The sequence below is a fragment of the Lepisma saccharinum genome, chromosome 19, assembly GCF_977018435.1.
Source record: "Lepisma saccharinum chromosome 19, izLepSacc3.1, whole genome shotgun sequence".
Lineage (NCBI taxonomy): Eukaryota > Metazoa > Arthropoda > Insecta > Zygentoma > Lepismatidae > Lepisma > Lepisma saccharinum.
In genome coordinates, this window is record NC_139247.1 from 53499388 (window position 1) to 53571476 (window position 72089).

A 72089-nucleotide genomic window follows, 5' to 3' on the forward strand; every position below is an offset into this window, starting at 1 on the left:
CCCGCAGTCAATCTCATAGGTACAGAGGCCATCATACACCACACTCACCGAACCCCACGGCCAGAGTGAATCCAACGTAAGAAAAACAAGAAGATAAACTCCTCGAACGACAGTTGCAGAGGAAGACACTGTAAGAACATATAAACAACATAGAAACTGGGGGAAAAGACAATTAGATGTCAAGGAAACGGAACTTCAAAAATTAAACGCCAAGAACATATTCATTCATTCATTCTTGATAAAATTTGTTGTAATTTTAGTACATTTAGTGTACGAAAAGCGAAAATTATAGAAAAACAGCTGTTTTTTATATTAATTCAGCTGATATATAATAATAAATGAGTAACAAAATGATCATTTAGGGAGATTTCAGACGGAAGCGACGAACGACCTTTCGTATGGCAACCTGCACGTGTTGGTTTTCGCTTGTGTGTCGCTCGGACTGGACCGTTGCCTCGGTCTGTTGTTTGCGGGTGCAAAGTGAATGTTTTGCTTTATGGAGAATTCACACCGAAGCGACAATCGACACGTGTCGCTCTAATATTTCACTAATCGAACGCAGGCTTGTGCGGCCTGACGTGCCACTACGGTGTAGAACGTTGCTGTTGATTGGTTCGTTCCAAAGCGGCAATTGTCGCGTGTCGCTTCGGTCTGAAATTTCCCTTAAATCTTCCTTATACTATTACTACTACTACTTCATTTCAATTTCATATAAAAAAGTTAAGGCGACGGGCATGCCCACATTAGTACTAGTAAAACTTCCAACTTTATTTAGACTCATTAAATGTAGTGTACATATTCAGAGTGCCATTCCTGGGGAGATAGGGGGGATTTCCCCCTTCAAAATTTCTAGGGGCAGAGTTTTTGTTATGACAAAAAACACAATATAAGCATTTAGTTTTTATTCAACTTTACTAATGATAATATCGAGAAGACACAAGGTAGTGTGGTTGTGAACGTTGAATTTTCTCTCTCTCTTTATCTCTCTTTCTCTCTCCCCTCGTCCCTCCCTATCGTGTCCAAGAGATCATTAACATCTACAACAATGACAATATACGCACAATAAAGACAAACAAGGATGGAAGACAAATATAACTCTGAAATCTATTTGATTTATATTAAGAGAAACAAAAAAATTAAAAATTGACATTTTTTGCCAGTTGGTAAAGGAATTACTTTGTTACTTTATAAATATCTGATTTGTATGAAAATAACAAATTAATTAATTCATATATTTAATGACAATGTTTTCTTTAATTATTTAGTAATTTACTTTAATATATTTAAACCTATAAAAAATTCGTATATCATATAATAATTGAAGACTAAAATTGGTAAACGCTGTAAGTGCCACAATAATTCAAACACCGTTTTTTACGTTAAACTGTGCAATGTGCCATGCTTTATAAACGTGTGGTAAACGTGAAATGTGGCTGGTAGCCGTCTAAGTAGTTCAAAGGGCGTGTAAAGAGGTCACTAGTGTGAATGTTCGTGCGGGCTGATGTGCTGAACGATGCGATTTCCCAACACTTTCGCATTTGGCACTTTTAACGTTTACCACTTTTAGTCCTCAATTACATATTTTTTTTATTTGTGTGTGTGTGTGTGTGTGTGTGTGTGTGTACATTAAGATCTCCTCCTGAATATAGTGTAGTACCATTGCTCTAGTTAATCGGCCCTGCATAGAGAAACGTTTGGGGACTATTGCTCTAGGAATGTATCATTTCTTTTAAGGATTTGTAATATCATATAGGTTTTTGAAAGGGAACAAAATGTCTGCTGGAGCATACCAACGGTCTAGCTTAACAGAGATATTATCCTAGAATTAGGCAAACTGCAAAACATTCCAACTTCATGCAAAAGGTGTTACTTGAAATTCGTTATGGGTAGACGTCGGATTTTAGGTTTTTTACCTATTCTTTCCTTTAAAGGTATATAAGAAGTAATAAGTTTTGTCAGCGTTTCGTTAAAAAACACAACAACTGATGAAGTTTTATAGTGCCTAGAAAAACTATCTTGCTTGTTAGAACCTATTTTAGGTTTATGTGCCTAAATTAAGCCTTTTTTTAAAAGGTTTTACAGGATTTTTTGTCACACAGAGGCATTTGCTTTGTTTGGTCACGAAAAATTCAATGAAACGTGTTTGAAACGCACTCTCCGTTGATTTCCCTTCCTCCAAGTCCATGGTGATTTTCTCAAAGCTCCAAACAAAGCAAAATGTCTGGTGCCACTGTACAATCCAAAGTGGTCTGATCTGTGTGGTTTTGCTCACTTTCACGTCACTTCAGTGCTTTGTGGCACTCACGCCTTACAAACTAACTCGTCAGCATCGAAGTTTGCACCACTGACCAGAGGTGCCGACTTGCCAAAATTATTGGGGTGGCTCTGATCACTGAAATATATTAATGAATGACTCACTCTCCCTTTTTTAAGTTTTGGCTTCAGTGTTCATAAAAGCCCATGAATTCCTAAAAATATATCAAAATTTTTATTCACAGTTCGAATGCAGAATATTAATTGTCCACGGATGGATATGTCACAAGTTTCGTCAACCATAATAGCAAAATATTCCCGACTTTTACTGCTACCACGGAGCGCAAAACAGATCTCCCTAATACGTACTATATCAATGATCTCGTTCTGAATGTCATGTGAGAGCCATTTGTAGCCCGAACTACCCTAGTTCATGCACATCGTCTTTTGAAACTCTTTTTAGTAAAAATTTTAACAATACTCATAATTACATACTTAGTATATAGTAATAAGTCATGTGTTTTGCTCTCTCTGGTCATAGCCCCCCCCCCCCAAAGTTGATGGTCTACAACATTTCAAATGTGTATTTAAAGTTCATGTGGCACAATTCAGAGTAAACTTTACAAGAGAAGCAAAATAATACATTAGATCCTCTTAAGCAAAATTATTTGGGGGGCTCTGACCCCACATCGTTAACATTGGGGGGCTCGAGCCCCCCCAAGCCCCATGGAGTCGGCGCCTATGCCACTGACTATGTTTTTGTTGAAAGATTATTTTCAGCATATAAGATGATCCTCACAGACAAAATTGCGGAGTTTGACTGTGGATAACATGAAAAAAGATTGTTGTCTAACTATACGGCGAAGAGTGGATTCTAATAGCAAATTTCCAATGGTAAGTCCTGCCATCGCCGTAGGATTAGGCAACACATATAACATTATGCAAGATATAGGTGTCCCATTTTCATTGCCGGTGACTATACCTAATCAGCATTTTTCAGGAATTTTGAACAATTTCAATCTTTTTTGAACCTACTTCAGGATTTTTCGAGCTTATTTCAGGAACCTAAAAACACACTTTTTAGAATCTAAAAATCCGAGGTCTAGTTATGGGCACCTTCCAGGTCCGTAGTGAGGGGTAGGCTAGGGGAGCCGAAGCCTTGGGTGCCATGAAAAAAAAAGTCAGAATATGCGATTGTCCCTATTGAAGATTTTTAAGTGATGAAGTTACCCCTAGATACTTACTTTGGGGATCAACAGGTGAAGGACCACGTCACGAAAAAATCTCTTTCATAAATCCTTTTTGATTTATGAGGTTTATGCAAAATTACACACTTACCCTGCATATAGATATATACAGGGTGGGCACAAAGTTGCTTTCCCCAATAAATGAAGAAATACTTGTTTTGGGGAAAGCAACTTTGTGCCCACCCTGTATTTTACATTATGCTTACTTACTGACATTGTCAACTTGCCCCGATATTTTTCTCCGTGATTCCATTCAGAAAGAATAAAATCTTGACTACGTGCCCCGCTGTTATTGTTGTTACTTTCATGAAAAAACGTTTTTTAAGCTGTTCTTTAGACACTAAGATATAATTGGAATATTCTTAAATATGCTAAATTTTTAAATCAGAAATCCGAATTACGAATCTTTTATTTTTAATATGTCTTCTTTATTTGCTCATTTAAAAATTTGTAGGATATAAATATCACAAGCCATGTTTGTGATATGGAGGCCGTTAAGTTTACAAGAATCAAAGAAAGGCATCTCAAACACTAGTTACTATCTCGAAAAGTTCTCGACAAAGCAGAGATCGATAGTGTATTTCGATTTATGCAAGAGAGGGCGTATTAACTATTCTTCATTCTTACAGAAAAAAACATATTACATTCTCGCAACACAGCAGTAGTATTACAGAATACTAAAACAGCAGAAAACACCCACTTATGTCTTTTGTCAGCCCCCACTCCGCAAGCCCCCGTTCGTGCATCACGTGACGTTACACGGCGGGGGGAGGACGGAATTGATGCAATGTTTATGCGAGGGTAGCCCGAAGGGGGACACAGCATAATCAATAATGTAGACCAGCTTTATTCATGACCTGTTGGGAGGGAGGTGAGTGTTGACGACTGGCCGTGCAGTTCCAGGTCAAAATGTCACTGGAAAAAACTCTCCGTTTGACATAGTCTAAGTCTGACTGCTGGGGATCTCCTGTGAGTGAAGACCTTTCTGGTATCGGGGAAAAGCATAACAGTGTGCATAAATTGCTAATTAGGTTTCTCTATTGTCTCTTGAAAACATGCCGATTTACCAAATAAATTTGAAAGATGTTTCGTCATGTTACACTTAAGGAAAAGGCGGTCCCGGGTTCGATACCCGGTGGAGGCACAAGTGGTTCGGATCCCACTTTAAACTGTAGGTCCAGTCCCGATTAGCCTTACTGTGCATAAAGTGGACTTAAAACAACAAATCAATCAATCAATCATACACTTAAGGAAAATTGCGTGCACTTTCCTATTTGCAACTCCAAAGACAAACTGAAAAATCTGTTGTTAAATGAACAATATTTGTGTTGAAGCACTCACGAATAGTAGCTATCATCATGTTCTCACTTCTGAACTAATAATAATAAAACTATTATTATTTTGCCTCTCTTCTCCCCCTTCCCCCAGATGTCGCAAATGCTTGACAATTGTTTTTGTCCTCACTCGTGTATTAAACATATCTGCTATGTGTGTGTGTGTGTGTGGGTGTATATATATAATTTGTGCTAATATTACCTAAATGACATCAAGCATAATCGTCTTGTATCCTTTGTTTTTTCTTTTTTGTATCGTCTTTTTTATGTGCCTTTGGTATATAGTACAGGGTGACCCAAAAAAGGTAACCGAAACATAAGGTAACGAAAATTAATCGGTTACCTTTTTTAGCCCACCCTGTATATGGGATTAGAACAGCCACAGGCTGAAACTCGTTCTATAAAAAATAATAATTGGATTGAATTGAATTCAAACCGAGGTGAGATTGAGAGGTAAAAGCCAGAAAATTGCTTTGTAACAATATTTGTAGTGTTGCCCACGAGACGAGACGAGACGAGACTTTGGTCTGTCCCGTCCCGTCTCGTGAAAATGCTGTCTCGTCTCGTGTCTCGTCTCGAAAATATTCGTTTGTCCCGTCTCGTGTCCCGTCTCGAAGGGTTCTGTCTCGTCTCGTCTCGTCCCGTCTCGTTTTGTCCCGTCTCGTCTCGTAAAAGTGATCCGGGATATCATGCCAACAAAAGTCAAAAGTAGCAGAAACACGAAATATTTTTCCGGAAAGTGGGATAAAGCTCCAAATATTTTACCCATTGCGTGGTGAGAATAAATAAGGTTCGTTAATCATGAGGACATTAATATTAAAAATGCAGTTTGTTGGTTACTGATTGCTAGGTATCTTATGAAATCTACCTTGTGGTTTTTCTCGCTTCATACAACTGTCTATCCATCGTACATTTATACCAAGTTTGTTAGAACCTGTCCCGTTTCCCGCGCTAGCGATCGCTCGACAGTTTTAGTGCCAATGAGAAACGAGAAAAAAGTCGTCTGTTGGGCAGCGAGGAGCGAATGGAAGCCAGAAGAGAGGAGCTTACGTAGACGCTGTTGTCACGTTGCGTATTTTAATTTGCTGCCTGGCTTTGGCTTTCCCCAGCACAGAGTTCAGGCGGTCTTCAGCAGCAACACCGCTTGGTTTATGCTAGAAAAGCCAGCGATCAGCTACCGCGGGAAGCCGGACAGGTTGTAACAAACACGGTATAAGTGTGTAACGACCCTGCGAGGTCGCCATATTTAACAGCCCTGCGAAGTCGCAGTATTGTGTTTTGTTGGGAAGGTATGGATGAATAATTCATGCTAAATGTTTAATTGTGTTAACGGATCCACCTCTACGGTTATTAGTTTCGCTTATTTTTATTTGACCCTACTTGGTCGCGCTATTCTGTAAATGTTAACGGGTCCACCTCTACGTTGAGGAACTTAGCTCAGGATTAGAACCTGCTTGGACGTTGTATTTGGTAAATGTTATCAATTATTGGGACATGATAAAAAAAGGTCAAAACCCAGAAAAGTGGAATGTGAAATAGAAAAAAACCTGTAAATTAGCTCAGCGAGAAGCACTCTTTGAAATCAGTAAGTACTTGGCAGAAAGGCCTGGAGTTCAAATTCTGAGTACAGTGTGAAGGTTTATGACATGAGATGGTTAGCCATTTTTATTGGCATTTATATTGTTCAATTTGTTGATGCAAGTGAGTGGTAAGGGTAAAGGTAAATACACTTGAGTAAGTGTGCTAAAGGACATCTTTGTGATACGATTATAATAAACTGTTACATATATATGTATAAACCTGGTTTAGTCTTTCTTTACACCTAGCAAGCCATGAGATACTTCTGAGTCCTTGTACTACGACTGAATCAGTTAGCACATATGGGTAACTTTTGCCGACCATCCAACTGCAGTGTTTAGCGTGTTGAACGCAGCCAGTACCAGTACTCCTGCTCCGAGGTGCTGAGCACTGCGTGGGTGGACGTTGCATAAAGTTTTGGCGTCTCAACGTGGGGCCCGAGAGATTGTAAAGACTGAAACCAGCAAGCCAGTGGGAGCCTTTTAGCTACAAGGACTAGAAAGGGCTCATAAATGTCAGTGTTAGTGTTCTTCCAAAGAATTCACGAAGGTGAAGATATAGTGTCGGTAGTGGAAGAAACCATAGACGGTGTGCCAAAATGGAAAGGGACGCGTCAAGTATGAGCTTAAGAAGCAGAGGGAGGAAAACCGTAGATGAAGAAACTGGGTTCGGATGCTGTGAGGATACCGGAGGAGAGATGAAGTCTTTCCAGTGTTGCCAATGTCTACAGAAGTTTCATTGGAAATGTGAGGGGCAAGAAGAGACCTCAGTCTCCACTGCAGAGTCCAGATGCAAGACTTGCTCATCGGTACCCTTGATGGTTTTAGAACAAGAACCAAGTGCTCCTAGTACGACCCCATCAGACCATTGGTTATTAGAATGGCTGGTGAGAGATAAAGAAGAGAGGAAGAAAGAAAAAGCGGAGGAGGAGAAGCAGAGAAAGAAAGATATGGCTCAATTAGAGAAAGCTAGAAAGAAAGAGAAAGCAGAAGAAGAAGCTAAAAGAAAACTAGAGACACAAGAATTTAGGTCGCTAATAGAGTCTCTAGAAGAGAAGAGAGAAATGGAAAAACGTGAAGCAGAAGAGAAAAGAGAAATGGAAAAACGAGAAGCAGAAGAGAAAAGAGAAATGGAAAAACGAGAAGCAGAAGAGAAGAGAGAAAGAGAATTAGAAACTCTCCATGCCTTAGTTCAAGGTCAAGAAGAGAGGAGACAGCAAGAAGCTGAAAGAAGCAGAACAGAGATGCGAACACTTTTCTCCCAACATAAGTCAGACCAGTTAGAAAGTCTTAGGGAGGAATTAGATAAAATTAGAATCTCTTATCAGCAGGAAGTAGTGAAAGTAGTGGAAGAAGAATTAGAACGTTTAACTGTCTGGCGTGGTGAAATGGAGCAAGAGCAGGAACAAATGAAGAAAAATTTAGAGGTCTGTCTGCAATTGATAACTCAGTTTACGACGGAAAATGGAAGTGAAGACCCACAGAGAGTTAAGCAGATAGAAGCATCTATAGAAACCATAAGTTCAGCAGTAAAGACTCTGAGTGAGCAGACCATAGTTATGGAGAAGGCGGTCCAAGAACAGAAAGTAGCTGCAGAAACGATGGCTAAAGCAACCTGTGAAAAGGTGAACTCTCTTCGCGGAGAGACACAGAAATTGGAGGTATCTCTTCGGCAAGAAATACATGAGCAGACTGGGTCTATAGTCAGAAGAGTAGGCGAACTGCAAGATAAAATCGAACGGTTGCAGCTACAACCGGGAGTGCCTTCTGATGTTCTCCCAGATTCCATTGAACGAAATAGAAGTCTGAATCCTGAAGCAGCCTCTTATGAACCTCCTAGAGTGGTGCAGAATCCTTTCTATATGGGAACCATTCAATCGGATAAGCGTAAGCGGCCTAGAGAAGCAGATAGTTCCGATGGGACATCTCCTCGGCGAAGAACCGAATTTAAGATGCCTAGAATGTCTGACATCGCACACATCCCCAAGTTCAAGGGTGATATCGAAGCTCAGTCAGCTGAGAAATATCTTCGTGAGCTCAATGTAAGCTTCGAGATCATGCAAGTGCCTGACAATTACAGATTCGAATTGCTACCTAGAGTATTCACAGGTAAAGCTGAACATTGGCTGGCAGGTAACATAGACAGTTTTGTTAGCTATGCTGATTTCTGCATAAAGTTTAAAGAAGAGTTTGCCTCCGAGAAGGCTAAGCAGAGACAATTAACCGCAGTAAGAAATAGAAGATATTCCCGTCCAGTACATGAAAATATGGAGAGCTTCGCTTGGAGCATTTACGCCGCCTATAGGAATCTAAGTGACAACTTCAGCGAGAGCGAGGTGCTGAATTTAATCATTGGTCAGTTACCTTATAGAACTCGAAATCTCTGCCTTGCACACTCTCCCAGAACAGTCGACGAATTGACCAGTTTCCTCAAGGACTTTGAAATATATGATGACCCCGACTTCTGGAGAAATAAAGAGGACTTCAAAGGTAAAGAACTTCCCCATAAGAATTTCAAAGTGCGAAGCATTGAGACCAAGGGTGACACTAAACCTGAAAACTCTTGGAGCACTCGGAATTTTAATAGATTTGGAGGTAACAGAGGACTGAACCGTAACCAGAATGGTCGATGGGAATCTTATCGACCAAATCGAGGGCCAGATCGCAGATTTCCCGATTGGAGGAGGAACAATCAGGGACGCAGTAGTCCTAATTCTCCTAGGCGACCCTCACCTAGAGAATCGGGACCAAGTGGAAGACAGTCACCCTCCAGAGAAGTTTTGACCTCTGAGCAGGAGGAAGCCCTAGAAACAACCCGGGACTTCTTGCATAATCAAAGGTCTCAATACTGCCAAACAAACTAGATCCTTGTCTAGGTGCTTCGTTCCCATTTAGGCAAGGGGCCTCAGAGGAGCGACCTGATACAACTATCCAAGAACTAAAGGTTAACTTTCAACTAACTGAAACAGAAGAAGTAAAATTACAGAGTGAACTGAAATCTGCAAGGGAATCAAGGATTAGATATAAATCACCAGCAGTGGCTGCAAAGTTAATAGATATACCAGTGACTTGTGTAATAGATACTGGGAGCGAATGCTCTATTTTAAGTTATGAAATTTGGACTAAGTTAAAGGAACAAATTCCAGGTATTCAAGTGCAGAAGGTTCCAGAGATAAGATTGGTGGATTTTTCTGGGAGCCATAGGAAGCGTGTCTTTGGCAGCAGACGTGTGGAACTGGAGATTGAAGGTATGGTGTTCAGTACTGAAGTTTTTATATTGAGAGGGTTTGGTACAGATCTTCTTTTGGGCATGCCATTCTTGAAGCAGCACGAGGCCGAGATAAATTTCAGAAGAGACTCGGTAAAATTGTATTTTGGCAAAACTCCGGATCAAGAGGTAGGGAATCCACTGGATGTTGAAATTGTGCGGTACGTCCAAAAGGTCCAAGAAAGAGACGAAGAGTGGATGTATAAACCGACAGACCTCAAGGAGAAGGTCTAAACTATAGACATTCTGAATGATTCCCAGAAACAGGAGTTGCTGCAAGTGCTGAATCAATATATAGCTGTGTTCTCAGAGAAGCCCGGTACCATGGAAAGTGCAGAATGTGAGATCCTTTTAAAAAGTACCGAACCAGTTCATCGCCCGCCATATCCAGTGCCGCTCTCGAAAAGGGCCGCTCTAGAAAAAGAACTCAGCTTGTGGAAAAGCTGGAACATTATTCAACCATCGGTATCACCATATCTAAATCCATTACTAGTGGTGGATAAGCCCGATGGTAGTGTAAGACCGTGCCTGGATTTTCGACTATTAAATGCTATTATGATTGTTCCTAAAAGCTCAGTGCCACCTATTGATGAGTCATTGCAGAGATTTAAACAAGCCCAGTATTTTTCGAGTTTAGATCTAGCTTCAGGCTATTTACAGATTCCTTTGAAACCAGAATGCCGAAAATACACTGCTTTTTCGTACAAAGGTCGCCAGTACGAATTCTTGAAGATGCCTTACGGCTTATCTAATGCTGTGTCTACCTTTGTGTCGGTTATGCATACAGTTTTTGGACCTGAAACTGAAAGTTATCTGACAGTGTACATAGACGATATTCTGATTTTTGATGTGGATTTCGACAGCCATATCCAACATATAGAAGAGGTGCTCCATAGATTAGAAGAAGTTGGACTTAAGGTGAAACTTCGCAAATGTAACTTTGCTAAAGGTGAATTGGTTTATTTAGGCCATTTAATTTCGGGAGATAAGATTAAAATAGACCCGAAAAAGAACGAAGCCATCCTGAAGTTTCCACTACTTAAAACTAAGAAAGATGTCAGGAAATTTTTGGGGCTCGCAAATTGGAGACGGAAGTTCATAAAAGATTTTTCAATTAAGACAGAACCATTGCTTAAGTTACTCTCTAAGACCGCTAGATGGAACTGGGGTCAATGCAACAATCCGCCTTCGACCAGCTTAAACAAGAACTGGTAACCGCTCCTGCCCTGGCTCAACCTGATTTAGACCAGGAGTTCTGCATACAGTGTGACGCTTCGACCAAAGGCTTAGGATGTGTCTTATTTCAGGAGCAGAACGGAGAGAAAGCTGTAATCCAGTATGCTAGCAGGAAGCTAAAGAACAATGAAGTACACTACTCCATTCATGAACTGGAATGCCTGGCCATACTTTTTGGAGTAAGCAAGTTTGAGATTTATCTTCGCGGGAGACATTTCAAAATCTACACTGATCACAGAGGGTTAGTTTGGCTCCAAAATTCCAGGAACTGGAACTGTCGACTCACCAGATGGTCCCTGAAACTACAATCTTACTCTTTTGAAATTATTTATATACAAGGAAAGGAAAACACGGTTCCCGATATACTCAGCCGTTATCCAGTCGAAGAGAGCGTCAAGGATGAGGACACCAAATTTTTCCATGTGAACTACGTTTGGCAAGAAAGGGGAGAAGTGGAGGATGTAGAGAATTGGATCCAGGCCCAAGAAGAGGATAATTTCTGCAAGCCGATATTAAAGGTTCTGAGGCAAGAGGAAGTTAACGACTCCCCAGTTGAATCCAGGATAAAAAGGTTGTATCAAGCGTATGGAAACCTCTTATTTAGGAAAACATCTGGAGATGAAGTCTCCTGGAAATTGTGTGTTCCCGAGAATCTGAAAAAGAGGGTCCTAAAGGAGAACCACGACGAACTGGGTCACTTCGGCATGGCTAAAACTCTTAAGAGAATTAAGAGTAGATATTTTTGGCCTAAATTGAAGATGGATATAGCCAAACATGTTAGGGATTGTCTCATCTGCGCTAAAACGAAAATGGACAAATTAGGTATATTGAAGGATAAGCTACACATTAACCAGAAAAATCCTCATGAACTTTTATCAGTCGACCTAATTGGAAAGTTACCTATGTCTCATGGGTACCAGTATATTTTGACCATGGTAGATGTAGGGACCAAATTTGTCTCCACTTACCCTCTGCGACGAGGAACGGCCAGAGAAATCCTTAATGTAATGGAGAGAGGATATTTCTCCCATTTCCCAAAGGTGAGAGCAATTCTATCTGATAGAGGAACACAGTTTACTTCGGGATTGTGGAAGGAGTATTTAGGTAAGAAAGGGATTAAGTATTACTTCACCACGGCTTATCACCCCAGTAGTAATACCATCGAACGAATGAACCAAGAAATAGTGCGGTTACTCAGATTGTTCTGTCATCGTGAGCACCAGTCTTGGTCAAAGTATCTAACCGAAATTTCATGGCTCCTAAACAACTCTGTTTCAGACGTTACAGGATACGCACCTTCAGAGTTATTCTTTAACAGGCCTGTGCCTAATGAAGTTCTGGACCACTTCAACTGGCCCATCGACGAAGCCGATTCCCAAATAGACAACTGGGATCAAAAGTTATTCATGGCAAGAGCTAGAGAACGCTCCAAAAGTGAGAAAAGGAAGTTTAAAGTAAAGGGAAATGCATTCCTGTTGCAAGAAGGTGACTTGGTTCTTGTCAGGAACCATAAGCTGAGTTCCAGAAGGAATAAGACAATCGCCAAGCTATTTGAGGTGTTTATTGGCCCCTATGTCGCTACGGATGTTCGAAGCAACACTGCCCTGCTGTTGAACCCGACGACCAAGAACCCAGTCGACAGAGTCAACTTCGACAACCTTCGTCTTTACAGATGTTCTCCGGAGCGAAGAAGAGAAGTAGTAGGGGAAGAAGAGGACCAAGTGACTTTAGTGTAGAAGAGACAGAGACTCTTACCAGTTTGATCTTTAATATTTCCAGTAAAAAATTTTTTTCAGAAATTGTAAGTTTTAAATTTCTACCAAAAATTTTTGCCCGAGGAAGGGGCGTATGTAACGACCCTGCGAGGTCGCCACATTTAACAGCCCTGCGAAGTCGCAGTATTGTGTTTTGTTGGGAAGGTATGGATGAATAATTCATGCTAAATGTTTAAATGTGTTAACGGATCCACCTCTACGGTTATTAGTTTCGCTTATTTTTATTTGACCCTACTTGGTCGCGCTATTCTGTAAATGTTAACGGGTCCACCTCTACGTTGAGGAACTTAGCTCAGGATTAGAACCTGCTTGGACGTTGTATTTGGTAAATGTTATCAATTATTGGGACATGATAAAAAAAGGTCAAAACCCAGAAAAGTGGAATGTGAAATAGAAAAAAACCTGTAAATTAGCTCAGCGAGAAGCACTCTTTGAAATCAGTAAGTACTTGGCAGAAAGGCCTGGAGTTCAAATTCTGAGTACAGTGTGAAGGTTTATGACATGAGATGGTTAGCCATTTTTATTGGCATTTATATTGTTCAATTTGTTGATGCAAGTGAGTGGTAAGGGTAAAGGTAAATACACTTGAGTAAGTGTGCTAAAGGACATCTTTGTGATACGATTATAATAAACTGTTACATATATATGTATAAACCTGGTTTAGTCTTTCTTTACACCTAGCAAGCCATGAGATACTTCTGAGTCCTTGTACAGTGGGATCCGTGAGTATTACCGTGCAAATTGTCCATCACCATGTTCGTGCACTTTATTTGACCCAATAAGAGCTTCAAGAATTAAAAGAAAACTCAAAACAAGCTGTTGACAACTTCTGCACCAGCATACATAAAAATACATCGCTTAAAAACACTCTGGATGTAAGAGAAAAATTAACGAAAATAGTCATGGACAACTTGCACGGTAATTCTCATGGATCCCACTGTACTACGACTGAATCAGTTAGCACATATGGGTAACTTTTGCCGACCATCCAACTGCAGTGTTTAGCGTGTTGAACGCAGCCAGTACCAGTACTCCTGCTCCGAGGTGCTGAGCACTGCGTGGGTGGACGTTGCAAGTGAGTGCTCTTTTTCATTACTGCTATACCTTTTGGAAGTCTTGAAATGTTTTCCAATAGACCTTCTTTCTTTCTGAATGTCGAACTTCCGTGCACTATGAAAATGTACATTTTTTCTTTAAATTCTAAGCTTGGCGCTGGGGAGCAACAAAAAAGTTTTTAAATGAGTAGTACGAACACAAAAGACTATTTAAAATTTCAATATTTAGTATATTACAAATAGAAAGCATTTATTGTTCTTAATATTGTTAAACATCTTCTATGACATAAGTTTCAAGTGTTTCTTTGTGATATTGTGCTGTTTCTTATGCTCAGCTTATGACGCACATACTTCTTTGTTTTCCCTTTAGCCTCTAAGTCCGGTACCACCACCGCTTGATCTAATTTATCCTTCGGCAGGCACGCATCTAGAAATATATGTCGGGGGAGGGTGTCTGAGCCAAGTGTTTCAGAAAAAATGATAATAATAACATTAACGACAACAATTAAGCAAATGTTTAAATTAATGCATTAATATAATTCATAGGTCTATTCACTTGAATATGTAAATTAATCAATTCTAATATTGTTATTGCATGACATGTTACAAAGATGGTAGAAGAATAGTAATATAACAGCACGAATATTAGCTAATATCTAGCTTACGTGTAGTTAAGATCGTCAAAATCTGTATAAAAACAGCTGTCCTGGCAAGAAAATTAATGTCAAAAAAGGTGATGAAATGTATATTTGCTGAATAACAAAAAAAGATGTTACATCCAGTTGACGAAAAATAAAGTTCCTGATTAATATTTTATGCTCATTATTATAAGTAGTAGCGTACATAAAACTTCATTGATACTGCAGTATGATCCCAATAGAATCCTTGTTTTCTAGTAAGTTCGGCAGGAATATGTAACCCTCGATTATGCTAAACAAATATATTTTTTGTTTAGCTAGAGCAAGGCCCCAGGAGGATGCAAGAAGCCTTTCCTGCAAAAGTGTATGTTTTACGAAGCGAAGAAACGTGACAAAACCACCACGTATGGAAGGCAAACCTGCATTAATTTTATATCGCACGTTTACAGAGCCGTGCCTCCTGAAGTTATAAAAATCCCAACTTCAATGATTCTTTTAGACATGCTATAGTTGAAAAAAATATGTTTAGATGCACCCAAAGTGCATCATTATCAGATTATGCATATAACGTGTTATTGGAATCAACATATTTGTGTAAATTGGGTGCCTCCCCGATAGCGTAGTAATAACGTTGAGGTCTTGTAATGAAGGGTCCTCGCATCGATACTTAATGGAGGCACAAAGTGGATCGGATCGCACTTTAAACTGAAGGTCGGTTCGCGATTTAGCCTATTTGCGAATCAAGTGGACTTAAAAAAACAAAAACAATATCAACCTTAAGAATATTAGAATAAACTAATTCACCCGCAGGTAAGTCAAATTTCACATATCCTTCTTCATCTTCGTTCATAGACTTCCTGCAATACTCTTGTGTTGCATCACACCAGGTGCGAAAAATGTGAAGTTATTATTTCCCCGTACTGCGTTATTTCTTTTCATAACAGTAAGGCTAAATTCTCGTTTTATCTGAACTTTTAAAAAATGTGCAAAATACGTCTCTATCTTTAAACAACCACCCTTTCCCATGTATGTGTAAAATAATCCCACTCTGTCTCAGAAAACCTCTTCCTAAGATCAAATGAAGGAAACAACTCTCAAGTCTCAACAATTATAAATTTTTGCTTAAATTTCCTATCATTTATACAAACAGTAGCACATATCACGTCCTTTAGTGCAACACTGTCAACAGCTAATGTTACTTTCCTCGTCCTAATAAATTTACTTCCAACCAGTGACGGCGCCAGGGAAATTTGACTGCGGGGGGGGGGGAGGCTGGCAACAAAATATTGTAAGGGGCCAGTCACATTAAAACGCCCGAAAACACTACACATATATATACTTATATAATAATAATTATAATAATAATAATTGTTATTATTATAATTATTATTATATTCATGTATGGTGTTTTGTGTGTGTCTTTTATTTAGAGTGGACGTTTACTGCCTAAATTTACTTCTTGATTACGAGTTTATCTCCACATGATTCGTTTTAATAAAGACATTAATTATTTTTTATTGGTAAGTTGCGTTGTCTCTAGTGGCCTATTTCAGTATTGAAAGACATTCATAATTTTATAATTCATCGTCTTTCTTGAGATGAAACTACTGATATAAATATTTAAGTTATAAGATAATAATATAAATGATGAAAATAATGCTTCTAAGAATTTAATTTTCTTGCAAAATAAACGTGACGTTGGAAGAAATGAATCTTCTTAAGTATTAGAAACAATGTGAGGCACTTAGTGAAGTGCAATTCTCCTGTAGTAGAATTCTGCTCTATGTGCTTTGGAGAACACATTGCGCACCTTTGGTACGTCCAGGACTTGCCATTTCTTCTCAATGGCAAGAACAGCCAAATGAGGCAGTTTGCATCCAGCATCCTGTTTCGAGCAAGCCTTTTCAAAGATTTTAAGGACAACCATCTTCGTAACGCTGAAGAGTTTTGGGCAAAATTTGTGTTTCACCTTTGAGGGAAATGTTATCACAGGATAAAAAATCAGACAAAGGTTACAGTTATCTCATAATTCAAGAAATATTCTGACCCTGGCAATACTTACTCTTACTCTACCACTCCAACGTATGTCTGTGCTACCCAATTACAGGCACCTATGGAGTTCGTGGGAAGAAGTTCTTCGATTTTGATATGTACGAGAAAGAGCGAACCTGCATCCAATGATTGAAGAGTGGCAAATCCTAATAAGCATTCTTTTACCTGCCCGCGATATGTTTTGAATCGAATTTTAAGTGTAATTTGCATTTTAAGGTTCACGTTCAATACATTTCCAAATAATATCCCCTCATTAGCTTCAAGAGTATCGAAGAAATCCCCTTTGTTAAGGTTTCCTCAGACTCATCATCTCGAAATTCAAGTCCCTGAATAGTAAGAAACCGCGATGAATCCACAACAACTGACATGTAGTGTCGGGTTTTCTTCGATCACCTTTGGTCCTCGGTTCGATAGCCAGTGGAGGCACTTTAAACTATAAGTCCAATCCCGATTAGCCTTACTGTGCATAAAGTGGACTTCAAACGCCAAATCAACCAACCAACCAAATCTTGAATCAACTTTGAATGTCTTTTAATAATTAGCGTTGTCACTAACGACCACGATTAGAATAATTTGCCCGTACTACAGATGATGTCTTGTGGTCCTGAAAATATTCGTGATGTTTTAAAATCATCCACATTCAACACTTTTTCCCAGTTCTTAAGACTGGTTAAAACTTAGGTTAATCTAGGCTATTACAGGACATAAATGGATGAGAAATCACCTATGCCCAGGTCGGCGCTCGAATCTTGGACGAAGCACATTAATATTTGTTAATCAAGTTGGTATTATAAGCAGGAAAGTGATATCATGCAGAATACACCACAAAAAAGGTGAAAATCGTCATACTCTTATAAATTAACTCTCTTATTATTCGATATTTAATTAACTTCAGTTGGGGGTCCGGGTGGGGTGGGGGTGAAGTGTCTGACATGGGGCGTCCCCCTGCCCCCTCTGGCGTCGTCACTGCTTCCAACCATCTAATAACTTCGCTGCTGATAGCCTCACCTTGGAAATGGAAGCTTGTGTGTCAGCGAATAATACAAAGAACTTGTGTTCACTGTCCCTCTTTCATTCAAAGTCTGCCGTTTTTCTTTTCAGCTTTTCCTGCAAAACTTCCTGTCAGCAAGCAAACCAAATTAGAGAATTTTTATTGCCCCTCCCTTGCATCAACTTTCATTCCTACTTTAGGCCTGGATTTATGGCACGTACCCGCTACTGCAGGTCAACCTCGCCCTATGTTTGGTGTTCGCCCCCTGAAGCAACGGTGTCCATTGTTCAAAGCGAAACCTTTGTCAGTGGGAAGGGCGAAAAATAGTTTCGGAATACACCCTGGTCGTAAACAAGCTCCCGCCACCCTGACATTGCTGTCAGCTTCCCTCTGAAGTTCGATAAAACTACTTTGTGAAATGTGTTTAATAACGAGTGAAAATGTAGACAGTAGATACTACATGTATTTTGCTCATAAACTTGAAGGCTAAATTTACAGAATAAAAAGAATAGCTACAACATTCCTTCATCTGATTTACAGAAAGGCTAATCGGGACTGGACCCACAGTTTAAAGTGGGGTTCAAATCACAATGTGCCTTCACCGGGTATCGAACCCGGGACCCCTTGATTACAAGGCGACGATGCTACCACTGTAGCATCGGTGAGTCCCCTCATAGAACAAAGTTTCCTTCTACGACGATTATACAGAACTTAGTGCACTTCCTTTATTTGAAATTTATTCTATATCAGCCTCAGTATTTCGTTATTATGTACAATCCAAGGAATAGTATTCTCCTTAAATAAGAAATAAAGAAATAAAAAAAAAAGCATTGGAAATAATCTTCAAACGGACGTAAAAAAATCGAATCCAACCACCTGCAGAATGCCTGAGGGAAACAACAAGAATTTTCTCAACAAAGATATATCCGATATCTGAAATTTCTATAACATTCTAATAATTTCGCAACCCGTGCAAATAATCATGTGGTAAAATCTTGTCGTGGTTCCCTGTAAACACTTAAATCGCCAAATTACTTCTTTCCATATTTCCCGTATTTTCTCCTCCTCTTTAGCTCTCAGCTGTTCGGAGTGGGATAATGCAAGATTATTTGTCCCTAATTATCTCCTTCTCTTAGTCTTGCTAATATCTTGGATTCCTTTATAACTTTCCCAACAACTCCTTATCAATTTGTACTGCCATGTTTCCTACAATGCTTTTCATACTTCCTAATAACAATCACTTCTGTACACCCTTTGATGTAAAAATTAAATAATAAAAATAAACCATATCCGTCGGTCTGTTTATCTTTCCAACCTATAGAACTGAGACTATTTTTACAAGATAAACCTCGGACGCAGACATTCCACGATCTTTTGGCCCCTCCTTCCACCTTCTCTACCTGCCCTTTTACTTGATGTTATTCAGAATTGTATTATTATCTGGAGTACTATCGTAACATAAAGTTATTAACCTGGAATATTTTTTTTAAAAAAATGGGGAGTAACGCTGTGTTTCGAAAGAGTATAGGAAATAAGTTTAGGTATTCATTCATGCCTCTCTCTAGAATAGTCTTCTTATTTTGACTTAATACACGCTTATCAACGTTTCTAATTGAAATACTTTATTCCAAGCAAACAAGTATTTGCAACTGATTAAAAATTTTGCTTTTATGTTTTCGAGACATTCGAGACGAGACGAGACTTTTCAAAAGCCGTCCCGTCCCGTCTCGTGTCTCGTCTCGAAAACGAGACGAGAAAGGCATTCCGTCTCGTCCCGTCTCGAATTTCAAAACGCTTGTCCCGTCCCGTGAGCAACACTAAATATTTGTAAAGCATGGAAGTTAGTATCTTATTTCCTTAGCTTTATATAGACACTGTATGTTGTATGTATGATTTTTTAAAATTATAATACGATTGAAACCGATCCCGACTTTTTTTTGGTTATTTATCATAGCGCTCATGATATGTAATCTCATTCGTGCCGACCTCTGTGACGGAATGGTTAGCATTGAGCACCACGACACTTAGACTTACAACCTAGGCATGGGTCTTTCTTTATGAGTGTCCGTTTCATTACTCATCCTCATCGTCGTGATTAGCCAAAAGTAGCAGAAAGCTACGCTAAAAAGCAAATCAAACCGAAATGTAATCTCGTAGTGGTGAGGTTAAAAGTGTGCACGGTGGTCTCATCCAGTTTCTGAAAAAGATAATTCGACTGTAATACACAAGGGCATCATGATTAACGTGTGAAACATTCTATATTATTTTCACAACTTCTTAGAAGTTTGTGTACCACTCACCTTTCAGTCGCCCCCGCCCCCCTCCGCCTTTTAAAATATGTCTGGTACTGCTACTGTTCATTTGGAGGACTGTTCTGTATCAGTTGGATCCCAGGCAGCACAGAAAACTTGCTACAAGCCTGAAGCCTTGCCATGCCAAGTGAAGATGCTTGCACCCACCCATAAGTCAAAGTTGCAGCAAATTTGCCACGGCAAGCCTGCATCAAGCTTGTCATAACTAGCTGTAAGCTTCCGGCAGTAGCCTTTCTGCAAAGCAAAAGTACCACTTACATGGAACTTGCATCCAACTTGCCATGTCAAACTTACTTGTGACAAGCTACAATCAAGCTAACGTAAGCTTGCCACAAGCGTACGTGCTATCTGGGATATATCGAGTTGGAGATTTTTAGGATATCGACGTTCCGATTTTTCGAACAGGCGCCTTAGCTTAGTTAGCCTGCAAAGATGCAGTTGCCATGGTGTTCTACATGGAAAGAGGTTGATATTTCAGTGTTTTCTGGAAAGTTAACCCATTGCATTCCTTGAGGGGGTTAAAAGGGGCAACTAACTCCATCTTCCATGTTATGATTGAAAAAAAAACTATCACCAACAATATTTGTAGTAATGCTGATATGCTGTATTTTACTGCACTAAAGTCTATAAAAAATATGCCCACCCCCAATAAAATGGCTTCAATCTCGACTCTATAATAAATAATTAAATCTTGTCCTAGTTGGAGAGATGATTTTTGTACTCGCACACACTAACTCACACGCGTATATCTGCAATATCCTCCCCCGGGGAATGAAACCTGCCTACGCAATTCACCCTTGCTTCCCTTACCCCCTTCTCGATGAGAACGGCCACGTGGCGATGTGACGTCATCCCACGTGTCGATATTTGTGCTCCCTTGCCTCCCGTCGGTTCCTCCCTCTCGCTGACGTCAGCGATGGGTGAAAAGGTGCTACTACACCTTGAGCGAACGGAGTCAGTTGATAAATCGTTTTTTTTTCTTTCTTGGCGGCAGATATATTTTTACTTTTCCCGGAGAAAACCCTGTTGTGGTAAAAAGAAAAGGTCAAAGTTTAAGTCTACTTTATGCACAGATGGTCTAATCGAGACGGAATGATTGGTACTGTAAACATAGGCGCAAAATAATAACTGTAAAAGTGTGAGCAATAGCGGAACGAGGTAAAAGGCAACACTGTATGGACAGCGTATATTGATACACTTGTGGGTTTACTTGTATCATCTGCAAATAGGGTGACCATACGTCCTGTTTTGACCTGGACAGTCCCGTTTCATAGGCGTGTCCCGGTCGTCCAGTCCATATTATTAAGAAGCTACTATTTGTCCCGTTTTATAAAAGTCAAGTCTAAATTTGAGACACATTTCATGCTAAAAGTGAGGTATTGTTTTTTATGTGTTCCGTTATTTGTAGAGCAGTAAGTGAGCATGCAGTTTCTTTACGGAATTGCAACAGGAATTTAAATTTCTTGAGTCTTGACACAAACTCAAAAGAAAATGTAGAGTTGCGTGTCTGATATGTGGGGTAAGGTTTTCTGGGAGATTTATGATCGATTGTTGAGGAATAAAGCTGCTCTCAAGAAAATTACTTCTTCTGCTAAATACTTCTAGCATTACTCAACTTCAGCATAAATGTTGATCAGAAAGTCATACAGCGATTATAATAAATAATACCTTTTGACGTTGGTATTAAGGAAAACGAGGGGGTAAACTGATCTTCTTGGGATTTCCCGTTTTTGGGTCAAAATATTATGGTCACCCTATGTATAAAGAAACAAACTGCCGGAGTACTAAGTGAGGTGAGTGTACAGTATCAAGGTTTGTTTGTTATACGTTGCACTTCATGTTCAGGCTAATTTTGACTGAACCAGTGGTATGCCCACGATTTTTGAAAGGGGAGGTTACATATGCCTTTTTAGTAGTCCTCATTTTGCCATATTTTCCTACCTTTCACGTTCTTTCTTTCTTTTTTTTTAAGAAAAGCTGGGCCAAAGGAGCAGGGTTATGACCCTCAATAATCCCCTTGAGCACGCCACTGGACTAAACCTATAGTTTATAGAGGATTAGAAGTACGATGCAATGTGCTTAAACTGGGGATCGAACCCGCCACTCCTTGATTACGTGGTGCAGGGGTGCTTAACCTCCAAGGCCACTGGCGCCCCTCGATCATGTCACAATTCCCACAAAGCATTTAATCACGACAGCGAGTGTACTTTTATCCTTTTATTGAAAGTGATTTTTTAAAGCTTTTCTGAAAATTTTACTTGATGTGCCCCCACCCCCTAAATTCTTCCTTTTCTCCATCCAGCAGATTAAATATGGTACACCTAGGAGCCTAAGTGACTTGGATCTAGCTAAAGTAAATGACTTACTAAGGAAATATATTCTGATTCTCACCTTCCGCCACCTCATCGCACATATTGCAGCAAAGTGTACTTCTTTTTTTTAGAAAATTGTACAAATGTTGAATGTTATTTTAAGGAAATTTCCTCCCGAAATATTTTCATGACGCTTTTCGATCTATTACCCCCGCTTCCTAACCTTGACGAGATAAGAGCCGTGAAAGTACATATGGGGGGGGGGGGTGTACAGATAAGATTCCACCTATGATCCTGATCTGGTCCATACTGGACGTGATGTGATCAGCACCACGCTCAGGCACCCAGGCATTTGTAAAGGCTGGGTGAACCCCTGAGCCACTTTACGCGGGGAAATTCCCACATAGGGTCACGCGCGCGCGGGGAATCGAACCCTGGCCCTCCCGTTAGACAATCAGACGTTATACCGACTAGGAAAAATGCTATATCTGCATATATTTTGTCTTCCCCCGCTACTACGAACATTTATATCCTTCCTGCCGAACATTTAATTCCCTTTTTTTAAACATCCTGTTCAACAGTGCTAATCCTGCCACCGCATTCAGATGAACTTTAGAATGAAGCGTCCATTGACGTTTTTTTGTCACACCACGCACTTTAGTCTATGGCGATCACGCATTGTGCGTTTCTGTGGCTTTGCAGCGGGTACAATGTGCTCGTGTTTGCATTTTGGTGCTTACACTTCACAATGGCATCATTAGCGGAGCTTCGAGAATTAAATGCTGTGGAAGCCGTATAAGTGGGTCTCTACCAACATTGCGTCCTAAAATGTTCGCACCAGTAAGTTTCCACGGTTACCACTCTTCTCTTTATCTCTAGGACAGGGGTGGGTGAGTCCGAATCCTTGAATTTTTTGAATTTGATTTTAAAATTTTGGGTCCGTCAGCACTTAGGCTATTTTGCACCCGTCACACTATACGGGACCCAGCCCTTTATCATAACAAAAATAAGACACGTTTCTTACCTTGGTTAAAAGCTGAGACTGTTAAAAGGCACTCAGCACATATAAAGACAAAACTCAGGACAACACACACTGGCCGTAGGTTCAGACGCCAGAGCCTCGTTAGTCTGCAAAATGCAGTCCAGGGAGTACTACGTGGAAGTGAGGTTGACAATTTGGTGTACTATGTGGAAACATTACCCCTTAAACCCCTCCGAATCTTTGAAAATTAGGATATCGGTTCCTGCTGGATTCTGATAATAAAGATTAAGATACACAGTCCGTCCAGTAGGAAAGGTGACTGATTTTTTTGCCCCGGAACCAATAGTGCCATCTATGGATAAGTATATGTACTACGTAGCGACACATTTCGACTTTCTTCCGGCAAAGTTGCAAATCACTAGCGTCAACGGTCGACGCATACGGATCTTGTGACTGACAGTACCTGCTGAACGTCTGTCGGAAACTGAGCAATGTGCCAACATTAAATTCTGTTTCACATTGGATAAAAGTGCAACAGAGACGTTTCAAATGATTCAAACTGTTTAAGGTAGTGAGGCATTGAGTCGTAAGAACGTGTTTAAGTGGTATGCAAGATTTCGTGATGGTCCAGGCTCTCCAAAACCGAAGAAAGTGCGCGTGCAGAAGAGCCGAATCAAAACCCTGCTCACGGTTTTCTTCGATTCCAAAGACATCATCCACAAGGAATTCACTCCAGACGGTCACACTGTGAACGCTGAGTATTACGTGGGTATTTTGCATCGTCTATTGGCCAGGATTCCTAGAGTTCGGCCTGAATATCGGGAACAGGGCTAATGGTCTCTGTTGCACGACAATGCACCCGTGCACAAGAGCATGTTGGTACGCCAGTTTTTGGCCAAAAAAGGGATAGTGGAGCTTAATTATCCTCATATTCTCCAGATTTAGCTCCATGCGACTTCTGGCTATTTCCAAAACTGAAATTGGCGTTGAAAGGAAGGCGTTTTGACAGCATTCCAGACATCCAAAAGGCTTCGATCGCGATTTTGGAGGCAATTCCGAAACAGGAGTAGCAAGACTGCTTCATAGTTCTACAACCGCTTCAGTGAATGTATTGACTCACAAGGTGTCTATTTTGAATAAACGTTATTGTAAACTACCAATCCACAACGTCTTGTCTTTCATTTCTCATTAGTCACCTTTCCCACTGGACGGACTGTGTATCATATCCAGGATTACGATTAGGACTCAGATATAGCCCGCTGCATTGTAGCAGGCTATGGCTCAGGATTTTGACATATATAATAGAATTCGAACATCGAATCCAAGTTTCGGACTTCGGATATCAGATTCAGAATTCAGAACTTCGATATTGGATCAAGGACTCGGGATTCTGACATATGATCCAGGATTCGGATTAGAACATCGGGTCCGGGTTTCAGAGTTCGGATATAGGATCCAGAGTTCGAGACTCGAATATCGAATGAAGGACTTGGTCTTCGGACGTAGGATTCAGGACATTCTATCCAGGTTTCGGATATCGGATTGAGAACTTCGATATCGGATCAAAGACTCTGTATTCGGACACAGGAACATGTTGGTTCTGATCGCACTTTAAACTACAGGTCCAGTACCGATTGGCCTATCTGCGCATAAATGGGACTCTAAGACTCAAACCCAGACAGGCCTCCCCGAGGGCGCAGTGGTAGCGTCGTCGCCTTGTAATCAAGGGGTCCCGGGTTCGATACCTGGTGGAGGTACAAGTGGTTCGGATCTCACTTTAAACTGTAGGTCCAGGCCCGATTAGCCTTACTGTGCATAAAGTGGACTTAAAACAACAAATCAATCAATCAATCAATCAAACCCAGACATAGGATCCAGGATTTGAGATTTGCACATCCGATCCAGGTTTCGGAATTGAGATATCAGTTCGGGAGTTCGGGACTTCGGGACTTGGATATCGGATCAAGCATTCGGAATTCGGACATAGTATTCTGGATTCTGCAATCGGACAGTCCGATCCAAGTTTCGCAGATCAGGTATCGGGACTTCGATATCAAATCGATGATTCTGGATTCGGACACAGCGTTCCGGAGGAAGAACATAGTGGTTCGGATTGCACTTCAGTCAAGGTCCAGTTTCGATTGTCCTCTCTGTGCATAAATAGGACTCTAAAACTAAAACACGAGCATAGGATCCAGGATTCGGCATTGGGGCTTCCGACCAGGTTTCGGAGTTCTTAGTACATCGAATACTGAGTTGTAGACTTGGATATCGGATCGAATCAAGGATCAAGTTCAAAACGGATTCCTGGTACAAACCAGTATTTCGGTTTAGTTTTCATATGTGGGAACCAGTGGCGTATACTGAGACCAATATCTGGGCTATCTCACTATGCCACGTGGTCCTAGGCTATGAATAGAAATAAATTTACCAACTCCTAAGAAATCAGGTTGCCAACACATAAGAAATCAGGTTGGCAACTCATAAGAAATCAGGTTGCCAACTCATAAGGAATCAGGTTACCAACTCATAGGAAATCAGGTTGCCAACTCATAGGAAATCAAGTTGCCAACTCATAGGAAATCAGGTTGCCAAGTCATAGCAAATCAGGTTGAAAACTCCAGAAGCAGAATCATCACCTCACTGATATGAATAATATTTATTTACAATTTGTGATTGATTTTTCTCCTGTATTTTATTCTCTAGACGTCAGGCTTCTCAGATAGCGTAGCTAGCCTAGGATATACGCTCCTGGTGGGAACAATAGCAAGCAATTGTTTAGCAACGTTATCCTTACTGATGTAATTTCGATAATGAAATTACCGAGAAGTAAATTACCAAGTTACTTTAATGTTACTTCCCAACTCTTGCAATCCCGAAGCCTTGGATCGTTGACCAGAAGACGGAGTTCCTTTTTTGACGTGTGACGTATTAGTGCCCCATTCACTCTTCTCCCCCGTCTCGGAGCATAAGCTCCTGCATTATCCGCACCGTGCAAGGATGAGCCGCGCTGCCAGGTCAACGCTCGACGAACAAACAGAATCAGCTGAGCAAACAAAGATTTTTAATGGCGAGTCTGTTTCTGGTCCTCGGCAAGTGTAACAGACTTCTTTCATATCTTCCTTCGCTGTTTTCCTGTGAGTCACCTCCCCCCGGACTTACCACACACCGACGAAAGACTCAATGCACGGTTCATTCACTATGCGCTTCTGGTATTGCAGTTTTTCTTTTAAAAAGTAAATATCTGTGAGCCCAGCTCCACAGAAAGTACGTTGTTCTATCATCTGAACCTCTCAGTTGACGCGAATGTTATTATATCGACATTAATTTGTTATTCATCATCTTGCTCTGCATTAAAAGAGTTATTTTTTTTATTATTTTTCGCAGCTTTACTGCCACCAAGGATGTACCTAGGTATTTAGGGAGGGGGGTCCAGGGTGTCCGCCCCCCTCCCAACGAAAGACTTAACAAGTACTAAGATTAACTAATAAAAATATACTTCTTTAGCATTGGTTCTTTGGTTCTACTGTATAATCGATGGATATTTAATTTCGTCGATCTTGTTGGCATAATATGGCATTGAAGGACAATGTCAAGGAGAATTTATGAAAAACTCAATATGCTGACCAAGGCAGAAATTAATTTTATTATAAAACATAAACTAAACGTAACGTTTCAACCTTCTAGCAAAGTCTTCTTCAGACTCTGCACCAAGTACAAATGTAACAAGGTACAAAACAGGACGATATATATACCCAAAAATACTCCCCTCCAGACTATTAGAAAGTTGTTCTGGAACATTCTAGCAGGTGGCTTTCCCTTGTCAACTGTACTTTTACCTGAAAGGTTAAACATTTTCTTCCATCGGGAATGTGGTTGGACTCTTAATCTCACGCTCTTTTTCCTTCATTCTTCTTCCTTCTTCTCTCCTTTTTCTCTCTTGTCCTTTCCACTCTTTCTAACACCTTCTTCCATTCTTTGTTTATCTTCAGTCCCTCATTCCAGTTCGTTGTGTCTTCTTCACCTTTCTTGTCTATTTCCTTGGCTTCCTTCCATTTTCTCACTAGCATTCTCTTCTCTATTCCTATCTGCTTAGCCTCATCCCACTCTATGTCATGTCCTGTTTCTCTCGTGTGTTTAAATATTGCATTTCTTTCTCTCTTAAGTCGTACATCATCCCTATGTTGTTTCAACCTGTCTTTCAGCCTCTTTTTCGTTTCTCCTATGTACACACTCTGACATTCTTTACATTTCACTTCGTAGATAATCCCTTCCTCTTCTTCTTCTCTGTTTTCCTTTTTCTTGTTTGCATTCTTCGCTATTCTTAAGATGCTGACTACTAATGATAATAAGCATAAAATATTAATCCTGCACTTGTCGTCAACAGGATCTATCAGTCTTTTTTTGTTATTCAATAAATATTAAGTTCTTTATCTATTTGACATTAATTTCCTTGCCAGGACAGTTGTTTTTATACTAATTGTGGCGATATTAACTACACGTAAGCTAGATAATGAATACGTTCTTTTATATTCTCACTATTCTTATACAGTCTTTTTACCTATTCATGTAATAATAACAATAAATATTAATTAATTTACATATCTTAATTACTATTTTAATTTAATTTATCATAATTGTAATATAATTATTATAATTTGGACATTTATATCATTATTAATATTTGTTAGCTACTTGGTTTGGACAATCCCCAAAGTACATTTCTAGATACATGCCTGACTGCCACTATTGGCTAATCGAAACGCTAAGGATGAAATGATGATTACATGAAAATTATGTGTTGACCTCCGTGGCGTAGTGGTTAGCACAACACTCTGCAACGCTAAAATGTTTCGAGTTCGAATTCCGGCCTGGTCATGAGTGTTCTCTGTGAGTGTTCATCTATTTCATCATATCATCACTCATTCAAGAAGACTTAAGTTGGCAGGCTATGTGGCATGAATGGGAGAGGAAAGAAGAGCTTACAAGATTCTTGTTGGGAAACCTGATGGTAAGAGACCTGTAGGAAGGCTAAGATGGAGGGATAACGTTGAGATGGACCTAAAGGAAATCGGTAAGGGTTCTATTTTAAGATGATTACTTTTACCATTAGTTTTTGTGTTATTATTCCATTTCATTTGAAGTTTGGGGCATTGATCTTGCCCAATAGGGACAGGGCTTGTGTTGCTGCAGCCATAAACCTTCGGGTTCAAGAAGTCTAGAGAGTAGTTAGTTAGTTCGTATCACTCATCTCATATTCGCTATTAGCCAAAAGTGGCAGAAAAGCGTCGAAGTAAATTAAACCAAATCAACAATGAAATTGATGACGGTACACTCCCAAAGAAATACCTATGTCCTGGCCAAGACACGAACCCGAAACCCTCTTCTACGAGGTACTTACGGTGCGTCGAAGTAAGGACCAACATTCTCGATCTCTACCATAGTGAAGGTCGTCCAATCAGTACTGCGCTTCGGCCGTCTTATCACCGGTACACATTGGGCTGAGTGATGACCAGAGCCACTTGTGCAGGAACATTAACGGGAATATCCTCCATGTAAGAACACCCACTCCAGGAATCGAACACGTGTCTCCTGCGTGGCAGTTAGATGCCCTAGCGCAATCTACTGCACCATCGCGAGAGGTTTTATTTCACTAACAGTCGTCTCGGTGACCAAGCATGTTGAGTGGTCGATTCACGATCTCGCTACCGTGTTCGAGTACCGACCCAAGTTCATCCCTTTGTGAGTGTTCCTTCATGAATCCCATGTGAATATCATTCTTCCTCATCGCGCGATTAACTGAGTGGCTGAAAAGTGACTTTGTACAGTCACCGGCAATACCAATGGGACATCTAGATCCTGAAATACTCGCTTCCTTACAAGGTGTTATGTGTGTTGCCTAACTCTAAGACGATAGGAAGATTTTAATAGCAAATTTTCATGGCAAGTTCTGCCACCGCCTTAAATCTAGGCAACACACGCCTTGCAGGGAAGCGAGTATTATACCTAGGTAGGATTCAGGTATCCTATGTTTTTTGCCGGTGACTGTATAATAAGAAATGTACAAACAAATTTAATACCGGGCCTTTCCTGTAACGTCCTCGCCTTGTTATCAAGGTGTCACGGTGAAGACGTGGTTAGGATGCAGCTTTAAACTGTAGGTCCAGTCCCGATTAGCCCATCTGTGCATAAAGTGGACTCAAAAAAAGCAACTCAACAACAAATTTACTACCATAGCTCCTCGCATGTTATGCAACATGCACAACGTATGTGTTTTCAGGTTGCCTACTTCCAAGGTGTTAATGGGTGATTGATTGGTCACCTTGGATGATGAGTAATGATGTGATGATAGTGATGAAGGGACACTCACAAAGAAAACCCATGCTCAGCTCGGTGTTCGAACCCGGGACCTCTGGGTAGTAGCGGTTTGCACTATCTACTCCCACGGAAGCCGGCAACTCCGTTTAGAGAGCAACGGACTTTTGGGACTGCCGACTTTGAGGTGTGATTTTTTTTCACGAAATTTACAGTATGCAAATCCTCAACAGCCTTTACTAATGGCGCAGAAGCGTTTTGCTTTGAGAGCACAACCAGCCTTTCCCTTCGTTCTGCTCGCTTCACCTTTGAACTTTACCGGAGCCGCTCTGCAAAACATCAAAGAGGAAAGGGACTGGATAAATACTCGCAGGTTTCAGCGTGGCTTCACACTGCCCGGGTTGAGCGCGAGCTGGAATCCGATATTTATTTCTGCCGTGCATTCGTCATCTTAATTGCACGTGTCTCTGTAATGTCCCAACTACATTAGCTATAATTTTAATTGTCTCTGTAATGTCCCAACTATCTTAACTAACCGGCTACTCAACTTAATTGTAGGCGTGTCTGTATGTCCCAACTTCATTAACTAACCAACTGCACAACTTAAATGTACGAGGAGTAGGTGTGTCTCAAATACATTAACTGACCGGTAACACAACTTCATTGCACGTGCCTCTGTATGTCCCAACTACCTTAGCTAATCGGTAACTCAACTTATACTAGAGGAAATATACGGTTTCACCCGGAAATAATTGCAACACAAATGTCTTTTCTGCCAGATTGTGCGGAATGGTATAGTAAATAATATATTAAAAATCCGCCGTCCAAATGTTTGGGGAAAATCCGCCATCTTGGAAAATGGCGGCAAAAGTTAAACTTGAAAATTAAAAAAAATAATAACTCGAAAACGGTGCATTGTACACAAAACATGAAGATAACCAAAATGAAAGAACAGAAAATTTGCTAAATGATGGTTTTTGTTTGATAGAGGTACCATAAATATGAATTGAATTAGAAAGATTCAAATATTTTCCTTAAGTTTTTAGAATTAGCGTAAAAGTTGGTTTCTGACACAAAAATCAGCAAATATGTAAGAAACTATGTAATTTACGTCCTAAAGTCACTGAACCAAATTCATAGCTTATGATTTCCTCTAGAGATTGGTTTTCGTTTCGTGCCTTTAGAGTCAGGAGTTGAGGAGATATGTTGTCATGTGTTTCCCTAAATTTACGTGTTCCATTTCCTATGATATTGGTTGATTGATTTGATTTTTTTACTTCACTTTTGTGCCATTTTTGGCTAATTTGCGAAGATAGGAATGAGTGATGAGATGATGAAATTGATGAACGAACACTCACAAACATCCATGCCCAGGCCGGGATTCGAATCAGAGACCCCTGGCATCGTAGCGCGATTATGATATTGGTGAGAACGTAATACATTGTTTTATTAAGTGTTTCGTTCACGTGGCGATTGTTACTTACATACTGTTTTTTTGTTTTAAAATGTATGCACACAGTGGCGGTGATTAGGTGTCTTAACTGTGCAGCGGGGTAGGGTGAAAATATAGTTTACTTTCTATTGACTGCAATTAGAGAGAAACGTATTGAAAATGGAATTCGGGCAGATGATTTTGGGTCAAATCCACTGGCAGACAAGGTTTAGCATTAAGAGACCATAGTACGGGGACAAAAAATATGCATAGGTGGGGGGACTACTCCCCATGCCCCCATCTATAATCGCCGCCACTGTCAATACATTGAACTAATATGACATGGAAAAATACGGTTCTAAATCGGTCACTTTGCCTTAGAGTAATTGCAGAATTTTTCGTAGATACCTGATGCTAACATGTTAAATTGCATCATTTCCTCTACATACAGACGTGCATTTGTAGCACAGGTGTTGCCCCTGATGCAGCAAAAGGAGAACATTTGCGTAACTGATTGAAGATTTAAACCCCACTTCCCAATACGCTCGGCTTTAATGAACTTCCCACGAATATCGAGCATCCTATTGTATTGCAGCCACATAGCAGCAGTATCCTATTATCTATCAGAGTAGAACCAAATGTAGATAGAGATTTTTCAGCATCTCAGAGCTTGAACTTACATTAGAGTCTATTTCTGAATTGAACAGGCCAACGATTTATTGAACGTATCTCAGAAATATGCTCATTTGCAATGCACTATGTTTCTTCATTTGTACATATTTAAACAAGAAATAAATAGTATTTTTATATCTTTTTAATCTGAACGTCCGAACTTTCATTCAAGAGATAATGGAGGCACATAGTGGTTCGTATTCCACTCTAAACTGTAGGTCCAGTCCCGATTAGCCTTACTGTGCACGAAGTGGACTTAAAACATCAACTCAAACCAAACCAATTCATGAGAAAAGAAAGAGTTTCCCTTATATCTATGGTACAGAACAATAACAAGAAATTGTATGGTAGTTATTCGAAGATGTGTTATTTTGAATGAACCGTATTGTTAGTTTATTATGTTCTTGCATCTTGTTCACCTGTGGCAGTAACGGAACAAGGAACAGGTAGAGCCAAGTCAAGTCACTGTCAAACAGAGGAAAAAGAAGCAAAACAAACTGACACATATATATTTCTCAAAAAACTTGTCCACAAAGAAATGCTTTCAAAACCTAACTATTGTAAGCTTGAGAGTATACCCAACTTATTTTCAAGAAATAGCATTTGCTATTATTGGGTTAAAAGAGGTAAAATGTATTACACTGAAGTTTTGAACAATGAAAAAAACAAAAAAAATATCAATAAAAATACAAAATAACACAAAAATGAACAAATATTAATAAGAATAAGTACAAGATGGCACTATTTGATATTATTTACAAGTATTTCTTCTGATAAAAGACCGAAAGGCCTACACCGAGGAAAATATATCAATACTGGATAGAAGGTCATTATATTGTACGGGAAGTCTGTAGAAGAGAGATATTTTCTGAATTTCTTGTTTTCTTGCGTAAAATAAGCTTGTATTGAGTGTTGTGCGCATCCTGTGCAAATGTTTTTTCGCCCTTCTTAACGTATTAATTTTACTGTCGATGTAAACTGTGATTGCATGAAAATGCTATACCCTGATTCTGCTCTTTTATAGGGGATTTAAGGTGAAGTGAGAACCATTGAAAACATATGTGGTAATCCCACTACAAAAGAGATACCAGGACTTTATAGCAAAACCAAAGATGTCGCTGCCAATTTACCTTCAAAGTTTCCAGAATAGCCGCAGGATAATGTACTTTCCATGCATTTCTTGCATGCTTTTTATGTTGTTGTATTATTGTTGCATACTGTGTTTATGTTTTGTTACTTCAGCAGATCATTGATGTCTTCGATGATCTGTTGATGCACACAGCGCCAGGTAAGTTGTCACCAAACTGACAATATTATTTAGTTCGCGCACAGTTCTGTATAGCCAGTAATGGGTAATCTTCGATGTCTGTTCTGGTTTACCTACTAGACAGGCAGGGTTGCTAGCGCAGGGACTGAGGCACCGGCCTTAGCTGTAGTCGTCGATCGACAAGGAAGTAATGGATTAATTTTGCCGATGATCCTTAGAGGGGCCGTGAAGGTAGTACCGACCAGTGATGTGGTCCTTAGAAGGGCCGTAAGTGAAGTACCGACCAGTGATGTGGTCCTTAGAAGGACCGTTAGTGAAGTACCTGTCAGTGATGTGGTCCTTAGAAGGGTCGTAAGTGAAGTACCGACCAATGATGTGGTCCTTAGAAGGACCGTTAGTGAAGTACCGACCAGTGATGTGGTCGTTAGAAGGACCGTTAGTGAAGTACCGACCAGTGATATGGTCCTTAGAAGGGCCGTAAGTGAAGTACCGACCAGTGATGTGGTCCTTAGAAGTACCGTTAGTGAATTCAATTATTTCAATGGCAGTGCGAAGACATTAGTGGTAATGTCGATGTGGCTAAGAACATATCAGAGACATTCACACAGATGCCATGACATTATGGCACCATGGATCCAGGGAGCTTGTTGGTAAGGACATCGTTTCTTCTCGGATTAGAATTAGAACTTATATCTTGTGGAAATGTGCCCCTCTTGTTGCTAACCAAATTCCCACTCGACCACTACGTAGTTCACTGATTAATTTGGCCACTTTTTTCTAATCGCGAAGATGAGGATGTTATGAGATGAAAAAATTAATGAAGAGATTCACAAAGAAGAGATATGCCCAAGCCGGGATTCGAACCCGGGGCACCTGGCATCGTAGCGCTCTGTAATAGTCACTAAGCAACAGAGGTCGGCGCGTGTCTGTATGCACGTGCTTGTGTCGTACATCAATATACAGACACACGTGTGCAGTGCGGAGTCTCTCCGATAGCGTAGTGGTAACATCGTCGCCTTGTAATCAAAGGGTTCCCGGGTTGGAAACACCTCAAATTGTAAATCCAGCCCCGATTAGCCTACCTGTCTATAAAATTGACTTAAAACATAAACTGAAATGTGTGCAGCGTCTAAAGTGGAAAATGTTTATTGGAGGGATGTTTGATCGAGCCTTGGGCGTAGCTGAGGGATGGTCCTATGATTGAACATGGTGACCATGAGACAGGTAAGGAGGATGATTTCCCGGTATCCTCCCCTCGCTTCGAGCACTGCACGTTTGTGTATTTTTGTTATTATACGTCACATTTTACCACTTTTGAATAATTGCGATTACATGGATGAGTAATGATGACATTGAGGTTTGAAGTATTTTTAAGTCCACTTCATGCACAGATAGGCTAATCGGGACGGGATTTCAATTTGAAGAATATCGAACCAGGGACCCCTTGATTACAATGCGGTGACTTTACCACTACGGCATCGTGGAGTCAATTACACACACACACAAACATTCGACAGGTCTCCAATGAGGAAGCGGTTAGCAGAGCGCGCTACAACGCCACGGGTCCCAGGTTGGAATCTTGACCTGGGCATGAGTATTTTCCGTGAGTGTCCTTTCATCAACTTCATCATATCATCCCTCATCCTCATCGTCGCGATAAGCTAAAAGTGGAGGAAATGTGACGCTAAAAAACAAAAATCAAATCAACACACACACAGATATACAGAGTGTCCCACAAAGGGGTTTACACTATTTGAATGTTAATAACAGAGAAAGTATTACAAATAACCTGATGAAACTTTTTGTATCTGGATCTGTCATGATTAGTGCTTGTTGCCATTCATTTGTTTTTCTTTAATTTCAGTTCAGTTGCCAGCAGTGACAAGTAATTGACAAGATGGCTGGGAACCTTTCCGTTGAGCAACGGAAGTGGATTTTAAAGTGTGCAGAGACGATGGCGGGCAGAATTTGATACTGCGCCACCGTCACGTGTAACAATTACGAAATTACGCGACAAGTTTGAGAGGGAAGGAACTGTGTCTGATCTGGGACGGTGTGGCAGAAAGAAATCAGTATCGGACGAAAGAGGGATGGAATCAGTGGTACAAACTTTCACAAGATCCCCCAAGAAGTCCATACATCGAATTCTGCCCGCCATCGTTTCTGCACTTCTTTCATGTTCTCACATTTCCAAAAACACTTTAAAATCCACTTCCGTTGCTCAACGGAAAGGTTCCCAGCCATCTTGTCAATTACTTGTCACTGCTGGCTAATGAACTGAAATTAAAGAAAAACAAATGAATGGCAACAAGCACTAATCATGACAGATCCAGATACAACAAGTTCCATCAGGTTATCTGTGATACTTTCTCTGTTATTAACATTCAAATAGTGTAAACCCCTTTGTGGGACACTCGGTATGTGTGAAAGTCAATATACTAATCGGACTTTACAGTTCTTGTAATATTCTCGGAGCCATATTATATACTAACAAACGACAGACAAACCAAATGAGCTACCTCAACTCTCCCCCAATTTGAACATCTCACTTTAACTTGAGCTCAAATGTCAGCACATTAGCAAATCACACGAGAGAAAAAAAAAACAGCATCACGTAGTACGATACTATTACACGGGTTTTAGCGTGTCGTACGGAGACATGCGACGCCCCAAAATCTCGCTATATACTTTGAGGGCCCGCAAATTTATTGAAGTTGAGCTAGGTCAGTAACCCTAGTCCACTCAGTAACCCAAGTTCGCCTAAACGAAGTGTTACGATGTTGCGCCAAGCGTTCAGCCAATAGGAAGCCGTCACGTGAGAGGTGCGGTGCAAAATGGCGCTAGACTGCAAAAATGTAGTAAACGAGTTGGTATCGAGCGGCTGCGGAGGTCAACGACCCGACGTGTCGGTGCACCGAAAATCCGGGTAGTATGTCCGCAGACACGGTTCTGCAGGGAAAGCGGTTTTTTTTTTTTCACGGTTATGGTAGGCCGAGGGAAGTTTAGCTCGGCATGTGGGAGTTTTTATAATAAAATTTAAGGTAAAAGGGAAATTTTAATAGATAGTGAGGGTAAAAAAGGGATTTTTAGTTTTTGAATGCAAAAACTGATTTCTATACGATTTTTTAAAAAAAATTAAGAAGATTTTAAGAATAAAGGGGAATATTTATAGGATATGAAGGAAATAGGCGTAACTTGGCAAGGGCAAAGGGACATTTACCCCCTTCATATTTTTCAGTTTCATTTTCCTTTACAAGTTAAAGATACTTCATTGTACCTGAGGGAAAAAGAGAATAAGGAGTACTTTTTATGAGTTGACAAGTGTATAACTGGCGCTACGACGCCAGTAGTCCCGGGTTCGAATCCCGATTTGCTATATTTTACTTCGCTATTTTTGCCACTTTTGGCTAATTTGCGAAGATAGGGATGAGTGATGACATGATGAAATTGATGAATGGACACTCACAAACATCCATGCCCGGGCCGGGATTCTAACCCGTGACCCCTGGTATCGAAGCGCGATGTGCTAACCACTCCGCCACGGGGGCCGGCCGTTACAATATGAAAATGTTCATGTCATCAATCACAAGGGTAGTCACATTCTGGCTTCCAGAGGATTAATTAATACGGACAAATTCACAAACAAAAGCGTCTCTTTGAGATAGTGACCCAAAGTTTTCTTCTTTAAGTCAACCCACTGAGCATATTTAATTCGAGCCAGGACCTACATTTTAATTGATGTGCTTGTACTGAAAGTTGAACCCTTATCTAATAAAAAATATAATTGCTAGTAGAAAACAGTGAATTCATATCACGTGGTTGCATACATACAGTGTGTGGGTTTCTCCGGGGCTTGTAGAGACCGAACTAGCGAAACGTTATTAAGAAATTGTTCGCTTTGATGTCCCGTTACCTTCCCGAGTGGCGTCCTGGTTACAGTGTTGATGGTCATCTAGGGTCACAGATTTCATCCCCGGTGGAGGTACATTGCATCGGAGTTCGGATTTCACTTTAACTGTATTTCCAGTCTTGATTAGCCCGTCTGAACGTAAAAACCAATTTTGATATCCCATCACCCTGTGATACTCTTCAGTGTTGGAAGAAGATACCCTATATATACCAGTGGTTCTGAACGTTCGTGAGACTGAAACGAAGTAATTTATTCTTTCAAGAATTCGATTCTTCAATTTAAACAATTTTTACCCTTAAATACCTTCCTATTTTTTAAACTTTAGACATGAATTAACACGTACCCTTGAAATTAAATATTAGTAAAAAATTGTGGCTTAATTATAAAGGCACATATAGAATTAGGCTTAAATTAGTTATCAACGTCTCGATCTACGAGTTTCGTGTAGTTTTTAAGTCAATATCATTCACTTAATTTTCTAAGTGCTTGTTTTGATTGCCATTCAATTTGAACACTGGGAAGTTAAAGTTAATCAGAGAACCTCTGTGGCGGAATGGTTAGGACAGCGCACTGCAACACCAGGGATCCCCGGTTCGAATTCCATCCTGAACATTTGCTTCGACGCTTTGCTCTAATTAATAGGACGTCTGCCTGCCACACGAGAGACCCGGGTTCAATTCTCGAGGTGGGAGATTTAAAGTCGGCCTTGTTTAAGTGTTAAGGGGCTCTGGGGCTCACCCAGCCTCAAATCAATGGGCACCTGGGGTCAACCCTGGGGTTTAAAGGCGGCCGGAGCGTGGTGCTGATCACATCACCTCCAAAATGGCCCGGATCGAGAATGTGTGGGGCCCTACCTCCACTTCCACTACATGTGCTTTCATGGCACGGTGCTACATGCACGGGGAACTTTACTTCTTTTTTTAAATGGGCTTCCTTTGTCTGTCCCTTCACCTATTTCATTATCATCGTCACGATTAGCCAAAAGTGGCAGAAAAGGGGGAAGTGAGAAAAAACAAATCAGTCAGCCAATCAATTTGCACTACAAAATATTTGTTAATGAATAGTCCTGAGCAAACTAAAATGGCATGTTTCAGATCCTCTCGCGGCCATGTACTGGTCTGCGACCCGGCGGTTGGGATTCTTGGGAAACATTTGCAGAAATTGTCTTCTCGAGGGAATAATTACGGAAAAAAGGGAAATAAAAATTTCCCTTTAGAATTAGACAAATAGGGAAAATTGACTTAATATGAGGGAATATTTATAGAAAAAGGGAAATTTTTCAGTGTTAGAATAATTTTATACAAAAGGGATTTTTTTGCCTTGTGAGGGTACTTCTGCAAAACAACCCCGACCATCCACTGCAGAGGTCATTCTCCAGCTTCAACAAAAGTCGGAGGGTTTGAGGGTCTCCTCCCCCCACTCCTTGACCTTCAGTAACCTTGGTGGAGTTCTGCTATGGTGGCGCAGAAGAGGTCAGTGGCCTCGCTTGTCTGTTCCCGGGTTCCATCCTCGTGGACCTGCGCACCAGGCTCTTCCCTTCTCCGGACCCGGGAAACGGGGATCTATTCCCAGTGTTGCTATATAACGGTGGAGGGAACTAAACTTGGACGCAAAATTTTCGCAATCCCGTTAGAGCCCAGCCAATCTTCCCTTTTTCCGCGTATAAACTTGCAGTCAACGAGCAAATTGGGCCTACCGCAGTCCCCTGTTTGGGCAACAAGCGGCAACCTTAGAATCCCTCGTTCCAGAAACGGTTAGCGTCATTATGACAGTGGCCCGCTCTTGCCGCGTTTACCTACGAAGAAACTTGCGGTCAAACAGCCAATTAGGCCTACCGAGGATGTTTGGGCAACAAGCGGCAACCTTAGAATCCCTCGTTCCAGAAACGGTTAGCGTCATTATGACAGTGGCCCGCTCTTGCCGCGTTTACGTACGAAGAAACTTGCGGTCAAACAGCCAATTAGGCCTACCGAGGATGTTTGGGCAACAAGCGGCAACCTTAGAATCCCTCGTTCCAGAAACGGTTAGCGTCATTATGACAGTGGCCCGCTCTTGCCGCGTTTACCTACGAAGAAAGTTGGGGTCAAACAGCCAATTAGGCCTACCGAGGATGTTTGGGCAACAAGCGGCAACCTTAGAATCCCTCCTCCCCGAAGCGGCCTGCAGGAAAACAGGATTTTGTCAAAATAACGGTTCTGCACTGAATGGGGGCCGGAATATAGCGTGGCGGGGAATATATGTACCGATTAGACATAGTACCCTGACAAGTTATTCTTCTCTCGGTTTCAAGTTTCGAATGAAAGTTTCATACAAACGTGTAAAAATATAACAAAAGTGAAAACAAAATAAGAGCCTAACTTTGTGCGTATTAAGAAAGCTTTCAGACTGAAGCGACACGGGATTACACAACGAAGTGGCAAGCGACACGGGCCCCTTTAGCCTATAAGCAAACATTCAAGGCTTAAGCGACACTAAATATAAAAAATCAAATCCTCATTAATTTCCTTTGGCGTCGGGATTGTAGAAGTGCACCCCCAGATTCAAAGCAACCCGTAAACAACAATGTCAAAGGAAAGTAAAAAAAATATTGCCGGCGAGTAGGGAGGGTTATGCAACGTGCACAACCTATGTGTTTTCCCGGTTGCCTACTTGCAAGGCGTTAATGGATGATTGATTAGTTACTTTTGGAGGATGAGTAATGATATGATGAAATTGATGAAGAGACACTCATAAAGAACACCTATGCTCAGGCCGGGGTTCGAACTCCGGGACCTCTGGCGTCGTATCGTCTGCGATAACCATTCCGCCATGAAGGCTGGCGAGGCGTTAATGGTGGATTCAAATTGTAAAACAACAGTTTAGGGAGCAATGGACGTTTGGGGCAGCAGACTTTGGGGCAGTTGCCCCCACTTTTAATCATTTATTTTATCTTATTTTGTCTTTCTGCGTCCTCCCTCACTCACATGTTGCCAGTCGTTGACTATATATTGTCCTCATGCGTGTATTACAACATACGTATATACACAGTGCTTTTTTTCTGGGAATAAAGGTTTCAATACTCTTCAAGTTAGTTTGTTCTTGTTCATCATACTGAAAACATTGTGGTGTGTTCATAAATAAACACATGTATAACCTCATTGGTGTTAACATAGATAAGTTTAGCAGTCAACGCAATTTTAACACCACTGTGTTCAAACTTTGACTAAGATGCGCAGATATGGCGTGGACCTCCTGGAACCACTACTACCTGTGTCTCTTTGACACCAATGTTTTTTCAGTGTGCTGATTGTGGCTGAAGCGTGGTGCTGCTTGCACTACTTCCACTGTACTTGAGCAACATGCAGAGCTTCTCGGCATCTCTCGACGCACGAGAGAGATGCAGTTTCGAGGGATGGCAACCCTGCTTCACCCCCGAACACTTTTTCTCTCCCTGCAGCTCGTCCCAGCTTCCGTATCCCCCCCACTCCTCCCCCGCCACTGTCGTTCCCCAACTTTCACTCCAGCTTCCAGGCCCTATCTTCCCCGCTCCAGCAACTTTCCAGGGAGACTGCAGCGACGGGATCAACGCTCCCAGCAGTGTCCAGCCCCGCGACAAGAAAATTCTAAAATTAATGTCCCCGATTCGAACATAATATGGTCTGCTGAAGAATGGACCCCTTCCAAGTGCGAAAAAAAGTCGCCATCTCTCAGTTTCCACCCTCTTCCCTCCGCTTATCAAGTCTCTTGCATGAAAATTGGCCAATAATAAGTCTTCCGTAAACCTCAAGGCTGGGGGTGGGTGGGGTTTTTGGTAGAGATTATTTATACAGGGTGTGTCTCTAAATGATGACCATGTCATCCAAGAACTTGAGGGCTTGATTTATGCCGATGAAACATTGCATTCGTTGAGTTCCTACTGGAAGCTAGGGTCCGAAATCCTGGGGAGTGGGAGGATTCCTCCCCCCCCCGACAATCTTGTCCCAAAATATCCTTACTTACTTACTTAGTCGCGTCCTCTTCTACCGGTGTCGAGGGGTTACAGAGAGCTCTCCAGACGTTTCTGTCCAACGCCTTTTCCTGTGCCTCTTTCCATCTTATGCTTCGTTTCTCCTGAATCTCTTTGACACTCATATTCCATGTCTTTCTTGGTCTTCCTTTTGGTCTTGTTCCTTGTGGACGTGCTTCCCATATCTGCTTTGGCAGTCTCGTCTCACTCATTCTGCTCAAATGGCCGAACCATCTGAGTTGATTACGTTCAACAGTTTCTTGTAGTGGCTGAGCATTTAAAGATTGCCGAATGATTTGATTCCTTATCCGATCTTTCCTGGTTTGTCCACTTATTCTTATATCCTCCAACCAATAATTTCGGGAGGGGCAGTTTTTATGGAGGGGCTGACATTATAAAGGTGGATAGTATGTAGCTGCTTTGTAGGGGGCCTGCATGCACAATAAGATATCTCGCCCTTTTAGAACTTTCGAATATCAAAAATGGCAGGCGGGAGTCATTTTAAAGGGGGGTGCATTTAACACACTAATTTTTTCTCCGAGTTATTAACTTATTTTGGAATGAGCTGTAGCCTCATCAGCACATCTCTGTGCGTACGCCGGTGTGTGTGTGTGTGTGTGTGTGTGTGTGTGTGTGTGTGTGTGTGTGTGTGTTGCATGCTCTCCCCATCCCACTCTCGCTGTCTTTCAGATCTAAAACATTGCTTACTTGAAACTACATAAGTGCAGGCTAGAATATACTCTAGGGCCGGCACCCGTGGCAGAGTGGTTAGCACATCGCGCTACGACGCCAGGAGTCCCAGGTTCGAATCCTGGCCTGGGCATGGATGTTTGTGAGTGTCCATTCATCATAGCTCATCCCCATCTTCGCAAATTAGCCAAAAGTGGTACAAGAAGTAAAGTAAAATAAAGCAAATCAATCAATCAATCAATACTCTAGGTTCAGATAGTTTAAAAGTTTCCATTTCTGAATCAGCCACTGATGTTAATATAATTTCTCAGCATGTACAGTCGTCAGAAAAAAAAATGGGTGACCTATATCCTGAAATACTGGCTTGCCTGCAATGTATTATGTTATGCGTGTTGCCTAACTCAACGACCATGAGCAACCTTCAACAGTAACGTTTCAATGGCAATTTCGAACATAACCGTGCTGTAAGGAAACATAGACATACATATCAAGTAAGCGAGTACTTCAGGATATGGGTGTCAAATTTATGTTTCGAATGTTCAATTGAATCAGCGGCGTTTCCAGGGATTTGTCAACGTGGGTTAGGGTTTTTTCTTTAATAATTAGTCCTATATTGTACGATCTCTTCTAATATTTTTCATTAAATCTGGAGTAGTAGGATTTACAATAGGATGAGCACCACTTACAAGTGTAGAAAAGGAGAGGCTATTTGATTGAACAGCCCGAATTGTCTACACTTAAAACAATGCCAAGAGGGGCCTATACCCCAATTCTTCAGGTGTGATATGCTCTGATTTTTTAAGAATTTTGAATTCTAGTGTAGAAATGGAGAAGCCCCTCAGACAGATTTGCCTATACTTAAAACAAAGGCAAAAAAGGCCTATACCCCAATTCTTCAGGTGTGATATGCTCTGAAGAAGTATAGAAAAAATGAAGCTCCTCAGACAGATTTGCCTATACTTAAAACAATAGCAAGTTCCCATATCATCTTATTGTTCACAGTGTATTTTTCTGTCAAAATCCCAAGAATCTTGAATCCCCCCCCCCTCAGACAGATTCGGCCATGTGTGTAAAAGCTATATCTGTGTGATTGTTGTTTATAAACTTGTCAAAAATATGGCTTTTTTGTATGAAAACATGCAATCCTGAATACAATTCTGGTTTTGTCTTGTTCTGTTAATATAAACACAAGTGAGACTTACAGAATATTTATTGCACAGTTCAAAATCCAATTTTGAATTGTATTTAGTTGATATAGAGATGAGGTTTTAAACCTGGTGAAGTGTGTTGTACATCAGGATAATAGAGCAAAACTATCACCAAAACCTAGTTACTGCTGTTGTTTGGGTATAAAAGCACCAGCTCAGCCACTAACTGCTGAAGCCAACTGATATTTTGTATAGAATTTTGATTTGAACCCCAAGAAATTTTATATAATAAACAACAACAAAAATGCCAAAACAAAAATATTGCAATCAGTGTAATAAAAATATATCTAGTTCTCATTGGTCTAGGCACCGGCATATTTGTGACTCTAAGAAATGCAGAAAAGCTACTAAATTGTGTCCAAGATGCCATAAAATATTAAGCAAGGCATATTACAAATGGCATAAATGTAATTCTTATGCACAGTCATCAATATTGCCCCCACAACCATCCACATCTGGTCTGAAAAGAAAGCATGAAGCACCTGTTAATGCTGGACCTGCAAAGCAGCCACGCTATGAACCCATCCATAGCAGTTTTAATAGCCAATTAAGGGATTATCGGTTTGTATCAGAGCCAAGATGTGGCATTAAGAATTTTTTGAACAGTATAAATCCTGATGTGCAGGCAATTCTAAATACACAAAATGGCTCTTATAAGCTGTCCCTCAAATTGTTTACACAATATAAGAAACCAAATGGCACAAAATTTACACAGCCCCACATAACAGAAACTGTACCGGTATATTCAAATGCAAATTCAGACACAATAATAAGCAGTTTAATAGATCAATTGAACATTAAACACTCTGAATTTGCAGCAAAAGAGTCTGGATGGAGCCTATGCGGTTCTCCACACAAGTTATATGTTAATATTTCTGAATTCAGCCCATTACAAGGATCTACATATCTGCCATTACCGGCCAATATTAAAAACAAAAGAGCCGTGGTTAATATTGAAAATAATGATGATAAATGCTTTTTGTGGTGTATTTTAGCTGCTTTGTTTCCAGTTTCAAGAAATCCTCAGAGAATAAATTATTACAAACAACATGAGCACGATTTTGATGAGGCAATGGAGGGTTTAGAATATCCAATGTCTGTTCAGAATATTGATAAATTTGAAAAAAAGGCCAGGAATATCAATAATAAACAATTTTCTATTAATGTATTTATTTGTTCCACTGGCCGTGGCAATTGCTTGATAGCACCTCTTAGAATCAGTACATTTGATGATGATTCTGCTGTTCCGATTGATCTGCTTTTAATTGAAGGGGATGGCACATATCATTACACTCTGATACATAATCTTGAAGCTTTAGTGAGAACACAATTAGACAAATCCAATACAATATTCAAGTTGTGCAGAAGATGTTTAACTGTACTTGATGGTCAAAAAATGGTGAATGGGGTTCGGGAAGTGAATGCAGAAATTGCTAAAAACAAGTTAATTGAGCATCTGAAATACTGTGGCAACTATAAACCTGTTCATATGGTGATGCCTAATCCAAGTGAAAAAGCAGAATTCGAAAGTTTGAAGCCTTGTCGGAACACCCAGCATATATAGTCTGTGATTTTGAATCAAATCTCACACCTCTTGCATTCTGTAGCCCAGACCCTGAGGAATCTTCAATTACACCATACCAGTTACATGAACCTTCCAGCTTTTGTTATGTGATTGTACAGGATGGTGTTGTTAGTAAAAAAGATTCATACATGGGAGCAAATGCCATCAAAATATTTGCACATAGAATAGAAAATGAGTGCCATGACATAGCATCTAACATCTTATTAAAATCAAAACCTATGTTGCCTTTAACAGAGAAACAGATTGAAGATTTCAACAATGCAGAAAAATGCCCGGTATGTGATTCTGAATTTTCAGATACAAAAATCAAGGTGAAACACCATTCTCATACAGATGGTAAATTCAAAATGGCCCTGTGTAATAGCTGTAATATTAAGATCCAGAGACCAAAATTTGTCCCTATATTTTGTCATGGAGCATCCAATTATGATTTTCATCATTTGATCAGATATGAGGGGTTTGACAAGCAGAATTTAAATATTTTAGCTGAAAATGATGAAAAATATATTGCTATTAGCAAAATAATTAAAGTTAATGGTGTTCCTATTCACATAAGATTTCTTGATTCATACAGAATTTTATCTGCTAGCCTGGCTACACTGGCCACTCAATTATCTGATGATCAATTCAAATTCACATGTGGTTTGTCTCCAAATCAGGACCTGAAATTAATTAGGCGGAAGGGTGTATATCCATATGACTATGTTACAGATTTTTCTAAATTTGATGAGTGTTCTCTGCCACCAAAAGAACAGTTTTACAGCAAAATCAGAGCATCTGGAATCACTGATGATGGTTATCACCATGCCCAATTGATGTGGAACAATTTAAAATGCCAGACATTTGGTGATTATCACATGGCTTATTTAAAACTTGATGTGACCCTCTTAGCTGATATATTGCAGGCATTCAGAAAATCTTCCATGCAAAATTATGAACTGGATCCAATATATTTTTACAGTGCTCCGGGCCTAGCATGGGCTGCAATGTTTTTAAACACTAACATACAATTGGATCTTATCCAAGATCAAGATATGTATCTGTTTATGGAGCAATGTATAAGAGGAGGCATGGTGCAATGCTCTCAGAGATATGCCAGAGCAAATAACAAATATATTCCTGATTATGATCCTGCACGGCCATCAAATTATATACTGTATGTAGATGCAAACAGCCTGTATGGTTATGCTATGATGGATAAACTGCCACATGCAGGGCTTGAATGGGTTGAAGATTTCAATATTGAAGATCTTCAGGACTTTGATGACAGTAACTATGGCCTCTTCTTAGAGGTTGATCTGACAATTCCTGATGATTTACACAACAAAGTTTCTGATCTGCCCCCAATTCCTGAGGTTAAGTGCTCACCTGGCTCTAAACAAAAGAAATTGATGATGACACTAGAGCCAAAACAGGGTTATGTCTTATATTATAAAAACCTCCAGTTCCTGATGCATCATGGTGTCCAAGTGACCAAACTTGGCAAAGTTTTGAGGTTCAGGCACTCAAGATGGTTGAAAAAATATATTGATACAAACACAGAGCTTCGAACATCTGCAAAGAGCCAATTTGATAAGGCCTTGTTTAAATTGATGGTCAATTCTGTGTATGGCAAAACTATTGAAAATGTCAGAAAACATACCGATGTTAAAATAATTACTGACCCCAGCCTGAGCAAAAAATTGGTTGCAAAGCCTAATTTCAATTATAGAAGAATTTATGATGAAAATATGGCACTTTTCAACATGAAAAAAACAAAAATTAAGTTTGATAAACCTATTTATGTAGGGGCTGTAATATTGGAATTGGCCAAATTACACATGTTAAAATTGTATTATGATGTGTTGAAACCTTTTTATGGTGATTGTGTAAAATTGATGTACATGGACACGGATAGTTTTGTTCTTGATATTCAAACAGAAGATGTTTATCAAGATATAGCACAGCCTGCATTGCTTGAATATTTTGATACCAGTGAACACACAAAGATTCAACCCCACAACAAAAAGGTGCCTGGCAAGTTAAAAGATGAGACACTTGGTGATGTTATTGCGGCATTTGCTGGGTTAAGGGCCAAGATGTACAGTTTTGAGACATGTAGTGGTGCTGTTGCCAAAAAGGCCAAGGGCATTGGCAGAGTGACTGTTGACAAAGAGCTTGAATTTGAGGATTACAAAAATTGCCTCAAATCATGTAGCACAATCAGAACATCAGAATCCAGAATTCAGAGTGTGGATCACTTATTGACTAGCAATATTGTAAGAAAAGTGGCTCTGGACCCACATGATGATAAGAGATGTATTTTATCATGTGGCATACATACTCTACCATGGGGTCATTGTGATTTGAAAAATGGGAATCAATGCCCAATTACAGAGCATGATTTGAAATAAATAAACATGCCTATGAACTTATTTGGGTTTAAAAAACAAGCTATTATGGATCTGCCGGCACCACAATACTCTTCTGATATAATATCTAAACTGAGTGCCTTGTTAATTATTCATCTGAACAGCATACTTACAGATGTTGATGATAAAACAGGCAAAACATTGTACATATTTAACAATAATTTATATCATTACCAATTACCTGTAGGTGGGCAATTACAATTTATTACAACTCCTGAGGGTGATGTCAAAATTTCAGTAGGGAGAAATATTTATAGAATTAAGCACTCAAACATGATTTCTGGCACTGTTTATACTGTTTCTGCTGGTGACTGCTTATATATTGAGGTCCCTGGATCCTATGACAAGCTTATACCCTTTTTTATAGAATTAAGAATCAGATATTCAATAATAAATAACCACTAAATCAAAATGCCTAATGATATATTTGGCCATACAAGACATGAAGATCACAGTGATGAGATTCTTATGCTTGATGTCAGAGTCAAGAAATTAAGAAGTGATTTACAAGCTTTACAAACCACACTCAATGCCAGCCTTCAATTAGAAATTACAAATTTGCAATCACAATGCATGGACCCTCTTCTTAAAATTGATTCTGAACTCAAATTGCTGCTTCAGAAATATACTGATTTGGCCACATTGGATAATTTTCAAAGTTTAGAAGAGGCTGTAGCAGCTCTTCAAGCCAAATTTAAGACCCAGGCCACCAATTCTGAGCAATTGAAACAACAATTGGAAGAGCAAATAAATAATGTCCAGGCACAGCTCCAAACAATTGTCAAAAGCATAAAATCACAAGAAGTTCCATAACCCATCTTGAAGGTACAATAGCAGCAGTGCAAAGTGATTTGGCAAATGTACTAGAATCCCGATTGCCTGGGATTGTAGATACCATTGTTAGTGTCCAGCACCAAATCACAAAGCTTGAAAACCTCAACACTGAATCTGAACTATCTCATTTTCATCACTTGATAGATGATATCCAAACAAAACTTGAAATTTTACAACAATCCACACCCTCTCAGTCAGATATAGCCCTGCTCCAAAATGCTATGCAAAATGTGGCTGATGCTTCTGAATTAAACAATGTAAAATTGGCACTTGAATCTTTGCAAAATACAGTATCAAATCTGCCTACATCACAGGAACTTAAAAATATTAAGAGGGCAGTGAATCGCATATTGAAATCAGAAGATATCAAGAATATCCAGGCAGAGATCAAACATCTCACTCAGACAGTGGCCACTCTACCAACAAATCAACATATTAATGAACTGCATGCCCTGTTTGAGGATATCAGAAGACAGGTCCATGATCTTACTGCTCAAAATTAAAAATTGGCAATTGTTGAAAATTTGCAACAAATTGTAGCTAATATCAAGCAACAGCTAGGGACCATGGAATCCAATCAAGCAAATGCTCTGTCTGTTTTTGCCACCCAGCTTCAAGAAATTGTGCAACAATACAAGAAACTTGTTGTGGACATAAAAATCAAGCCAGGCCATGATGATGTTGTTAGAACTATCAATGAGCACCTTGAATCTGTAACAAGCAGATTGCTCACAGCAGAAAAACAAATAACAGGCATAATCGAGAATCCAAAACATCAGTAATTCTTGAATTGTACAGCATCCCCAACAAAGAATATGATTCTCCATTTACACCAGGTGGCAAAATATATATGCTGTCCCCTGCACAATTTTATTACCATTTTTTTGTTGGGGGCACATTGAGACCAATCAAGATCAAATATTGGCTTCAACCACAGGCACACCACTACCCCACCTTATCAATAACAAATGCTGATAACAAAGTGAAAATCACCAGTGTAGAATTAGAGGATTTTACAGATCCCAATACATTAGAAACAGCCTATGTTGAAGATGATGGCTCTTTGGAATTTAAAATACATATTGGAGACAAATTATATTTAGAAAATCCTGCAGTCTCAGCTGCTGAACACCCCATAGTTGCAATATTCTTGTTTACATATTATGTCTAGACAAATTATTGTTGATGAATTACACAGACAAGCCCGACATAATTTTAAGAGACTCCCAGTAGTCACAAAAAGCATAGATGATTTATGGCAGAGCGACTTGATTGAAATGGCAAGTGGACAGTTGAAAAACTTAGACAAAATCAACAAGGGCTACAAGTATCTACTCACTGTAATAGACACATTTTCAAAATTTGCCTGGGCTGTGCCACTCAAATCCAAGACTGGAAAATGTGTTACAGAAGCCCTCAGGACAATCATCAATCAGAGTGGAAGATCACCGCGCTATTTGCAAACAGATAATGGCAAAGAATTTTATAATTCAGTGTTTCAACAATTTATTAAAAGCCAGGCAATACAACATTATTCGAGTTACAGTGATCTCAAGGCCTCAATTGTAGAGAGATTCAACAGAACCTTAAAAAATCTTATGTATAAACAATTTACCCTCCAAGGTAATTATAAGTGGATTAATATTCTTCCAGAACTTCTACAAAAATATAACAACTCGGTCCATTCCACAATCAACATGAAACCCTCTGAAGTAACTTCATCTGATGAGCAAAAATTGATCAGCACTGTTTATTATCCTAGATACCAGCCAACAATAAGAAAGGCCAAATACAAGGTGGGGGATCAAGTAAGAATCAGCAAATATAAGCACTTATTCAAAAGAGGCTTTACAAGAAACTGGAGCACTGAATTATTTACAGTGGTTCAAGTTAAACCCGGGACCCTTAACACATATATAATAAAAGATCACCGAGGAGAAATTCTCAAAGGCAGGTTTTATGAACAAGAACTCAGCAAAACTAAACAGCCTGACACATATCTCATAGAAAAAATCATCCGCAGAAAAGGCAACAAGTTATTTGTCAAATGGCTAGGACTCCCAGAACACAGCTGGATCGATGCAAACAAAATAATAATATGAACACCTGGGATGTTATAAAAAGGCTCCCAGAACCTGAACAGCAGAATAAGAGAAATGGCAAATTGATACCTGATAATATTAGGTGTCTTATTGTTGGGCCATCTGCTTGTGGTAAAACTACACTAATGGTTGATAATTTTTTATTGGCACCCAACTGGTTAGACTGGAAAAACAGGCACTTGTATATCTTCTCTAAGAGCTTGGTACAATTAAAATATCAGCAGCTGATGAAGCTATATGATGGATTGGATATAGCCACTTTTGAACCAGATGTTAAGCCACTTCATGACTGTCTCGATAATTCTGTTGTTGTGTTTGATGACATTATACTGGATAATCAAAACAAGGTTAGAAATTTCTTTACACAGGGCCGGCACAAAAACATTGATTGCTTCTACCTGGCACAGACTTTTTCAAAAATACCGAAGCAACTGATCCGAGACAACAGCAATTTTATATGTGTGTTTCATCAAGATCATACCAACCTCAAACACATACATGATGAATATGTAGGTGGGGACTTGAGCTACAATGATTTTTCCAAGATTTGCAGTAAGTGCTGGAACCAGGACAGTTATGGGTTTGTCACAATTGATATGACAAGAACACCCAATAGTGGCAAATACAGAAATAAAATCAACAATTTTCTAGACATTGAAACATATATAAATAAACATGAAAAGGCCAATTATTGATGATCTTAAATTAAGAGATTATCTTGTAAAAAGATTTAAGGGATGGAAATCAGAGAACCGTGGAATTTATGAAAAACACAAACAAACAGAACAGCCTATAATTGATGCTATTGGTGAATTAGGTAAGAATATCAAAACTGTTACAGAGCAAAATCAAAACTTGATCACAGAGCTTGTACCTGTAGCTGCAAGGAACATATTAGATTATCCATTCACCCCACTTTCCAGTATTCATACACCTAGTCCTATTGCTCCTAGAAGAATTGAAGCTACTCAGGATCCTATTGAATTGGGTCTTCTTGCTCAAAAATATTTAACCACACCTAAAGACAATAAAGATGAGGTATTTGGCTTATATGCTGACACAGAGCTTGATGGTAGCATCATACATAGAATTGGTAATTTCAGAGTAACATTTATGGGAGATGATCTGATTGTATATTCAGAATCTCGTCTTGGAGAAAAAGGTGCTTTTGTTAAGTATCCCGGAACACCTGGATTGTGGGAACTGATGACTAGGAAAAGGCCTGGCAGCTATACAGATCAAGATTATGAATATTACAAAGAAATATTAATAAAATCAGATGCTCTATACCAGAACAATGATCCCACACAAAAAAGAGTCAAGTCTAGCAGTGGAGCAAAATACAACAATTTAATCAAGCCCATATGGTCACAGATCAAGACTGGCAGTGGAATCAAACAATACAACACCCTGCCCAAAGAATTTGTGTGGGTTGATGATGTCAGGAAACTTGTAGATAGGTTATTGGTGATAGCTGGGGAGGAAAATGCTGGCAACCACAATTTTTACAATGAAAAGGTTGGAATTATGGACATGATAAGCACCAAATTGTCTAATTTTATAGTGAATGACACTAAGGGGATTGGATATCTCATAAAAATTATTAATAATCTACCACCTAAATTTTGGAATATTTCTGAGGGTCGGGGCTTGGTTAATGACATTATAAACAAGCTGCCATTTGAACTACACATTCCAGGCTATCAGTATTGTGGTCCAGGCACAAAATTGGACCATAGATTAAAAAGAGGTGATCCTGGTGTTAATCCCCTAGATGCTGCTTGTAGAGACCATGACATAGCATACAACACACATTCTGATCTTGACAAGAGACATGTTGCAGACAAGAAATTAGAAGAGGCTGCATTTGGTAGATTTGTAAGCAAAGATGCTTCTTTGAGTGAAAAAAAAGCAGCATTGGGGACCACCATAGCTATGAGCACCAAACAAAAACTGGGGTGGGGGTTGTGAATATGTATATAATAAACCTACAATGAAGGCCAAGGGTGTTATGTATCAAATACCTTATGCTGGTCTCAAATCTCTTGGGCCTATTGACAGCCTTTTAACCAAAAAGCAGCGCAAGAAAAAAAATTCTTGTATTGCCAAGGGTCATGGGATGAAATTGTTGCTTAGTACCCCCCAATTAAAAAAATTACAGCAATCAAGAAAAAAATCACTTGTGGGGGTTTTATATTTACCATCCCTGCCATCTTAGCTGCTCTCGGGGCTGTGGGGAGCTTGGCTGGGGGATCAGCCGCCATAGCAAAAACAGTAATAGATGCCAAGAAAAATAGGGCAGAATTAGATGAGAAGAAGCGCCATAACCTGGCCATTGAGAAACAAGGCAAAGGTGTTAACAGAGCCATGAATAAGTTTAAAAAAAACAAGAGCCGCTTACAAACCAAGATATTGAAGCTTTAGTCAAGCCACTGGGCATCAAACATTTTAGAGGTGTGTACATGTCTGATTCTTTGCCAGAACAACCACTCAACAAAGAGTGTGGCATTGTTAATTTGGATAAGTACAAAAATCAGGGCACTCACTGGATCTGTTATCTTAAATATTTAAAAGATGAGGCATTTGTGTTTGATTCATTTGGAGGTGTTCCACCTGAAAATTTAATAAAATATCTAAATTCAGCTAATCTTTATTACAATAATGCCCGTGTTCAAAACTTCAAAGATGTTAATTGCGGACATTTGTGTTTATCTGTTCTTAGATATATGTCTCAAATAAATAAACCATCAATTGAAGATTTTCAAAAAGCCTTGTGGTACCTGAAACATCATGGGGGTATTCCATCTCACCAGCCAAAATTCAATATTGAAACTCAAATTGCATGATGACATAGTGTATCCCAAAACAATAGCTCTCAGAGCATTTTACGGCATGTACTTGATCCCCAATATTACACACCACAACAACAAAATTGCAGTTGGGGATCAAAAAATTGTCATCACTCCAGGGCAATATAATCTGTCCACTCTAAATGCTCAATTACCCAGAGGTATTGTATTAACTCAAAATTCTGTCACTCACAGAGTAGAGATTGCATCTGCCACAGAAACAGTGGATCTGGGTACTATAGGAGAGCTGTTAGGATTTGAGAACAACACAAAACTTGAACCAGGCATCAAACACACTGCTATGAATATACCTAAATTCTTAGCCATAGAGACTCTGAATATTCACTGTAATGTGGCAGAGGGTATGATCACCAAATCAAATGGCATAGGCACTCACAAACAAACTGGCATCATTGCAACATTTAAACCTAATTCTGAATTTGTGGAGCCTATTATCTACAATCCATCCCCAACATTATATTTTCCTGTGTGTCATAACAGAATAGATAATATTGAATTGATGGTCACTAATGAAAAAGAAGAATTAGTTGATTTTGCTGGAGCCACAACAACTGCAATCATAGAGATTAATATTTAAATAAAAATACATACAAGAAGAAAATGGAAAATATTGAGAGTTATGAGCTACAATCATTCCCTCCAAAAAAGGAGGACATTTGAAAATTTAAATCAACCCAACACAGAGATTGAGGTTGATCTTGATGTAGGGGATGGATTTATACACCCTCACAGAGCAGATCTATACATCAAATTTGATGTTGTAAAGCTCGATGGAACAGATTATCCGGCAAATTCAAATATAAGATTGGTAGATAATTTTGTGCCACATCTATTCTCTGAAATTGAGATCAGAAAGCATGGCGTTGTTATAAACAGAGTGGATTATCCCGGCATTACCTCCACAGCTTTGGCCACATTAAAATTATCCAAAACCGAGGCTTCTTACTACAAAATAGGTGGATTTGAGGCTGGTGATAAGATAATATCTAAAAACTACACTGTGCTGTTCCCTATGCGCCTATTGCCAGGATTCTTCTCAGATTACAAAGAAATTATGTGGAAGGGTGGTTTAAGAATCACATTTAGAAGAGCTGCAAATGATAACAATGCTTTGATGAGGTACAGTGCAATAAACTCTACAGGGGAAGCTCTGCCCAATACCCTACCTGATGAGGGCAAATGCATTATTCAGACTATGGAGCTAAGAATCCCAGTTGTTGAATATGAGGCCAGTTATGCTCTTAAATACAAAGCTGATATAATAAAAAATCCACAAATTTCTCTACAATTTTATACATATCAATGTGTACAGAAGCCCGCAACTGGTACATATTATGAGTTTGATGCTACAAATTCATTCTCCAGCATACAATATGACATGCCTGATTTTGTAGTGGTATTGTTTCAGACTGGAAGACACAACAATCAGGAAAAAAATTCAAGTAAATTTGATAACTGCAACATCAAGAACATATATCTTAAAAATGGCAGAAATGAGGTATTTCCTAGAGAAAATTACAATTTAGACATGTCCAAGGATGATTTCCTCAAATTATATGAGGCATTTTCGGCATTCAAGAGGGTCACTACTGGCAATACTGACATGTATTACACACCAGATGAATTCAAAACACAGAGACCCATGTTTGTAATTAACACTTCAAAAAGGAAACAAGTTGTGGTGAATGACAGGACAAACATTAAAATTATCTGTGAATTCCATGAGGCATTACCTGATGACACCATATGTAGTGTTATTCTCATAGGTGAAAAATCATATGTTTATGATGTAAGAAATGAGAGGGTCACAGAGCAATTCTAGAAGATATTTGCTCTATTATTCTGTTGTACAACACACAAACCTCAACTGTATATCAGCTAGCAGTGAATATCTTATGTGTGGGCATATTATTTTGTTGTATGTATTTCAATCTTATATATTTTATCAGAACTCAAACCTAGAGCCCCTGATTACAAGGCAGCAATATTAACACTTCTCCATATGGAATATATCCATATTTTACTGGGTTCTGAGACCCTAAAACAGACAAAATTGGATTTTGAACTGTTATAATATTTCTCCAAGTCTTGCCTAGGCTCATATTATCAGAATAGAATTGCTTTCAGCATGAAGAGCAGTTTATTGCCACTATGTCAGAAAATAGGTATTTTTATCTCAATAATCTTTGTTACACTTTTACATGTTGCACAGAAAATGTGTATCTTTATCTCAATAATCTTTATTACATTTTCCCCTGTCGCACAGAAAAAATATATCTTTATCTCAATAATCTTTGTTACATTTTCCCCTGTCGCACAGAAAAATTAATGGCCTCTTCTAGCTATGTAGATTATATCTCTTGCGTGCCGGCAAGGCATGTAAGCAAAACATTAGTCTTTTGATAGATTAATATCAATTCATGCATTTCCGAGCTATAATTGCTTACCCCAAGCAATGGAATTGATCAGAGATTAGAAAAAACAGGCAACAGCTCAAATTTTGCTTACATTTTGTATTAAATTAGATCTGTATGTTATAGAGCATAGAAATATGGCCAAAAACAATATCAAAAAAGCCATATTTTTGACAAGTTTATAAACAACAATCACACAGATATAGCTTTTACACACATGGCCGAATCTGTCTGAGGGGGGGGGGGATTCAAGATTCTTGGGATTTTGACAGAAAAATACACTGTGAACAATAAGATGATATGGGAACTTGCTATTGTTTTAAGTATAGGCAAATCTGTCTGAGGAGCTTCATTTTTTCTACACTTCTTCAGAGCATATCACACCTGAAGAATTGGGGTATAGGCCTTTTTTGCCTTTGTTTTAAGTATAGGCAAATCTGTCTGAGGGGCTTCTCCCTTTCTACACTAGAATTCAAAATTCTTAAAAAATCAGAGCATATCACACCTGAAGAATTGGGGTATAGGCCCCTCTTGGCATTGTTTTAAGTGTAGACAATTCGGGCTGTTCAATCAAATAGCCTCTCCTTTTCTACACTTGTAAGTGGTGCTCATCCTATTGTAAATCCTACTACTATCTGGGACAAATTACCCCTACCAACCCTCCCCAGGCACGCCACTGAAGCAGTTTCTTGCATGAGGGAAAAAGCACGTGCATTTTTAGTGTTTTGTCATTGATTTCTTCAGGGGTAGGTAAGGGGTAAGGCGACCAAATCGGTGATCACTGTTCAATGACGTCAGTCTGTGCACACGCTAGCAAGGAAGCATGAAATGAATAAGTCATGTGCTTGGAAACATGAGGTACGGAACTAACTACATAAAAATCAGATAGGCGTCGCTAGTGAGGTCAGGGTTTACAGGTATTGCAATATTATTTGAAGCGACCAAAAGTATTGGGTCTGAAGGGTATTGTGAAGTAGGGAATGGAAGGACAAGTGAACGTATACAGGGTGTCGATATACAACGCAGAGTAATTCTCGTAGTTTGTTTCAGAGCGAACAACTTCTCTTAATAACGTTTTGCTTCTTCTAGTCTCGTTTCGACGCTACAAGCCCTCGATTGGATTGGATTGGATTGGATTGATTTGGTGTTTTAAGTCCACTTTATGCACAGTAAGGCTAATCGGGACTGGACCTACAGTTGAAAGTGTGCCTCTACCGGGAATCGAACCCGGGACCCCTTGATTACAAGACGACGACGCTACCACTGCGCCATCGGGGAGGCCTACAAGCCCTCGAGAAATGGCAGGTTGTATCCTGTATATATGCAACCACGTCAACAGCCCAGTAGAAAATTTTCGAAGGGAAGTAGGATGTGTGGTAGAAGCGTTATAAGGGGGAGAGTAGAGACAAGAATAGGTAGAGAATCAGGGAAGAGAATAGCTACAATAGAAGTGCCAAGGGTGGGGGGGGGGGTGCAGGAATAACACCAGAAAAAAATATTAGGGGGCCAAGGGGATGGGAACATTTTCTGGAGAAGACAGTCGCATTTAGTGGTGCACCTAAATACAAGAGAAAAATGTTTATTTGGTTTATAAATTAAAGCTTTTTTTATCTAGTTTACATGTTTTCTGGGGGCGGACGAGGGATATGTTGCTCCCGCCTCCTCTGACGTCACCGAAAGAAAATATATTTAAAGAAAAGTGCAACAGGAAAAGAGAGAGAATGGGGCAGAAATAAAAGAACTGAAGTACAGCCGGTGTTATTCCTGGCCTCCAATAGAATAAGAGCACGGGCATATTTAAAGAACATGCTCATCTGATTGGCTGTTACGAGCGCGTGATGTAACACGTAGTGACCAATCATATTTCCTACTTCCTCCAGTGCCATAACAGCCTAGGTGAAAAGGGAGGGTTCTTGCCGGAAACTATAATGGCTCTGGTCAGTGGCGGCGGTTAGAGGGGGCGAGGGGGCAGTTGCCCCCACTTTTCGCCACTTTTGCCCTCGGACTATGCTAAACCTAATATACTGCCCCCCCCTGTTTTAGCACCTTGCCCCCGTTTTTCGAACCCAATCGCCGCCACTGGCTCTGGTATAGAAAGAGAGAAAAAGAAAGAAGAAAGAAAATGAAGACACTTATATTCGATACAACAGATTAACAAGTGCCTTCCTTTATTGTTTCTCATTTCACATCTTTGAAAGTTAGGGGGATACATTTTGTTATGAAGTTTACATTATGTGGGCTGTTCATTTAAAGAATCTCATTTTTTGGAAATTTGAAGACTTCAAGACTTGTGGATTCAATGGTTGAATACGAAACATGAAACTTTGATCTATCTCATCACTGCATTTTACACTAAATATTTGTTATTTAACTTTTTTTTTTACTAATTTGAAATGCACATTTCCAGTTTCCACAGGGGGTTGACTGATCGGTTCCACTTATCCCCCGCTTCGTGACGTCACCTACTATACTAATGAAAATTTATTGTTAATTCTTTTGTCGTGAAGGGGTTGGCAGCTTATTTCTACATGTCAAGTAAGGCAATAACCCTTTTCTCTTATTTCATGATCTCACCTACAATTCTAGTTATTAATCCTGTTGTTATAGTCTGCTGTCATGCAAAAGAAGAGTGTTTTTTTAATATTGGCCTGGTAACACTTACTGCAAAGGCTATTTGCTTATTTGCAACAAGGTAAAGAATGCAGATAGGTATAATGGCTGTTAATTGTGGGTTATTAACAACTGGACGTTAACAGCTCGAAGTTAAAAAGCTTCTTCTGCAGCACGAGAGATGGCGCCACTGCATCATTTATCTTATTATCGGCTAAAACACAGAAGTCAAGGTATTTTTATGGTACACTACAACCAAAATGTCTTCATTAACTTGCTTTTCAAAGCATTGTATGAATAAGACAGAAACCACTTCTATGCCGGAATAAGTGAAGCAGTAAAGCAATCAATAAGACTGTCACTCCTACGTCTGAATAAGTCGAATAGTAAAGGCGCAACCACGAATTTTTGTCTGGTGGGGGGGGGGCAAGTACCATAATAAACGTACCAATAATAATAATTTTAATAATAATTGTAATAATAATAATGTTATTGTTATTATTGATTTGCTATATTTTACTTCGCTTTTGTGCCACTTTGGCTAATTTGCGAAGATGGGGATGAGTGATGATATGATGAAATTGATGAATGGACACTCACAAACATTCATGCCCAAGCCTGGATTCGAACCCGGGACAAACATTATTATAATTATTATTAGTAGTAGTAGTGATAGTAGTACTAGTAGCAAAGACATTATTACCCTCGTAAATTATGCAAAAAAGGGGGTAGAAGTTGGTGCTATAGCATTTGTATTCGAACAAACAATTTGAATTATTTTTCCAACACGTTCAATTTCACATTAATAGTGGAAAACAAGCACACAAACTATTTTTGAAAGACAGAAAATGCTTGATAAATGCATTCCAAATATTATTATATTTTACATTAACATGCATAACATTCATGCACGATATATGTTTCACATTATGCAACATGGAGCGACGTGGACACTAAATTGTGTACGTATTCAAAGTTTCTTTAATACATATTATATACAAAATATATTATTTAAATACATTACACAACCAATTCATCCATTTCACAATAAACCAACAGCAAAAGTTACATAAATTGTCTCTCAAATGTGCACGCTCCCTTTCCTCAAAACAATTATTCATGCATTTAAAACAAAATCGATGAAGATAAGTCTTATTTCTCTGTCTGGTAATTTACAATGCATTATAGATAAGAATGCCATATTGCGAGCGAAGCGATCAAGAAAATTTTTGGATCCAATTTTTTTGCAGGCTGAATTCAATGTTGATTTAATAGGGCGCAAATAATTTCAGGGGGAGCCAATGCATTCTCTCTTTTACAACTTTTGTGCCTCCCCGATGGTGTAGTGGTAACATCGTCGCCTTGTGACCAAGGGGTCCCGAGTTCGATACCCGGTGGAGGCACAAGGTACAGTGGTTCGGATCCCACTTTCAACTGTAGGTCCAGTCCCGATTAGCCTTTCAGTGCGTAAATCAATCAATCAATTTTACAACTTATTTTCATTTAGATCGTTCGGTGCCCAGGGTGTAGCTACTTGATAAGACTAAGAAAAGCAAGCATTGCGAGAGAAGCGATCAAGAAAATTTTACGAAAAGTGTATTTTTATTTGCATAAAATTTGAAGTTGTTGGCGGTAATTGACCCCTGCATGTAGACTTGGTCCTCAATGTTTGCCCCCCTGCCCCCCTACAACTCATTTCCGTCAAAGGTTGGGGGAAAATGCCTCCCCTGCCCCCCTGTGGTTGCGCCACTGTTTATATGCCTGAATAGTATAATCAGACCGTCACTTCTATGTCCAGATAAATCGTCTGGTAAAGAAATAAATAATCAGACAGTCACTTCTATGCCTGAATAAGTTGAATCGTAAAAAGCAAATAATCATATCGTCACTTCAATGTCTGAATAAGTCGAATAGTAATGCTCCATGGTCAGATGATGCACAGCTCTCCTGCACCGGACGGTCTGTTCAATGCATGCCAATTGGAACTTATGGCACATATTAATTCCCGGCTGCTCCGTGTGCGACCGGGCGAATGCCGGAAATTGCCGCCAGAGGGTAATACACCTTCCGCATTTGCATACGCAGAAAATATTGAGTATCCTCATTTGGCAGCCGTCGCTGGATTGAAGCCAGTAGCTCATTCCGGCGACACCTGCGAATGCAAAGGGAAGTCTGAATAGCTTTCTCTTCTCCTGCATTGGCTGAAGACACATTTTAAAAATGCTCTCTTCTGTGTTTGTCTGTCTATAATAGTGCAAGAGACCAATGCTGCACACGAGCAAGTTTGTATTTAGAAACCTAGACTAGATAAGGATGGTATCAAGATGAGGTTCTTCTTGTCTCGTCTCTTGTTTTCTTTTTCTTATTTCTTGTCGCTTTTTTGCCACTTTTTAGGGATACTTGCGTCGGTCTCGTCTGAAGTTACAAACGACTGTCACGGTGTCAACCCCGTTTCTTTCTATCTCAGTCTCGAAATATCTCAGTTGTTCTTTTTATGTTACACATAGAACTTACCTCTAAATATTCTGTCACTTCTATGTCTTATAAAGTCGAATGTTACAGCAATAAATAAATCAGACCGTCACTTCTACATCTGAATAAGTCGAATAGTAAACAATAAATAATCAGAGCGTCACTCCCATGTCTGGATAAGTCCAATGGTAAAGCAACAAATAATCAGACAGTCATTTCTATGTCTGAATAAGTCGAACAGTAAGCAATATATAATCAGACAGTCACTTCTGCATCTGAATAAGTCGAATAGTAAAGCAGTAAATAATCAGACAGTCATTTCTATGTCTGAATAAGTCGAACAGTAAGCAATATATAATCAGACAGTCATTTCTGCATCTGAATAAGTCGAATAGTAAAGCAGTAAATAATCAGACAGTCACTTCTATGTCTGAATAAGTCGAACAGTAAGCAATATATAATCAGACAGTCACGTCTGCGTCCGAATCAGTTGAATAGTAATGGATTAAATAATGAGACAGTCACTTCTATATCTGAATAAGTCGAAAATTAAAGCAATTTTCTAGTCTGGTAGCAGGTCCAGCGCTAAGAAGTGCATTCTAGTAGGATATCCAGTTCCGTGTAATTCGAGGAGTATAGTAAGGAAGATAACAATGGACAGAAAAGGAATAGGGTAGATTTGACAGATAGGAGGGGTAATAAAGCTGTAAGACATAACAGATGAGGCACAGTTGACGATTAGGACATGTGAAGACTGTCAGCGAAAGCATGAACTTCACAAGGAACGGGAAAACCAAGATGTCGGTGGAAGGAGAAGGTAGAGTGTGAGAAGAAGAGTGAAGATTTGGAATACAATAAGTGAGGAGTGGTGAAAGAATAATGGAAGATTGAGATGTTTGAATTCGAAACTGACCCAGCCAGAGACTGGAAATTGTTAAGATTGATGATGATGACTCGACGGAGATAGCATCTGCATTGCAAAGATCGTGCACCTCGAATAAGAACAGACCAATGTCTGAATTCGTTTATGCATTGAGTTCTGGTACTAACTTTGCAAAGTCGATGCTCGTAGTGGGAATTATTTACTTCAGACTAAGGAACAAAAATGTGAATAATTTTGATTATAGGCCCCGCACCCACCAAGGGCCGGTCGGTGCTGACTGCAAGAAGAAAATTAATGTAAACAAAGCCACATAACTTTCGATAAATAGTGCCTTTCCTATGTTTCCAGAGCCGCTATGGTTCCTCCTCTTTCACTTAGGTTATTGCGTCGCTGGGGGAAGTGATTGGTCACTGGCAAGGTTTGCCTTTCCTACGCGTCACAGCAGGTGCTGTAAACGGCCAATGAGACGAGCATGTTCTTGAAATCGCTCTTATGCTATTGGAGACCGAGAATAACACCGGTTCTAGTCAAGGTCCGTTAAGTTGTTTGCCACCTTTTGTTTTTCCTATGCACCATCACATTCATGTATTCTATGTAAGTTGTGTTGCTATGCTCTTCAATGTGTGTTTTTTTTCTATTAAAAGCAAGAGCGTTGCATGCTTTACATTGCTGGAAATAGCAGACACCCGGAGAAGTTTCATCCTGGTGATGTCACAAAAACCCTGCCGGGGTTGTAAACATGGGGGCTGGAAAAAAGGCGAGTTTATGACCAGACCTTCAAGAGCGGGGGAAATTATAGCGGTCTACGGACCTTCGGTTTTGGCGTTTTTCGCCCATGAATATATTGGTGGTAGCTGTACATCTCATAACGTAAGGAGGATGTAAGGATAAATTTAGGGCCAAAATTATTATAAATTGGGTCTTCGTGAACAATTTAAAAGGTGTGTTTGCAGTGCTGTATAGATCGACCACAACGAAAAAACCTTGGGACGAAAAGTCCCCGCGCAACTTTCCCTTCTTCCGTTCCTCTCGGGCCATAAGGAAGCATGGTCCACTCTCCCCCGCCCCTCCTAGCGGGAGTACGGTGCACAGGAGTCGCGGGTCTGCGCAGGTTGTTTTGCTTGTGGTTCCACTATAGTTCCCAATTTTCAGTGTTGCCAACTTAGCTCTCTTGGAGCCAGATCTGGTTCTTTCGTGGACTAGTTTGCCTGTGAACTGTAGCGCCCGTCCCCGTGCCTCACTATGATACCACCACTGGTTCCGGTCCACATAGACCAACTTTTGCCATGATTGTACATTTTGCACGTGACGTGATATTGTTATATTGGCTGCGTCACCCCATCCCCTCTTATATCCCAGTCTACTTTTTTTATAGCGCCAAGTTGACGTGAAATTGGCATAATATTGTTATCAGGCGGAATCCTTGATTTTCGATTTCGTGCGACCATGAGATGGGTAATGCCGCCGGATCTAGAAGCTGAAAACTAAGAATAAATTGTCATCAATTTAGAGTTAACGGTAATAGCAGTGCCCCACCCCTTTGACAACTAACATTACTCTAGGAAGCACTTCGTAAATCTAGCTCCTTGAAAGTCAGTTTTAACTCCATTTAAGGTGAAATTTAGCTCTTTTATGCGCACCAGGTTTGGCAACACTGCCAGGAGGCAAGGAGACATGCATTGGGCATTTGGGAGTATTTTTTGATTTGTTATCTTGGGAATATCAAACTTCCGATGTTATAGAAAATGATATCAACGGGAAGAGGACAGTTTGAAGAAGTGATTGCCGAGCAGAAAAGTTGATTCCCCATAAGGAATACATGGGATTCCGAAAATTCTTATTCGTCATATTTTTTACAGGTCGTATCTAGCTTAATAATCAACTTTGAAAAGCGCTTCGACCTGCTACATGTGGAGAAATTCATACTCTCTTTTACCCCCACGTTTTTCTTCAGTAGCATTGCCCATTCCAACGATATTCAAATAATTGCACACATAGTGCGTAACTGCATTTCCTCGCCTTAAGAGGAGACCACGTTCCCATTAACATTGGAGTATACTTTCATTAAATATACACATAAAATCATTTAACTTCTACAAAAGAAATTCCATTGATAGTAGAATATTGATGATGATATACCCATAATTGGCATAAATGAGGCATATTACAACAGAGAAGGCGTTTATAAAATATGAAACGTGTATTTTAATGATTGCATTTGAACGTAAGGGATGCAGTAAAGAATGCTACTTTATTTTATTCACTTGATATTGCTTTTGTGGACTATCAGTTCGTATAATGTTAAAAACTTTAACAATACTTTCAATATGCCTATAAAAATTAAATACCTGGAAAAATGAAAAAAATAATTGAAACTCGGCACTAATGATATTGAGCAATTTAGTCTTCTGGAGTTGGTTCTACCTGCCTACTCGAGTTATCAGAAGTATCATACGGAACTGGATATCCAGTTAGTTGGCGCTGAACTGGCTACCTGCCCGAATGTGATGGCTGCCTGGCTGACTGCTTGACTGGTTTGGAGGAATAGGACATGTTCCAATTGCTACTTGCTTTCCTCGACTGGATTCTGTGGAACAGCCAATCAGAGCAAAGTTTCGTCATGTGAAGATAATCTGGGAGTGTGCAAAGGAGCGTTTTCTGTCTGTGGTTTCCGATTGTTGGCTGTTTTTGTTAGTTTCTCGATAAAACAGAAAAGGAAAGAGATGACGTGCAGTGCATTCGTGTTCAGTTCATTAATATTTAGGTATTTATGCAAAGCGATGAGATGTGTACGTAACAAATATGATTAGCCGAAAATGAAAATCCTTATTATTGCCAGTGTATTCAATTAAATGTTTGATTTTTTTTTAAAAAAAATGTGAATGAATCCTGCGAATCTCATGTATGAATATGTATACCGGATTTAATTAAAAAGCTTGTTCGGTATGCATTAATTACCAGATTTTATTCGAGCCAATCTCTACTTTTCTTTTTTAATTTTTAATAAAAGCACAAAGCAGTAATTCTCCTATAACATTCTTCAAATTGCTCGTCCATCTTTACAGATTGTCTGCTCTGCGCAATGTCTTATGGGAACAAAAGTCTATGGACAAGTACAGTAACAAGTATCGTGTGAGGCGAAAACTAGCAAATGGGTAGCCAATCCAGCGCCAACTAGGACATTCCTACTGGATGTCCAGTTCCGTGTGATTCAGGCTTTATAAGCTCACTGGAGTACGAGGGAGAGCCAGCCACATGAAAACCTTAAAAGTCCAAACAAAATACAGGACAGACTGTAAACAGCTCAAATTTACGTGAGGTATCGACTGTCATTTACGAAAAGACCTCAAGGTTGCAACACTGATCAAGTAAGCTTCACAACATCATTTTTGTCACTTTAAAGATGGCGCCTCCTGCACCAGCGAAGAGCATTTGTTTATTGCCCTCTGAAAGCCTTAAACGTATATACATTCTATGGTAAATTAAAATGCAATGTTTCTGTGCATTCTTAGCACGCCAGCCATTGGCGTACGCAGAGGGGGCTAATGGGGTTACAGCCCCTCCAGCAATTTTTAGAAAATCAAAATTTTCAAATGAAAAACCATTAAGAACTAAAAAAAATGAAATGCTCACATCGACTTCGTTTTCACAGCATTTCTGTGTGTTTCTCAGGTATTTACTGAGCATACGCTTTCCCTATACTTGCATTCAAATCATCTTCCAACCGAAGAAAAACCTTAGAAAATGTCTTGGTGTACTCATGGTTCTACAACCTCCTGTTGTAACTGAATGAAGGCAGATCACTGAATACTCATTGACAAGCATATGGGTTGCTGAATCATAATGTTTACCTCGTACATTAATAAAATAAGCTACGGCATACATAATTTAGTGTCTTTTTTTTTCAGTACAACTTTCTACGTTAGGATCTTTTTGTTGTACGCCCGCGCAGAGAAAACTCGGACCACGTGCTTTTTTCTGCGTCATTCCTCAAGTTCTTTGTCTGCTTCAAGGTCACCGGGGAACCTGTTTCTTTCATTCAAGTCATGCACGAGCACCTACGGCCGAGTAGACACCGACTGCAAAGTAAATGGCCCGTTATGCAAGGTGTAGAATGTCATCAAACCGACCTCAAGTCTCAAGTGGAGGTCAGCAGTGTAAAGTTGTAAAATGATGCCAAAACACTACGGCTATGCATTGGCGGATCTAGCGGGAGGGACACAGGGGGCACGTGCTCTTCCTAAAAGACATGACTAAGAATTATGTAAAAAAAAAAAATATATCAGTATTTTGCAAGGAACAAAAAAAATGTTCCAGCAATCATTTTCCGGATGGTAAAAAAAAAGGGACAAAGTTTAGAACAAATAGATTTACTAGACAAGCAAGTCGACACTGGAATCTGGTGCTTGTTCAGTGGCGTGCCCAAGGTGGGTCATAACCCCCCATCTCCTTGGCGCCGGAATAAAAAAAAACCGTCGAGGACAGGAATGTACGGCAAAATTAGGGCTGACTACCAAAGGATACTTAACACCCGCCCTTTCGAAAATCCTGGGCACGCCACTGGACTTGTTGGTTACAAGGCAATAACGTTAACTCAGACACAAAGCGAGAGTGTTGTAGGTTAAATATTTCCCAAGTTCATGAAACCTTCAATGAGGAAATGAATTCTGATGCTTATCCTTTTCTGTAATCATCGTTAATATAAACAATAGATCTGCTTCTACTTTACAAGACGGGCCTCCCCGATGGCGCAGTGGTAGCGTCGTCGCCTTGTAATCAAAGGGTCCCGGGTTCGATACCCGGTGGAGGCACATAGTGGTTCGGATCCCACTTTAAACTGTAGGTCCAGTCCCAATTAGCCTTACTGTGCATAAAGTGGACTTAAAGCAGCAATTCAAACCAAACTTTACAAGAATCTACTATTTGTAGGTCCAGTCCCGATTAGTTTATCTGACCACAAATTCAACCCAAAACGAACCCTCGTAATGATAAGCTGTTTTAATGTGTAAAAAAATCTGCACATAATAATTCCAATGTTATATATTATATTCTGTGCCACTCCAACGAAAACAAATCTAATAGAACCACCTATGATTCCATGAAACCAAAATTCCCCTCCCCGTATTTCGAAAATGTAATTAATTTATTTTACTTTGCTTTTCTGCAACTTTTGGCTAATTGCAAATATGAGAATGAAAGTCGATGAGGTTAAATTGCTGAAAGGACAATAACAAACACACATGAAGAGAACACAATTCTCCTGGGTTCAATTCCCAGTCTTGATTGACATGAGTGTTCTTTCTGAGTGTCCTGTCATCAATTTCATCATACCATCACTCATCCTCATCATCGCGATTAGACAAAAGTGGCAGAAAAGCGACGCTAAGTAATAAAAATAAAATCGTAACAGAACTCTCACAGAGGCTGTGAGCCCAGATGCCAGAGCCTCGTTAATCTGCAAAATGCAGTCCAGGGTTTAATACGTGGAGCAGGGCCGGATTAACCTATGGGCAACTGGGGCAATTGCCCCGGGGCCCCCACCAAAAGAAAGATGCGAAGGGCCTCCACAAAAAAAAATAACCAGCTGGCTATGCTTGTGAAAAATTACATAAGAAGTTGTATTTTAAAAATAAAAAAAACTTCAATATTGTCGTATGTCTACACTCTTCTGGATCCAATTGTAGCACAGCTCTCAGTCGATCTGTTTGTAGATATCTGAAGCTCAGTATACTTTATACTACAGCGCCTTGAATAACGTAGTGTGGAAAACGGCACAGTTCTGCGCGCTCTGGCTGGTTCCACTCGAAAATGATCCGCTAGAGGCGCTGGTGTTGAACCCGGTGCTTGGTATTCGTCTGCTTATAATGGAAGTAAATGGAGTTTTCGCTGCAACGTCTGATTCTTTTACATGAAGCATTTCTATGAATGTGATAATTGCTATGATATTTGGTACAGTGGTCGCGAAGATATTAACGAACATTCTAGACAGTCGACCACGTCCTGTTATCGTCATACTTTCGTTAATAATACGGGAGAAAAAATACGTGTGGAATGCTCTTGGCAACTAAATTTTTGTGTATGAATTAGGTTCATTATTATTATCACCATCATCATTTCTTTTAAAAATATACACACTGAAGCATTTGTATTTTGGATATTTACTGTCTCTTTTCTTTCGCTTTAAACTAATCGCGGCGATGATGATAATGATGATTCCATGAAACGACAAGGGGAACCCCACAAAACTTTCTTAGTGCCATCGACATGAGTGTAAGGAAACTTTCAAACCAATGGGACAAGCGACACGGGTTGTTCACACTGTCACACTAGTGACACACACTTCCAGACTGTAAAATAGCATTCATTGCACATGAGGGTCCAAACAGCAAACGACACGTTCATATGGCGTATTCGCGTGCTACTTGTTACTTCGGTCGGAAAGCTCCTTAAAGGAAGGGTGCTGAGACCGAAGCGACGCGCTACAGGGGGAGTTCCCAACTAAGTGACAAGCGACATGGTGCCTTCAGTCTATTGGCAACCGTTCGCTGCTAATTGTGCGAACAACAGATAGGCGACACGAAAAACAGCACATTACAACAACAGATCTAGGCGACACGATAAGCCACACGTGTCGCTTTGTCGCTTGTGCGTCGCTCAAACTGGGCCATTTCCTCAATAGCTTGCAACATGTTGCCGTGGTTTGTTGTTCGCGCATGCGCGATGCAATGAGTGTCTTGCTTTAGGGAGATTGTGCACCAAAGCGACAAGGGGCACGCGACACTTATCGCTTGAGGATTTCACCAACCAAACGCTGGCCTGTGCTTCCCGTCATGCCGCTACGCTGTGAAATGTTGCTCTTGATTGGCTCGTTTCCAAGCAACATGTGTCGCTTCGGTGTGAAAGTTGCCTTGGACCGAAGGAACAGTGTCGCTTTGGTGTGAAATCCTCGTATCGTTTGTCGCGTGTCGCTTTGGTGTAAAATCTCCTTGAGGAAACGGTGCAGTCAGAGCTTGTGTCCCTACGGTTCGAAAGGCTGCATTGATTACGGACTGCTCGCTTCCAAGCGACACTTGTGGTTTGTCGCTTCGGTATGAAATATCTCTCAGGATACTATTTATATTCTAATAACATAGAAAAAGAAAACTCTAGTACACAATCCAACACCTGACGTCCGGAATCACTTTGCGATGTTTCTTCTTGTGTTATGCATGCTATTTATTTATTAATTTTATTTTACTTTCCTTTCCAAATTAATGTCATTTCGTGACTGCAAATCACTCCACAAATATAACTCTTCCATCAATTCACGTACCGCCTTTCAAGACAAACAAATCTACATAATATATTCCAAAAACTAACAAAGCCGCATTACTTTCATAAGAAAATCAGCACCGGCATTGATCGCACTGCCATCTGTGTTTCTCATCCGTCTGGGGAACCAGTTTCTTGGGTCGTTTTCCACAGTACGTTATTCAAGGCGCTGTACTTTATACCATGGATTGATTTGGCTGTGGTGTGGAAAGAAGGCACACTTATTCAAACAATCAATTCTCAGATATGATTAAGATAATAAATAATCCTACGAAGTACATAACTTTCTTTCATTAATAACATCGTATTAGAACTGTGAGTTTTTCTAAGAAAAAACATTGTGGAGATACTAGCGCTTTCTCAACAATGAAATTAGTGAAGAACAGGCTTCGTGCTGCCATGGGACAAGATCGCTTTTCCAATCTTTGTTTATTAAGCATTGAACATGAACTTCTTCGTGAATTGGACTTCGATGATATAGTAGATGAATTTTCGGCGAAAAAGGCAAGAAAAGTGTGTCTACTATAAGTGTTAAGCCTTTGGGAATTTTCTTGAAGAAAGTGTAGTTACTACAATTTCCTCAATGAACCTGTCGGTAATTGTCCAGTAGATGGACCGTGCATATGTAGTGACATATTTACTCTTAATTCAAAATAATATCATTTACCATAAATTATGTACGTAAGTACAATCTACTCCTCAGTTCTCTGTTACCATCTGAACCCCCTTAGTATTTAGGTCTACTATATATTGTAGTTACGGTGTTCACTCTTCATAATATACTGTAGACATTTAGACGCAGAATTTTACTGCTGCTATAGCGCTACAATTTTCGTCCTGTAACTTTATTTTACTGCCCTATTCTCCCTGCAAACCTATCTGCGATATGTTCGATTGTGAATGACTACTGATTCTAAAATCAGGTCAAAAAAAAATAAAAATGGGGGGCCTCCACAAAACATTTTGCACAGGGGCCTCCACAAACCTTGATACGGCCGTGCTGGAAGGAATGTTGGCATTCGGGTGTCATCAGAAAGAACCAAACATTACACCCCATTTCTGTTAATTCAAAATAATCAACAGTAAGTTATAAATACAGGTGTAAAAAAATGAAACTAGTTTACCAATTTCTTCAGTTTGGTTGATTAATTGATTTAGTTATTTAACGTCGCATTCTGCCACTTTTTGTCTAATCGCGACAATGGAGAAGAATGATAATGAGATGAAATGGATGAAGAGATATTCACGATCATATATGGACGACACGGAAGCGAGGTTGATGAATGCTTTCAGCGACACCTCAGTAATCTCTTTAGTGAGATTATCCACAGAGTGATTTAATGGGAAGCTTACCAATGTTTTTGACATATGCTGTATTCTTCTCTATTCGTTTTAAAATCTGAATTGAGAGTAAATACCGAGGGGAAAAAACGGAGCTCTGCCCCCATCCCTTTGGCGTACTTGTTTCTATTCAATTAGAAATGTATGTACAATACCCATTCCGTCAAGACAAAATCGGCCCATTTGTTGACAAATTTGAAAAAAAAAATAGTCAACACCAACAAAGTCCGTACACACTGCCATGCAGGGTGCGAAATCATGGGGGAAGGTGGGGATTTTCCTCCCACCAAACAATCTAGGCCTCAAAAATCCCCCCCCCCATCAAAAATTTCCGGGGGCAGAGTTTTTGTTACAACAAACAAAAGATAAGGAATTACTTTTAATTTAAAAAATACTGTACTAAGAATAATATCGAAAACATACACAAATTAGTGTAGTTGTGAGTGTTCAATGCTTTTTCTCTCTCAAGAGATCATTAACAAATCTACATCAATACGCACAATAAAAGTAAGACAAGAATGCAAGACAATAATAACTATGAAATCTAATTTATTTATATTAACATAAAGCAAAAACTTAATACAAACTTACACATAATAAAATCACTTCAACTATTTCATAATTTATTAACATCTTTAACCAGTTAGTAAGGGACGTAGTTTGCTACTTTATAATATCTGATATATTTAAAAGTAACAAATGTATTTATTTTTGGGTAATTAATAATAATAATATATTTTAATTTAGTAATTTATTTGTACTTTAATAACATTATAAATATGTAGGGTCAACTGGGGCGAATAGGGCCACTTTTAAGAAAATAACCTAGAACTACTGTATTGAATGTTTTAATGTAGGATATTTTTACACAAATATAATGAACCAAATGTCTACTACAGAGTCCAAATCAAATTTTGCATTTCAAAAATATTATAATGTTATAAATAAAGAAAAGAAAGACATGCTTTGGCCCTATTCACCCTAACATGTCCGGCTGAATAGGGTCACTTGTAAGGTGAATAGGGCCACATATATTTTATGCATATAAACGGCACCAACCATACAAAATTATACATAATTTGGAAAATCACACAAAGTACAATATTTCAGAAAAGAAAATTATAAAATGGCAAGAATTGCATGCTCATAAGTGCTACTTTTTGGAACATTCCTTTTCTTATGTTTCTGGATTGTTGAGACAACGTCCGCAAGTAAACATTCCTGCTCTCACTGCCTGTTCTGCTTTCCTTACGTCATCTTCACTCCATTTCTGCTGTGTTTTACGATTATATTTCACCATCTGAAATAAAAAAGAACGAGGAAAAAGAACATTATTTTTATTTATCAACGTCAGGCCAATTACGTACATTTCACATTTTAATCAGAAAAGTGGCCCTATTCACCCTGATTGGTAATATATAGAAAAATGAGTTGGCAACCCAGCTTTGGTTCATTTCCGATAAAGAAAGAATTCATGACAAGTTGTTTCGGTCTTTGTTGAAGCTAAGGAAATTAAAGTTCTAAACTTTGAACAAAACAACAACGTCTAACAAGAATGAATACATGACAGAAATATTAACAATAGGTGATATTTCATAACGCTTACCTTCGATTGTTGATGCCCAACACAATCAGCATCCAACGTTTACTAAATTCAACTGCACAATAAACTTGTACAGACTCACAGTCGACATACGGTGTGGTGCTGGCTTCGCCTCCTCACTTGTATAACATGTATCTTTTTTTTTTTTTTCAGTAAGACTGATTTATGTTGTGAGTGGCCCGATTCATCTGACGGCGCTATTCGCCCCAGTTTACCCTATATCGCATATGGAGGAAGGGGAGGGGGTTTGTATATTAATATATTTCTCTCCCCCCCCCCCCCAACCAGTCTAAAATGATTTCGCACCCTGTGGTGCCATGCATTGTTTATGGTTAACAAATATCCCCAAACTCAAGTGCTAAAGTTGGAGGTTGATGCACCGAACGAAACACAGTAAAAATTAATGAACTAGCGTTGCTAATAAAACGATTTTTTAAAAATTTATTTAATTACAGCGGCCGCATTTTCAATTCAGTATCTAAATCAATCTACAAAAAAAAAGTTCTGAATCATAATCAATTCAACCATGAATGAAGTGAAAGTTATGAACAAACCCTATACTCCTTGAAACTATTGCGGAGAGAAGAAATGGGACATATTTAAAAACCAACCAATCGTAATCAATCACCAGACTTCTTGGGGGGGGGGGGAGAAAAAAGAAAGTGTTGCTTTCTTCCTCAAACCAACAAACTTCTCACACACCATTAACTTTATGGAAAAGAAAAAGGTCCGTAATCTACCCTAGGTGCGTGATCTAATCTTGATTTTTCATCACAGCATTCCTTATTGATGACGTCATGCAATCGTGTTTTTTTAAAAAATATTTATAGCCAATCGATTATTAGAAAAGGGCATGGAAATTTATGCAAGTGGGTTAAGAGTGGGATCAATCCATTTTAGCTTTGAAATGAACTTCTTTGCTTTGCTGTGTGAGGGGAGTGTTAAAATATATTACAAATCTACAACAATCTATTAAATGTGCAAGTCCTAGTTTGAACTTGTTTCTACTTAGTAATTTTTTTAACCTGGGTAAAACTACCAACTGGTGTCCAGTGGAACCCCATTTAAGTCTATTATAATAATAATTTTTATGGTGCTTTATTGAATGTTTAATATTAATTATGGAATAAACGATATTATAG